This window comes from Vulpes lagopus, chromosome 4 (genome assembly GCF_018345385.1).
Source record: "Vulpes lagopus strain Blue_001 chromosome 4, ASM1834538v1, whole genome shotgun sequence".
Taxonomy (NCBI): domain Eukaryota; kingdom Metazoa; phylum Chordata; class Mammalia; order Carnivora; family Canidae; genus Vulpes; species Vulpes lagopus.
In genome coordinates this window covers 134,209,093-134,281,181 of record NC_054827.1, presented here as the reverse complement: position 1 = coordinate 134,281,181, position 72,089 = coordinate 134,209,093, and the positions used below count along the sequence as shown (strand labels likewise).

The following is a 72,089-nucleotide window of genomic DNA, read 5'->3' as shown; positions in this document are numbered from 1 at the left end:
CTTCCACTTTTCAGAAAAATATTATAGAAAAGAGCCCACATGATATTTGGCAATATTTTAAAAATGAACAGAAATTTTTATTTTCATGTTATAATAGTTATAGAAAGTTTTCACCAGTTAGGTTGATTACACATACTCATAGGACTATTTTTATTGTAATGAATATGCAGTATTTTTTCTCTTAGTGGGTTCTTAATCATGAAGTTTTCTGAGGTTGTGTATATATAACCACTTTTTATTTTTATTTTTAAAATTTTATTTATTCATGAGAGACACAGAGAGAGGGGCAGGCTCCCTGTGGGGAATCTGATGCGGGACTCTATCCTGGGAGCCTGGGATCATGCCCTGAATAGAAGAAGTCACTCAACCACTGAGCCACCCAGGTATCCCAACTTTACCCATTTAAAAAAATTGTCTATTTACACTCCAATTTTGTGGGTAGAAAGAGTGGTCAATTCTCAGTCCTCATTTTATGTGGCTTATCAGTACAGCACTTGACAAAACAGGCCCCCCCCCTCTTTTTTTTTTCATTTTGCTTCCAGAGCATCACATTAGGTTGGCTTCCCTCCTGCTTCCCTGGGTGCATCTGTGAGTTGGTTTTGCTTCTTTCTCTTCTCTAGCCCAACCTCATAGCATAATTAGTGACTAGGATTTAATCGTGGGACCTTATCTACACTTATTCCTTCCAGTTCCAAACTTGTATATCCAATTGCCTAGTCAACTTTTCCTCTTGGATGTCTAATGGACATCTCAAACTGAATTTATCTAAACTGAACTCATGATTTACAACCTGTCTTCCAATCTACTCCTCCTATTGTTTTTCCCAGCTTGCAACCCCATTATTCTTCTTGTTTGGGCCAAAACCTCAAGCTCGTAGCTGACTGCTCTTCTTTTCTCATACTCCATGTGGAATCCATCAGGAAATTTCACTGGCAAAGACTTGGAAATGCAATCTGCCAACCTCACGACCTCCATCACCTTCCTGGTCCAAGCCTTCATAATCTCTCTACTTTATTATTGTCATGGCCCAATAACTGAACTCCCTGTCTCTTGTCCCTCCTTAGTCTCTTCTCAGCACAGCAACTAGAGTGATCTTGTTAATGCTTGATTCCACTCATGTCACTTTTCAGCTCAGAACTGTCCAATGGCTTCCCAAATCACTCAGCATAAAAGCCAAAGTCTTTTCAATTGCCTATAAAGCCTTATCCTTCTCCACCATCTCCTAGGCTCATCACTACTGCTCTCATTCTTGCTCACTCTGCTCCAAGCCCACAGGCTCTTCTGCTGTTCCTCTAACAATCCAAAGCTGCTTCTACACTAATGTCTTTGCATTCTGTCTCCTTCTCCTGGAAAGCTCTTCCCCCAGATACCACTCCCTTGCTGCTTTCACATTTTTAAAAGTAAATGTCACCTTCTCAACGAAACTTCCCTGATCATCCTACTGAAAGTGCAATCCTTCACTCCACTCCTTGCAGGTTCAGTCCTCTTGCCTTCCTTTGATTTGCCTTCAGAGCACTTGTCATCAACTGACATACAGTTTATTTATTTGATGGCTGTTTATCTTCTCATGTTAAGGCTTCAGATTCATGAGAGTAGGGATTTTTGCAGGCTTTGGAAATTAGAACTTATTTTAGCACCCAGAAGAGCATAATAGATACTCAATAACTGTTTGCTGAAACCTGTGGTGGAATGTCACAATTAAAATCCATAAGCACAGGAATTAAATATATATAATGTGGTAGCCAGTCTCCAAGGTGTGTCCCAATGATCCTTATCTCTTCCTAGCCATGCCCATGTCGACTCTCTCTCCCACAGGTATCAGGGTTAGTCTGGGTGATCGATAGAATAGGGATGATGTGTGGTTTCGGGAATAGTTAGTACAATTTCTACCTTGCTATCTTGGATCACTGACTCTGGGGGAAACCAGGGGCAATGTCAATTGCCCTACAAAGTGGGTCACGTGGCAGATGACTGAGACTTCCATCCAACCACCAACACCATTTTGCTAGCCTTGTGGTGAGTCATCTTGGAAGTGAATTTTCCAGCCCCCAGAGCCTTCACATGCCTGCAGCTCTAGCCAACCTCTTGACTACAACCTCATAAAGATCCCAAGCCAGAACTATTCAGCTAAGCTCTTTCCAAATTTCTGACCCACAGACTATATGAGATTTTTTTTTTTTACTTTTTATTCATTTTTATGTGAGATTTTTAAAAAATGAATATTTATTGTTGCCTTAGGCCATTCACCTTAGGGTAATTTGTTATGAAGAGCTAGTAACCAATACAGGTTTTTGTATCTGAAAGTAAGATGTTGCTCTAACAAAAATCTAAAATGTGGAAGAAGCGTTGGAACTGAATAGAGGATAGAAGTCTAAGTCTGAGGAGAGTGTTAAGTGAAGATCCAAAGGACTTTAAAGACACTGTTAGCAGAAGCCCGATAACCTTGAAGGAGCCTGGTGGTGTGAGCTTAATGGAAAATGTTACTGGGCATCAGAGAAAAGTGAGTCTTCCTTAGGTAGTGGTATATTTGTGACAAATGTACCACCTTTCCCAGGCTTTGGCTTAAAGCACCTCATATCTGTGGGCTTCTGTTGGGTTCTTTCTTGCCTCTTGATTTCAAAGAAACCAGTGATATTCCATGCTTTTATAACTTTAGACTGCTTTTAATTAAATTTCTGTATTGCAGAAATTCACAAGCACATACACATTCACTATGATTATATGTGTAGAGTTTTATGATAATAACAATAATTTAATTTCGAGAGTACGTGATTGCATAATCAGATACTACTTTTCCTTAACTTCAGAAATGGCACCCCCACGGTAATCCTGCTTTTCTAAGCCTAGCTCTCATGTGTCTTGCTTAAATTGTTGGTGATCTTTAAATAACTGTGAAGTGAATAAATGAATCTAATGTTACGTAAATATTTGTGGTTTGGAGTTATTATGAATAATGCCATGCAGGTTTTCAGTTTATGAAAGACCTACTAGCAATGAAAAGAATAATAGAATGATGTGGGGTGGTAATAAGATGAAGGAAATTTTGGGTTGAGGAGGCCTCTTCAGGGGAGCTGCTGTGTATTTTATTTTGTTTGCCCTCGCTGCCATGTGTTACTTTGATACAACTAGGAAATGTATTCCCTGATTAAATGTGAATGTAAGATTGTCTTTGATCGTATTATCTGTGAGTGACATCATGGCATTTAAGGAGACTGGGGACAATATTCTTTCAGTTTGGTCTGCACAGTTAGTTAGTAAGTGGTGCAACTCTTCTGAAAGGTCTCAAGGCCCAGACTTCTAGAAGCGTGTGGTGAGTGCCAAGGGACAGGAACAGAAGGAGGGTCATAGCTACAGCTTTGTGCCTGTACTCCAAGTTGACACTGTAATGAGATGAGCTTATTTCAGATCATTTTCTTGCAAAGACACCTTCTGGAGTGCCCCTACCGTCAAATCTCCAAGTCAGAGAGATGTGGAATGCCCCAGTGTGACAAAAACTGCTCTAACTTGTAACTCTGGCTTCCCCATCTGTCAAGAGATAAAAACGAATGCAGTAGCTACACATCTCTCTCACTTCCTCTCTCCTGTTCAGGGAGGACTGTGAGAATTCACAGTTGATCAGAAAGCAGAGTAACAACGGTATGTCACAGAAGAGCAAACTAGCAGTGAGATCCGTGAAATCTGGCAAAACACAGCCAGTGTCCGACACAGCTAGATTGGATTGCTGTTAAGGCAGTTCCCATCTTCAGACCTTGAGGTTGTCCAGAATCCTTTTTGTTAAGGAATGCCAAGGGCCAGGGGAATCCCTGTCTCACTATTTGCATATAGAATGAGAAGGAAATGCAGATTTGATCATTTGGTTTCTGTGTAACTTTATAGTCAAAGTGAAACTAGGATGTGAATATTAGTGTGTGAACCTTCTTAGTATGAAGCCTAGCTGCTGTGGCATTTAGGAAACCCGCTGTGTAATAGAATCACTCAAGGTATACGTTGTCCCTGCAACAAGTGACAACGATGACCACTCATGCTCTATAGAATCCATCGACCTATTGTTTGGACACAAGGGTGTGCGAATTTTTTTTTTTTAAGATTTTATTCCTTTATTTCGGATTGAGAGAGAGAGAGAGAGAGCAACAGCAAGCATGAGCAGGGGTGGGGGGTGTAGGTACAGAGGAAGAAGCAGACTCCCCACTAAGCAGGGAGCCAAATGCTGGGCTTGATCCCAAGACCCTGAGATCATGACCTAAGCTGAAGGCAGATGCTTAACTGACTGAGCCATTTAGCCACCCCAGTGTGTGAATTAACAATATTCCTGCCACATTTTCGTAGTGCTTGCATTCTAGTCCTCTGTGAATGGATTTACTTAAAAAAAAAAAAAAGCTTCAAAGATACCACGTGTTGATTTCTTTTCTTTGGTGGACAAGTTAAAATACATGATCATCATTAAAACAAATTGCTACCCAAAGACAATCACTGTTGACCTGAAAACACCAGGTTCCCCTAACTAATCTCCACTTAACCCACCAGATTAACTGATGTAGCCTACACTCTACCTGTAAAGCATCTGCTGCCTTCAGCAAGCTTAACACATGCCACTGGCATTCTCAGCATGCATCTGGGCATCTCTTCCACTAGTTGTGATGTTTGCCTGCCAAGAGTCAGTTTGTTTGCTCCCAAACATATTTAAAAAGGTTGCAGTTGAAATTTGGAATTATGTAAGTGATGAAAAAATAATGCAGAAAAAATAATTCAGAAAATCAGGCTGCTTTGGAAAGACTTGATAAAGGTGAGCCACACCAAAAACACAAATGAAAGAACTCTCAGGTTAGGTGTGGACAAGAAACTATAAAAGACTGAAAGTTAATCACTAAAATCTAGCAGGATTGCCCTCAGATTGCTTCGCAAATGTCTTTAAGTTTTTGTTCCACTTTAAAGAAACAAGAATATTGCAGCTGATGTATTAAGTGTGAGAGACTGAGTAGGTGGGTATTGTGATATTATAATTTATAATAAGAAATATATATTTAGTCTTTGCCTATTTCTGGAACCGCACTCCTAGAACCCTTAGAATTTTCAGAGACAGGAGAGCACTAAAAGTGCCTTTTGTTGTGTTAATGAGATGATTTGGGGAAAATACCTAAGGAATGGGGCTGGCTGAGAGAACTAACCATGTGACTAGTCTCCTAGAGAGGGGTGAGGAGCCCAGATGGAGTTCAGGCACCAGTGGCCAATGATTCAAATGAAGCCTCCATCAAAACCCAAAAGTATAGGGTTCTGAGAGCTTATGGGTTGGTGAAAACATGGGTATTTGGGGAAAGTGGTGCTTCCAGGGAACGTGAAATCTCCATGCCCTTTCCCCATACTTTACCCTATGCATCTCTTCCATTAGGCTGTTCCTAGATCATATCCTTGTATAACGAGCCAATAGTCTAGTAAGTAAACTGGATTCTCGAGTTCTGTGAGAGGTGCTAGCAAATTAACCGAACCCAAGGAGGGGGTCACGAGAACCTCTGATCTGTAGCCAGTGGGTCAGAAGCACAAGTGACAACCCAGACTTATGACTGGCATCTAAAGGAGTGAGGGTAGGGGGCAGTCTTGTAGGAATCTGACACCATCTCCAGGTAGATAGTGTCAGAATTGAGTTGAATTGCAGGGCGTCCAGCTGGGGTCAGAGAATTGCTTGGATGTGTGGGGAAAAACTCATGAGTCAGAATCAGTACTGGAACTGTTAGTTGGTGTTAGAACTAGAGGTGGTGATCTGAAGTGGGATGAATGTCAGGATCGTAGGTATAAAGTGCAAAATGAGTATAGACACTCTTATCAGGAAACTTATGTTCAAAAGCAGAAAAAAAAAAACAATAAAAATAGTAAATCCGGGGGCGCCTAGGTGGCTCAGTCAGTTGAGCAGCTGACTGTTAATTTTGGCTCATAATCTTGGGGTCAGGGGATTGAGCCGGGCGTTGGGCTCTAAGCTCAGTTTGGAGTCTACCCATCCCTCTCCCTCCTCCATTGCTCCTCCCTCCACTCTCTCTCTCAAATAAATCTTACTCATCTTATTTTATTGTAATAACTCAATGAAGGAATAAGGGGGTAGTGTTGTTCTCCCCATTTTATGAGATAGGGCAACATGAAGTTCCCTATTCTAGATAACCCAGGTGGTAAGCAAATCACTGGCATTCAAATGCAGGCAGTCTGATCCTTAGTCCATGCCAGTAGCCATTGTCTTCCACTCATCCTCAATTCTACAGCAAAAGATTTAAATGTTTTAAAGAAGAACAAAATTAAGGTATGTTTGAACCATTAATTTTTTTTATTGTGCCAGGATAAAAGTAAAAAGAAGGGTATGATGAAGTGAAGAAACCATGTACCCATCACTTATTTTCAATTCACGGCCAATCTGTAGTGCATCTACTCCCCCATTCACTTCCCCCCTGCTCTTGGAATATATTAAAGGGAATCTTAGAAAACATACTTTTATCTGTAAATTTTCCAGACTGCATTCTTGAAAGACAGGGACTTTTTTTTTTTTAATGTAACTAGAATACCGTCACCACACCTGAAAAATGAACAATAATCCCTTAACTCAATCAAATATCCAGGCAATATTTGAATTTCCCTGATTGTCTCAAAAATGTCTTGAGGGATTTTTCTTCCAAATACGATCCAAATAAGATTATTATAATTAGTCTCTCTTTAATTGTAATATCTTCCCCTTTTTCTCCTTGCAATTTATGTGCTAAGAAACCAAATCCTATGTCCTATAGTTTCCCATAGTCTGGATTTTGCCATTCTTCCCACCCTCAACGGTGTCATTGAAGACATTTCCCTGTTTTCCATAGTTCTTATAAGTTGGGAGTCATATTAGAAGTGCTGCAATCTGATTCAGGTTTTACCTTTTTTGGTACAAATGCTTTGTCGATGGTGATGGGACAGTTGTATCTCTCAGCTGCGTGTGTCCAGGAGTGTCAGCAAGTGTGTACTCTCTGGCTTTGTCTGTTTCTCTAAAGCTGGCATCCATCGTCCAATGCATTAATTAATTTATCAGGGGTTAAAAACAACACTATTTTCTTATTCCTACCTTTGCTATTATCTGGAATGTTTCCACCAGAACACATTTGACTTCATCAGCAATTTAGTTACCCTATGTTTGTACTATAGCAGCAGGTACACACTTGATACTTTCCCTTTTCCTTTGCAGTTTTCAAAATAATGACTTGTTTTCTAGTTCCTCTGAGAGTAACCAGGGAAGTTCTTTTTTCTGAGTACTTTGAAACCTCAAGGTTTAAAATATTGATGTGTTTCTGCTCAGTGCAGTTATTGATTCTCAGATTTATTTTCTGTAGCCAAGGGAAACCTCTTCCATTTGGCTCTTGGTCCTTTTGACACCATGTTCTAGTGTTTGATAGCTTCCTTGCTCTCCATGATGACAGAATGTTCCAGGCTCACCCTGTTGTATGTAATACCTTTAATGATATCTCTCCATATTAGTCTTTTTCAATGAGCTGATTCACAGCCAGAAGGCATGATTGTTAAGGCTTCCTAGATTCATCTTTCAGCTTTTATCTGATTTGCTATGGAGTTGGGCAACTTACTTTGCTTTGCCTCAGTTCCTGCACCTATAAAATGGGGGTCATAATAATTGCACTTACCTCACATGTTGCTACAAGGAGAAACTGAGTCAGTATATGTAAATCACTTAGAACAGAAGCTGGCACATAGTAAAAACCCTACAAAATGTTAGTAATCATCATTAGGTGTAATAAGACTGCTTTTAGTATACCATCCTTCTGAATTTTTTTTAAGTATGTCTTATGTACTTGTGATCATACTTTATACTGATTGGTTTCCTTTCATTGTTCCCATAACATAGCAACATTCGCATTTCAGATCATTTAACAAACCCAAGTTCTAAAAACCGTGTAAAACTATCATGTGCTATGTACCATAATTTGCCAATCAACATGCTTTCCAATAATCGTCAGGTGATTTCCATTTTTTCCCTATTATAAATAATGGAGCAGTAAATATCTTTGCAAATGGAAGTTTGTGTCCTCCTTTGCATTGAGCACTCCTTTACTACAAATTTCCAAAAGTGGAATGAGTGTTATCTAAGTCATGACCAGACTTATCTCTCAGTGGTTTGTACTGATGCACATGCATTTGAGTTTTTCGCAGTTTAAAAAAATGTTAATAGACTGTCAATTATTTTTCATGTTCTCTGACAAAAATCCAATGATAAAAATAAGCCATTTTGATCCATCAGTTCTATTGATAAGACACAGAATAACATGGTTGCCATCTCTCAGCTGCGCATGTCCAGGAGTGTCAGGCTGAGTCAAACCAGTGAGGTCCGGGGAAATCTGACTGCCACCGCCTTGAATGTGGTGGGAAAAAAAAAGAAGAAGAAAAAGAAGAAGAAGAAAAACCCCACCCAGCGCTTTGAGTGATCTAGTAATTGGGTTCTGCCCTCTTCTGAGCTGACTTGAGACCACAAGTCACGTGAAACAACCACGAAAAGATGGTTAACAGCTCAGCAAGTGTGACTTGGGCTTGACAAGTGTAAAAGCGTGCTGGGTGGGGGAACACGGTTAACTCCTTCAGGGCCCCGCTGCCTCCTCTCCGGCTGCCTGGTACCCAGGGCTGAAATCTGACCCACCAGGGTTGGAGCCCTGAGGCTTTCTGCAGGTGTTGCCCTCCCAGGAGGGGCTTCCCAGAGGGGCACGCTTATGCAATTTACCCACCCACAGGAGGTGTCACTTTCGAGTTCACACTAAGGCTTTGTGTGTGTGCCACATGTGGTCCTGATAATCCTTCCCAGTCAGGAGCCTTAAACTTGACAGGAAAGGGAGCAGGAAGGGTGCTTAACTATTGCTTCTCCAGTCACCTCCCTGTGGAATCTTTCCATCCTTCCCTCGTGAAATTTGCTTAAAGGAGTTCAGATGCCTGTGTTAAAATATAAGATGACTGGTCCCCAAAGGCTGGGAACCCCAGTGTGCATTACCCGTGCCACTCCCAAACCCTACTACAGCTCCCTACAGCTGCCGCCCTCTCCCAAATGGCTATCTTGAGGTAGCCGACCTTGCAGCCACTGGATAAGCCACAGGAACGAAGTCAGAAAGATGTGGAGTTGAAGTCTTCTTTCACTGATAATATCTGCGTGAGCTTGGGTTCCTTCTTATCTCAGATTCGGGCAATAAAAGCTCCGACCTTCTGCCTGGAAGGGTGGGTATGAGGAATGAATGAGATACCACATACAAAGTGCCTGGCATGTTCTATGTGTTCAGTAAATGTGAACTCACTCCCCTACTGTGCCTTTGAGTCACTTTCTGCCCCCCCTCCCTGCCTACTCTGGTCCAGGTTTTGCTATGGGATGGGTTTCTTCCTTTGACAGGAATAGTTTTGTTTCTCTATGTTCCAGAGTCTTGGCTCTGGCATTTGCATACCAGTGGAGCAGGAATGGAAAACAAGACCCACTCACTACTGAAGCGTACCCGAAGGGTTGCTACCTCTAGGAGCTAGTCATTTCCCCTAGTTCCCCAAGTAGAATCCGGTGCTTCTCTCAGGCATCAGTACTGTTTAGTGTGCACACACCTCTTCCCCTCCAATGCACATGAGTCAGTCATACGGGTGAAATGTTCCTGTCAGCACTCACTCAGGTGAATTGGTTCTCAATATTTGAAAGGAGAGAGAGGGAAAGAAGAAGAATGTTCTGTGCCAGAGTCCTGGCTTAAGTGTTTCTCGTCCGCTGGCAAAAGCAGAAGGAGCCTAGCCCCACTCAGCCTTGGGGAGACCCCTCCCTCCCACCATCTGTTTAAAATTAAAATATTGGCATATGCCAAAGAAAGGTTTGAACTTCCCCACTGCTCCTCCTGGCTTCTGTCACAGAGGGAGGTAGAAGAGGAAGATGATTACGTGACAGCCAAGCCATCCTTCCATTCCAAGGAGAAAAGTCCAGATTCATGTCCTGAAGTAGTGTAGCAGGGCAGAGGTCTGGACTCAGAAGACCAAGTTCCTGTCCTAGTTCTGTCCTTAGCTTTGTGAGCTGGGCTCGACTCTTTGTCTTCTGGGAAAAAAAAGTAGGTTCAAGCATAGGGGTCTTGACTCAGAACTGCCTATGAAGTATCTTTGCCAAACAATTAAATGTGAATTGAGCCAAACAACTACATCTAACTACCAGTTGACAGGAGATACAGGGGATGGAGGAACATAGTAAATGACATTGTAGTGACATCATGTGAGAAGTTTTGCCGGGCAAATGACTATTTCTTCAACAAAAGAATGACAGGGGGAGAAGGAACCTTAAATATTAGAGATTTAAGAGATTTATTAACCAAATGCAATGTGCGGACAATTTTTGGTTTCAATGCAAATAAACCAGCTATAAGAATACATCTATGAGACAACCTGAGATATTTGAACAGTGTTTCGATATTTGATATTAAGATATTATTGTGATTTTCTTTATAACACTGTCATTATAATTGTGTTAAAGTCCTTTTTTCTTAGAGAGACCTTTTAAAGTATGCACAGATCATGGAAGGATGGTATGATACAGAAACAATACATACAGGATATACTTTAAAATAATCTAGTAGAGGAGGAGTGGATGGGGGATGGATGATGAAACAACATCTATTCTGTGTTAGTAATTATTGCGAATAGTCAATGGATATATGGGGGTTTATTTATAGTATTCTCTCTAATTTTGTGTGTTTGGAATGGTTCATCATAAGAAGTCAAAGTGTACAAGAGAATGTGGGTTTTAGAGAGGGATGATTACCTCTTATTGGGCCAGTTAACCCTTGACTCAGTTTCCCCATGAAGACAAAAATAGCACCTACTTCTTGGGCGGATTGTAGGCACAAGGAAAGCACTTAGTAGAGTGCCTGGCACATAATATGTGCCCTTTCAGTGTTAGCTCTCATTATTAATAAAAATAAGAGGTTTGTGCCAATTCATCTCTATAGTTCTTTCCAGTTGAAAGAATATCTGATTCCAACCTGTTCTATCGTACTCATGTTCACTTCTCTGGAAACTCTAACTTCCTCTTACGTGCATGTCCCTTTGCCCGGGGCATCCAGACACCTCACCTGGGTGGCCAGGTGTCAGTTCCATAAAGCGTGTTGGACGGACTCCTGGATTGGCAGGTGCAAGTTTCTGATTTCCTCACCTGCTCACTCACTATCTGGCTCTTTTTTCTAGCAGCTTCCTGTCACCTGAAAAGGGAGCTCAAAGCTTCAGGGGGAAGGGAAAAGCTTGGGATGGAGGAGGGTGAGTGAGGATGTAAGCTGCATCCTCACTCCCCGACTCCTTCTCAAGCTCTGGACCCTTGGTGGAGGAGGGTGAAGTGAGGGGCCCAAAAGGGAAGTGGCTGTCTCCTCTTGGCTCTGTGTCTCCCTGGCAGTGTGGGCAAGTCACATGTCTTCACTGAACCTGTCTCCTTGTTTGTAACACGAGGACAATAGTACTCATGCTTTTGTTAATACAGAGTGGTAATCAAGAGTGCTAACTTCAGAGCTGGACTGTGGGGTCGGAGTCCTGGCTGGCTCTGCTTTGGACTAACTGTCTGATCTTGGACCCCTGGGTGGCATGGTTTCCTCGCTGGCAAAATGGGAACAGTAATAATCCTATGTCATAGGATTGTCATCAGGACTAAATTGAGTGATACCTGGCACACAGATGGCACACAGAACATGTTGTTACTGTCTTCATCACTGCCATCATTTTGCACGGTGCACTTTGAGAGCTCACTCGTGTGCCTGACACCTCACCTAAGGCCTGCTTTTAGACCTGCTGAGTTCCCACACCAGCCCTGGAGTCCTCCACCAGGAGTCAGGCCAGTACTCTGTCCAGTGGATATGTCATAGACCAGGGTCACATGAGAGGAAAGACTGTGTTACACTCTCCCTGATTTCAGATCTTTCCTTCATTCCAAGTCAACCTGGGGCTAATATACTTCCAAAGGTGAACCTGGGATGGGATGGGACAGAGGAGAAGAAAGGAAGAATGGAGGGTCACATTTTGTGTGTGCAGTAAGAGAACTTCCCCAGAAAGACCAGTGATGGAGGTTCAGCTGGGAATATCTTAGCTTCTTCCTAGTTCTGCCAAAGAAAACACATTCTCCACCCTGGCTACACCCAACTCCTCATTAGAGGCGCCTTGAGCCATGAGCCTGTAGGTCAGGTGGGGGCCCATCGTTTGGTGCCTGGAGCTCTTAGTTACTCTCCTTTCTGGAGTGGCAGCTTAGCACCTCAAAGCTTTTGGCTCTGAATCATTACTCAGCATTGGATGGAGCCCAATAAACATGCAAAACAAGGATGGAACCCAAGAAATGTGGAAAATAAGAATGATGAGAAGCAATAAGAGACTGGAATCAAATGCAATAGCCCTGTGGAAAATAGGCCTCTGGTCTGAGCTTGGTAGAGGGGTTTGATGTAGGTATCCAGGGGTTGGGGGCCACTCAGTTCTAAATATCATCCCTCAGAATTACAGAGCATGACATTTGGTCACTGGGTTCCTGTAAGGCATCAAATCTACTTCCTGACTTGAAACCTCACACTAATAAATATGCAATCCCATAAATAAACCCCATTCCTTTCCTCCCCCTGATACCCCATCCCAATCTCCCAAACCATAGAACTACAGGCTGGGAAACTTGTAAAGACAAATAGCCCTTGTGCTCCCTCCTCTGGGTATTGAGAAAGATCTGGAATAGAATTAGCTTTGTGGGGATTTCCAGGTGCTGAATCCCTCGAGCATGTTTGAACTAAGCTTGTCTGTTTTCACCTGCCTGACAAGGGGTGGGCCAAGCCACACCCAGTCATGCCAAGTCCTGAGTCCAAAGTTTGTCACAGTGTCTCAGCAAATATGTCAAGCCAGATTTAACTGAAACAAGGTTGAAATAATTAACAACCACAATACCAAAGCCCAGAGATAGTGATACACCTTTTAGTGTAGTATATCTTCCAAAGTGTAGTTAAAGAAAAATCTTAGTTCTGAGTAAAAGAAGCATGTGATTTCATGTAGTTTGAGTGTCAGAATCTCAATATCAGTGATCAGGTGTGTGTATGAGGGAGTGGGGAGAGGGTGGCAAGGGAGTTTGGTCTGAAGCATCATAGTTGGAGATTTTTTTTTTTTCTGCCTCGGGCTTTATAACGACAAAGAAAGGGTTGGTTGAAAATGACAGGGCCCACTCTCCACAATGAGAACCATGTTAGACTTAGCATACATAAAGTATATAGGCAACAAATTATGAAGGAGGGAGTTTCAAACTGCCTCCCACTTTCCATAATATGTCCAAGCAATATAACACTTTCCCTGTAGGACTTTCTTTTCAATAGTGGAAGGGATTGTGAGGCCCCAGCACTTCTGGAAATGGAGAGGATACTTATGCATCTGTAAAGGAACGCTATGCACTGAATTCTGTCCCTGCAAAAAAAGATAAGTTGAAATCTGACAAGGGATTTATATCCAGAATATATAGCAAACTCCTAAAACTCAACAACAACAACAAAAACAAACAACCCAATTCAAAAATGGGCAAAAGTCTTGAATAGACATTTCTCCAAGAGGATATACAATTGGACAGCAAGCATATGCAAAGATGCTCATCACTAATCATCAGGAAATGCAAATCAAAACCCAATGAGACACCACCTCACACCCATCAAGATGGCTACTATCAAAAAACAGAAAATAACTAGTGTTGGTGCAAATGTGGAGAAAATTGGAGCTCTTATGCACTGTTGGTGGGAATGCAAACTGGTACAGCTGCTGTGAAAATAGTATGGTGAGTTTTCAAAAAATTAAAAATAGAATTGCCATATGATCCAGCAATTTCACTTCTGGGTATATACCCAAATGAATAGAAAGCAGGATCTTGAAGAGATATTTGTACACCTATGTTCATTGCAGCGTTATTAAAAATGTTTAAAACATAGAAGTAACCCAAGAATCCATCAGTAGAAAAAAGGATAAGCAAAATGTAGTACACACACACACACATACACACACACACACAGAGTAGAATATTATTCAGCCTTAAAAAATATTATGCAACATATTCAGCAATATGCTACAATATGGATAAGATTTTAAGACATTTTGCTAAGTGAAACAAGCCAGTCACAAAAAGATAAATACTATATGATTGCATTTATGTGAGGTACTTACAGTCGTAGTAAAATGGTGGTTGCCAGGGCTGGGAGAAGGAAGGGGATGGAGGTTTAATGAGTATAGAATTTCAGTTTTACAAAACTGTAAGAATTGTGGAATGCAAGGTGAAGATGCTTGTACAATAAGATGAATGCATCTAATCCCACTGAACTGAAACTTAAAAATGGTTAAGATGGTAACTTTTACAGCATGTGTATTTTACTACTATCAAAATAATTGGGGGAAAAAAAAGAGAAAAATCTTCTCTAGAATTTTATGGTCCCAGGTAAATACCATGAGAATAAAAACATAAACTAGGCCTTTTCAAGATGCTCATATTCAACATCAGATAGCTTTATTAATAAACAGTAAGTGGTGCTATGCCAAATAAATAAAATCTTGGCTTTTGATATTTTCATTCAAAAGGGTAAAAGAAACTAATTGTGTGTTACTATTCATGCTGACAATAAGGGGCAAGTTTTAATTTAAATAAATTCTTTAAACATTAAAAAAAAAAAAAAGATATGTTGGGTTTCTAGTCCCCCATTGCTCAGAATGTGACCTCATTTGCAGATAGGGTCTTTACGAAGGAAATCAAGTTTAAAGCGAGTTATTAGGGTGGGCCCTAATCCACTAGTGTCCTCACAGAAAGTGAAATTTGGACACAGACAGACATAGAAGAAAGACAACATGAAGAGACACAGGGAGAAGATGGCCACCCACAAGCCAAGAAGAGAGAGGCCCAGAACAGATTCTTCGCTCACAGCCTGCAGAAGGAACCAATGCTGCAGACACCTTGATCCCAGACTTCTGGCCTCCAAGATTAGAAGAAAATAAATTTCTGTTGTTTAAACCACCTAGTCTGCTCTACTTTGTTATGGCGGCCCTAGCAAACAAATACCAGAGACACCGGTGATTCTGTGATGCACCCCTTAGCTGTCTCTTCAGGGCCTGCTTGATCAACAGTGTGGAGAATCTTAGGGGTCCCCACTCTGGCTCCAGTCCCTCCTCATGAGGAACCATTGTAAACCCATGACTAGGGGGGCTAGAGCTGGCGAGACAGTCTATGATTGAGTCCCTCCCTCAGTCTAGAGCAACTGTGGCCCAGATGATCCTACGTACATTGAACCTTCCATTATCTGGTGTTTCTACACACAGATAGCCCCTGGTCTTCCTCTTCTTGGAGTGACCTGGGTTTGATCTCCTTTAATTTTCTGTCTTCCTTCAGTGCATGGTGATAATGGAAAAGGTGTGATGGCTCCTTTGGTGGAAGAATTTTACCTGGAGATTTCATTGAAGATGGCCCCTCTGTCTGTAACACTGCGACACTTGCCGAGAATGGTCACTAACCATCCTCTGAGCAATGCTAACAGACAATTACTGCTTCAACATTTGCCCTACCATATCATTTGGTTTTACTGAACATCTAGATGAAGCAGCTAGTTGCCCCTGACAGTGACTGCCATGGAAACCCAGGCTTGACTTGCAGCCACCATGGCTGGTTCTGTTTTAGTGAGGGACCCAGGCTGATGAGCACGTCTATCAGCTGAAGCCTCTGTTGCTTTAACTCTTTTGGATTCTCGGTCACACTCTCACCATTTGCAGATCAATACCTATGATTTCTGAGGTTGTCAGGCAAGAAGGGGATGGTTTTGAAAAGTCTACCCCCATTTCCGGAAACCCAATTCAAAATGCACTATAAAACTACAAATACATAACACGAACACACGTTTGTATTTATTTGTATTTTCATAAAGAAAATAGGTAAGAAGACAAAGCAAGAATGATTACCAACAAAGGAGCGAGGGAAGTAGAGAACTGGGATGAAGGGGTAGGAGACGACGATGAACCTTCACAGGTGCTTTAGAGTTCTAACTTTTCCTTTTTTTAAACAAAATGGTTTTTAATTGAAATATAATTAACATACAGTGTTATATTAGTTTCAGGTGTACAATACGATTCAAGAAGTATTCTGACCTTTGAGTCATATACTTGAATTACCTATTAAAAATCAATTTTTATTTTTTTTAAAGATTTATTTATTTATTCATGATAGACATGGGGAGAGAGAGAGAGGCAGAGACACAGGCAGAAGGAGAAGCAGGTTCCATGCCGGGAGCCTGACACAGGACTCGATCCTGGGACTCCAGGATCGCGCCCTGGGCCAAAGGCAGATGCTAAACTGCTGAGCCACCCAGGGATCCCCAAAATCAATTTTTAATTTAAAAAAATGCACCGTCTGTTGAAAAGATTCTCAAAGTCCTATTTTTGTTTATGAAACACACCCTACGTAATTTGCTAAAAGTGATATTCCTTTACACGCTCACATTACCCTATGTTTAAAAATGGTGACAGTCTATTTGTTTGGCATAAACGAGAACCTGTAGAACGTGTTGATGATAATGCCAGAATGTGCGCTCAATGCTAGAGTAGGATTTTGGAAGACTTTGACCTCATGGTTTGGGCTTCACGAGAAACCAGCTGAGTGGCCTTGGACTAACCACTGAACCTTTCTGTTCCTCATCTCTTCCTCTGTAACTCCAGCTTAATTCCACCTGTTTACTGTGCTCTCAGGTTTGTTTCGTAGCCCCCATGTGAAAATATTTTGAAAGTGCCATCACCACCATCTTGACAGTTTCCAATCGAGCATGTGAAGCTAAAGGCCATTGCAGAACATACGAAGGCTAAAATGAGACCTGGTACAGTTTCTAGAATATTTGTGTGTGTCTCTCTGGCACTGTCCAGAGACTAGAGTCCCTCAAAGGATGGATGTAGATTTTTTTTTTTTCCCAACTCTCACTCACACCAAGCAATTTGCTAAGAGTTGGAAGGGTTGTTTACTACTACTACTACTACTACTATTACTACTACTACTACTACTAATAATAATAATAAAGGTAGAGGCAAAGGGAGGCATAAAGTAGTCTCTTCGTCTGGGCCAGCAAAGGAACTCTGGTCCTGCAAACAAATGACAAGTAGTAAGAATGCTTGGTGGTGGCTTAAGATATTTAAGCTTCTAATCCTCTTGCTTCCCTCCCCTAAAAACACACGAAATTAAGGAACAGGCAAGAAAGGTGGTAAAGATTCCTGGAAGAGGTTTCAAGAAGGAGACAGGAAAAACAAGAAAATAAAGAGCACAATGTGTCCTGACACGTAGATATATATTTCCCTTTAGATTTCTCTTCCCCCTAGAACCATATCCAGGATTTTGTCTTTTCTTAACAAGAGTTTGGAAGGAAAGTTTGACATAATCCCCAGAACTGTAAAACCTCTTTGTGTGGCCGTCACCGGAATGCTTTTCTTACATTCCCTCAAGAAGCCAACCTACAATGTGGCAAGTTCTGGAAGCCAGGAAGGGAGGTGGTAATCTGAGCAGGGCTGCAGGGCGGCTCCCCTAGGCGCGGCGGTGCAGGGCAGGCGAAGGCGGAGCCCCAGCTCCTCCCGGCCTCAAACTGGGCCCCTCCTAGTGCCCCAGGGGAAAAGGAGGAGAGACCTACATTTAAAAAGGCAGGAACCTACCAACTGCAGAAATCCTAAAATGCCGGGTGCTAATTCCCACTTGGGAGGTCAAATTAAGGTCAGAATAATTAACTAAGCATCTCTCTGAAAACCTCCTATTTTAAGGGGTTGGGCCAGGCTGGCAACACCTCAAATCATTAACTAAACCTAACTTGGTCTTTAAAACTTAACCTAGGACTGTTTTGTTTTGTTGTGTTGTGTTTTTGTTTTTGTTTTTGTTTTTGTTTCTTTGCCTGAGCCAATTCTTCTGGTGGCATTTCTGTTACTTCCTGTTTGTGACTGAGCTTTCCTTGCCCTACTTCCTTTTGGGGGGGCTTGGGTGGCCTGTAATACCATTTCCATTTAGATGTATGGAAAAGGTGTGTGTGTGTGTGTGTGTGTGTGTGTGTGTACACACGTGCATGCACACGTGCTGGATTGGAAGGGAAGGAAATAATAACTTGCGTTCAATTTCTATGTTCTAAAACTCTTTTTCTCATACAGTCTCATTCTTTCATTTACTTTCCACAACAGCAGGAGGGGTTAAGCAGTATCATTATGCTCAAAGTGGAGATAAACTGAAGCTTAAAAAGGTTAGTGTTCAAGGTCACTCATCTAATACAGGAGCAGAACCTGAGTCTGACCCCCTTGAGTCTGAATCCAAATCTGAAGTTCTTTTCGTTTGACTCTTGAGGGAGAAGCCAAAATTTAATTTGATTGGCCAAATTCTATTCAGAAGTATTTGCTCCATTTTAATTACAGAGTTGATTTCTGAAATGTAAAGAAAAGACTCAGCTCAGGCCTTTCACCAGAGCAATGGAACAATTCTTGAGGCTCTGCTATTTCGTTTTTTTGGCAGCATCTCTGCAGTCTTACAACATGGCTATTTCCAGGGCCAGGCTGGGGTGTTCCTGCTTCCCCTGAACCCCGGGGTGCGTTGTCAGTGGCAGGCAATAGGGGGAGCATGTGTGTAAGAGGAGGGAAGCCACTTGGGCTCAAGCAGGAAATGTCTGAGATCATGTGTCCTTAACAGGCCTGGATTGGAAAAGTTGCGTGTATGTTGCTGGTTTTGTTTTTTTTTTTTTCTTCCCTGACTGAACCCTTAAAACTCCAGCCTTCTCTGCAAAGATTTGTGCTTACTGATTCGTAGGGTGGAAAAAATCAGCCTGAGGGAGCTGTAAAAAGAAGTCACCTTTATGCCTACTGGGCCAAAGGGAGTGAACTTCTCAGTCTCCACCTTGCCTCTGAGGAAAGGCTCCAGCTCTGGGCCTCAGCAGGGCAGGGTAGGCCCTTGAAGCTTTGTCTCTGTGTCAGGGGAGAAGACACAGAGGCCCAGACAATGGGTTGTCTTGGGTTCTGAGAGGAGAGAAATTTGTCCAGTTGGTAGCAAGAGAATTAGAATGTCCACTGCAGGAATGGAGAGATGTGTGTCTTTTTTTTTTTTTTTAAAACTATATTTCTGCCTTCCAGAACAGTGCAGGTGGCTGGCTTGGCTCTAGGTACTTTTACAAGGTACTAACTCTGACAGAGCCTGTTAAGTTATGCTGCTTTTGACAAGGGCCTTGAAGTGAGATGGAAAAGAAACAAATACGTCTGGCATTGCATGACCCTAAGCCCAGAGTGAGGCTGGGGAGAAGCTTCTGAGGCCTGTGCTAGTTCTGGAATGGCTTTGAGTGCTGACAGGCCACTCTGAATCTGGGGTGTAGCCTTCTCTCTTTTTTCTTTTCTGGACCCAAACTGTAATTTCTTAACCTGGGAAAGAAAAGTTGCAGGGGGGAGATATTCTGAGGGCTGGTTGGCAACAATCTCCTTTCCAGCTGGAGACAAGAAGCAGGAGCTAATGTTGGCCTACACTTCGGATTTGTATATAGAAGATAATTGATCTTGTGTTGTGAATGGAGGTTATTTACAGAAAACATGTTTTGGTCTTGGTTCCAAATACACATGAAATTTGTACTCTAATGCACTTGTTCCTGATTTTTTCTTTTCTTTTCTTCTTTGGCTTCAAATGTTGACTTTGTTGGGTATTTTTCTAGAGCAGTAGAAAAGATCTTAACCAAAATTTAAAAGTCCTACGTAGGCATCTCTGTCTTCATGATGTGCTAAGGATCAAAACTCCCTTCACTGTGAATAAGTTTAAAAAGATGTAATCAGGGTGACCAAAATGAAAATGGACTAAATGGTGACCCACTAAGAATAGGTGGTACTAATAATGGTCTCTGGATCTCCGTTCTCATCCAGATTTCCCCTAATATAAAGTGATACCTGCTCCTCGTTTATACCTCTCATCATAGCAATACCTATATGTCCCCTGATATAAAGTGATACCTATATGTTAAGTTATGTGTTATAAGGAATTTAAGTACTCTGGAATGTTTCTCACTTCTCAAGGCCAATCAGGAAATTTACACTTGCAAAAACCCTAGTGCAAGTAGGTCACTTACTTAATCACCTTTGATGGAGAACCCACTATGCTAGGCATAGGAAACAAAGGTGAAGATCCTTTCTTGAATAACTTGCTGTCTGGTGCGAGGCCTCATGTTCCCTTGTACGTGTGCTTATACATGTGAGTGGCCAGAAGACTATCCTGAGAGAATGCAGCAAAGACAGTATAAATCTACCTGCATACACCATAGTCCTTGCTGGGGTTAGGGCCCAGGCTACGAGGGCTGGAATCCTGGCTCTACCGTTTGCTAGCTGTGTGACTGGGGCAGATTTCTGAACCTGTCTGAGACTCAGTTTCAACATTTTTATAATTATGGGAAGAATAATGGTACCCATGTCACGGGTTTGTTGTTTTTCTGTGAGGATTCAACGAGCTGCACCATAGTAAGCAGTCCACGTGTGTCGCTGGTGATAACGAAAATGTGGTGGTGGTGGTGGTGGTGGTGGGGTCAGGATGAGGGAGAGGAAATGGAGAACAGCAGGGTCAGGAGTTTCAGTGGGGGAAAAGAGGGGAATGTGAAGGGTAAAGAACATTCTGGAAGAGGCCCCCCATTGTGCTCTAATAGCCCTCCAAGATGTGCACTGGAGTTTAAGAACCACTGAGCTGTGTGGGAAGCTGTGGATTTTTTTTTTTTTTTAAGATTTTATTTATTTGAGAGAGAGAGAGAGCTCCAGTGCACAGTGGGCGGAGCGGTAGAGGTAGAAGCATACTCCCCGCTGAGCAGGGATTCCTGAGCAGGGATTCCAACAGGGCGCAGGATTCCAGGACCCCAACATGGGGCTCGATCCCAGGACCCCGGGATCGTGACCTGAGCCGAAGGCAGATGCTTAACCAACTGAGCCTCCCAGGTGCCACCCAGCTGTGGATTTTAAGTAAGGGGATGATATGCTTGGATTTCTGTTTTGGGAGAGAACACAGTGGTGGCTGTTAGTGGGATGGGTCCGAGATGGGGTACAGGAGGCAGGACAACGGGTCTCAGGGAGGAGGGATGAGGAGCTAGGGAATATGTAGGGAGGGGGTGTGTGGGTAGGACAAGAGAGGTAGGGGTCCCGGGACTAGCTAGAGGACATAAAATAGGAAGCAGACCTGGTTTAGTCATTGGACTTAGGGGCGAGGAAGAACGGGAGGCGAGGGTGAGCCCAGGGACAGTGAACACAGGGCTTTTAATACCAATGACTAAACAGTGCCTCTGTGGTCTCACAGAGGCCGCTCAAGGGCCCCTCCTTGTCCCCCTGCGAGGTGACTGACAGCGCAGATTGGCATCCGTGCAGGAGGTCTGGCTCCTCTGGAATGCGCCGTGCTCTGCAACCACAGACACCACCTCCCCGGTGCCCCCCACGGCCCAGGGAGTCATTCCTGGTTCCTGCCACATAGGCGATGACTCACTCTCCCAGAACAGCTGGTGACCACTGGACTTCTCTCTTCCACAGTTTGGGAGCATTTCCAGGACCTGCCCCTACTACCCAACCCCCCCAAAATGAAGGCGCTTTGACGTACCCTTTAGTGCGAGCTCTCTTAGAAGAGCCGGCCACCCACATCTCTGGGATCGGAGCAGCTCTGCTCCAAAATTATACTCACATTGTTGTTCTGTCTGCCTCTTAACTCAGATTATTAACCCTTCCTATTGCCACATCCGAAGTAGAGAGTTTGCAAGAGGGAAGGTAATAGTAGATCCAGTAACAATGACACGTCTTTCCTTTAAAGCCGGGTTTCTTAGGTGTGTACCCCCATCTACATCAAGATCACTTGCGGTTTGGGTAAAAATGCAGATTCCCAGGTCCTACCATACACGGACTGAATTGCTAGGAGAGGGAAGTGGGGTCAGAAAACCAAGGAATTTATATTTTAATTTTTAATAAGCATCCACAAGTGAGTCTCAAATTACCAACTGAATAGCAACAGTGATGGCTCTAGAATTTTGCTTTCTGGCGTTTCTGACTCACTATGCAGCCAGAACGACCTCAGTCCTCTGGGCTCCTCTAGCTCACTTGGAGGAAGGCAGTGCATCCTGCCCTGGGGAGAACAGCCACTCTAGAGGCTACCAAATCAGTGCTACTGATGTTCTGTTCATCTCTTGAGGTCCTGGGGGGCAGCAAATTAGGCACAGGCACATAAAACAAGTCAAACATATCTGTTCTATTGATTGTCTATTTAAGACAAATGCAGGGTGTTTGTCTGGCTCAGTCCACGGAGCAGGTGACTCTTGATCTCAGGGTCATGAGTTCGAGCACCACATGGGGCAGACAGTTTACTTAAAAATAAAGAACAAAGAGAACTTCTTTAAAAAAAAAAAAAAAAAGACAAATGCATTCTCATATTCAAAATAGTAGTGTTGGGTTACATTACAGTATTCTTCTTTGAAAAGACTAATTTAAATGTGCTCCCAAATTCCAAGTAGTGGTATTAACTCACCCCCCGCGCCCCACCTCCTCCCCCGCCCCGGTAAAATAGTTTTGATTGCTTATTTTAGTTGGAGTAATGGATTTCTACTAAATGAAATCCTCGTTCACCTTTTCCCTTTATGGTCAATGACTAACTAAGATCAGCAAAGCAATTTGTGTGTGGACCTAACTCGGATGCTGTGCGGAGTTTAACTGAGCCCCTGATGGTGTTACTGGAAGGCACTATCGTCAAAGTGGAACATGGGAAACTGAGGAACATGGAAAAGCAAGAGGCACGTAGGTTCAAAACCTCTACTGAGAAACAAATTCACTAGAGGGTTCTGGGTAATTGGATTTGGTTTTCTTGTTCAGCAAGTATTCACTGAGGTCTGAACATAGCATTGACCTAAGGGCTGGAGGGATAGGAAGGCAGAAAAGGCTCGAACCGCACCCTTGGGGAGCCTACGGTCAGGCTGGCAAGATGAGACAAGCAGTTCAAGATCAAATACCAATACTAGGCAGTAAACGTTAATGAGCGGTTGGACATCACGTGCTGGCATAGGAGGCAGAGAGCTCACCCAGGCAGGAAGTCGGAGGACCTGGAGCTGCCCTGAAAAGTTGCAAAATATAGGGAGAGACAGATGAAAGTGGTGGGTCTCTATGTAGAGACCTCGTGAGCAAAGGCACAACACTGGGAAGAGACAGTCCCTGCTGGGCCCAGGGAGCAAAAAGGTGTGGAGGGAGTCCCGGGGCTAGGGCTGGAAATGCTAAAAGATGACGTTCAGGTGTCATTTCTAAGCATTTACCAAATATTTACAATGGGTCAGGCACTTTGTTCAGACCTTGATGGACATTTTCTTGTTTGGGTCTTACAACAGCCCTGCGGGGCCAGAGTTATCCCATGTTCCATTTTAATGTGGGGACCTTGGGGTTCAGAGAGCCCATAACTAGCCCAAAGTCATGTTGCTAGCGGAGGAGAAGCCAGGAGCCAAACCCAGGTCTACTAACTTTCAAAGTTTGTGTGATTCTTGAGGGTTATTTTGTCCTTTTTTCCTCTTTTTCAGACCCTATTGCTGCTTGCAAGAGAGGCTTAGTGGGGAGAATAAATCAAGGCCAGGAGCCTAGGTGACCCTCTTGCCCTGGTGGCCTGTAGCCTCTGCCTAGAGAAGGCCGTATTTCTTGTCCCACTCACAGAGCCCCAGAGTGGCACCAAGGCCGGAAGGGGTGCGCCGATATTCCTTCTTTGGTCCTTTTGGTCCTTCTGCTTTATGTCTGCACTTTTGAGATCTCTGATAGTATTTCCTTAAAAGCAGAAAAATGAGAAGCTGTTACCTACCCTATGCTAAATACTCTGTGTGCTGTGCAGACTTCATTGGATTCAAATTTAATCACGAGTAACTGAAAACTCCCTCCAAATTGAACTCATTCAAAAGTTAGTCCATTCCTTTCTCTTGTAATGAATCCAGAGGGAGGTGGCTTAAGGGCCACATAGAGTGGTTCTCTCAAACTTCACAGGAGTACGGGTCTTTCTTCTCCCTTTGCCACATCTTTAGTGTTCTGCCTCTTGGTGCCAAGAGGGCTGCTTGAGCTCTAGCCATCACTTCCACATTCTAACCAGCAGGAAAAAGAAGAGGGCAAGAAGGCATTTCGTTTCCAATTGGAGGACCTGCCCTAGAAATTGCCCATGACCTTGCCATGTGTAACTCATTGGCGAGAACTCAGTCAAATGGAGCAGCTGGCTCCAGGGCTACTGAGCGATGTACTACTTCGAGATCTTTATTCCAGGCTGCTATGTGCCCTGGTAAAAATCCATTGCTAGAGAAGAAAGAGAAAATAGGTATTTAGGTACGTGTGGAGCAGCATCTGCCACAATCCTTGTATTTGATCCTTATTATCATACAATCCCGCGAGTCGGGTGTGTCATTTTAGAGGAGGAACTCGAGGCTCCGAGAGGTTCACTTGCCTAAGGTCACACAGCTATCAACGAAGGAAGAATGGGGACCCACCAACTAGCTGGCTCCTAAGCCTGTATGACCAGCGCCCCAACCCCATCCTGGACAGAGAATAAAGAAATCGGATTGTCCATTCATCACACCTGGGCCGTTAATACTCTCTTCCTTTTTCTTCTTCCCAGCTAAGATGTAGGCATCCCCTTCGTGCCTCAGTTTGGATGAGAAAGAGTTAACATTTTTTTCAAAACAAGTGTGGCTGAGAAACCAAGGAGAAAAAGAAACCACAAGGTAACGAAATGGCTGGGCGTAGAAGCACAGATTTAGCGTCCTGAGATAACAAGGGCCGGCCAAGGGACTGCCCGCGCTGGGACAGCACAGACGACGTGGACCCGCAGGCTGGATTGGAAGGACACACAGGAGTGGGGCCTTGCCGGGCCTTCCACCGGTCGTCCTTGAATGTGCCTGAGGCCCATTCATCCTCCAGCAGGTCCATCTCCACCCCCTCGCCAGGAGGTACTTGGCAGGGACCCAGGCTGGTGCCTGGAGCCCGCCCCCCCCACTGCCACCTCGCACCCTGGCCCTGGCTCCCTGAATGAGGGCCCCCCTCTGCCTGGGCTCCTAGGAAATCACCACTGGCCCTGAGGCCCTGAGTCCAAGGGAGAAACCTCTAGCTCGCACCTAATTAGCATAGCAAAGGTGACCGACACACCCAACCTGCTGAGTGTTCCAGACCTTCAAAGCCTTTCCTCCTCCGTGTGTACCAAGATTTATTCCCCCAGGTGCTTTCTGCAGATAATTCAGGCACTTCACCTTCGATCTGGGGGATGATTAACCAGAGAAAAGATAATCTTAGTCTGCGTGGTAGGATTGATCTCTACAAAAGGCTGGTTCTCACATAGCCTGGTGGCACTTTTGTTTCTGAATGATTTTGCCACCACCAGCACCCCCCCCCCACCTCTCTCTCTACCTCTCTCTCTCTCTCTCTTTTTCCTCTTTCCTTCTCTCCGTTTTTCCTTCTCTGTCTCTTCACCTCTTCCCTTCTGCCCCCCCCCCCGCACCCCCATGCGATGTGTCTACAGGAGAGCAGCACAGTGTTCATGGGGATGCTCAGCAGAAGCCCTTCCCTGGTCCAGAAGAGGGGAGCCTGTTCAGAGAAAGGCTCCAGGGAGGACGTGGCACGGGGGGGTTGGGGGGGAAACAAGCAGGTATGGAGACGGGTAAAGTCTTTCTGAAAACAGAATGGTTTGTTCTCTAGCTCCACCTGCAAACTGCTTGTCTGTTTTCCTGTGTCTAGAAGTCACCGCCCTTCCACAAAGAAACAAACAGCTACTTCGGGGCTAGGAAAGCCATCTCAAGATGATAGCAGGCCCTGCCTCTCTCAGACCCGTCTCCTTGGTTAGCTGGAGGAGTCGCGGTTTGTTTCAGAAATGATAGGCTTAGGATCTCACGGAGCTGTTTTTTCCCCTGTGGAAGTTTTAGGCTTCGGTGGGGAGGAAATGTTCTGGAAGGCACTGAGTTCCTTCCCCATTCAGGTCTTTCGGACTGGGACACTTTGGGGCCGGACTGCACACCTTCCAGACGCAGACCCAAATACCTTTATCAGGCCCAGCCTGACACGACCCCAAATAGGAAACCAGAGAGCGGGATCCCTGGGTGGCGCAGCGGTTTGGCGCCTGCCTTTGGCCCAGGGCGCGATCCTGGAGACCGGGATCGAATCCCACATCAGGCTCCCGGTGCATGGAGCCTGCTTCTCCCTCTGCCTGTGTCTCTGCCTCTCTCTCTCTCTCTCTCTGTATGACTACATAAATAAAAAAAAAAGAAAAAAAGGAAACCAGAGAGCAGGGCTGACTTCTTCCTCCTTCTCCTGTGTCCACAGCCGTTACCCAGAGTGGATGCCTAGCTCTCCGTTGGGCTGCAAAGAACAGATGCTTTGTTCTCCCCTCTGTGTCGAATGACTTTTATCTGCACGGACTTGTGAAGGCCTAGGACCCTTGGGACCTTGCTCATTTTCAGGGTTTACATGAGAGTCCCGAGTTCAGCACTCAGAAGAGATGTCGCCAAATGTGTAAGAGCAGGGGAGATCTTTTCCCTTCATGAGGTGTGCCATGGCACAAAAAATAAAACTCGTGTCTGTTGGATAGCTGAGCCACAGGTGTGTCCCTCGCCTACCAAACTTGGCTTCTTTCTGAAGACGTGGTGCGTTCCCACATACTGTCATCCAGCCTCGGGAGGTTCGCCAGGCTGGTAGGAGAAGGAATGACCTGGATTTCCTTGTTTCATCCTCCAGGTAGACGCATTGCTGCTTGTGTTAAAATAACGACTTAAATAATGTTCTGACCACGACTTCAAGATCAGATCTGACCGCCACAATGGGTTTCGTACTGGAGAAGGTAAAAGTTAATTACTCTATGGAACCATAATTATCTTCAGCACTTCTCCCGCTCACCCCCTCGCTTTGCAACAGATTCCTATTAAGTAGATATCACAGAAATGGATTTATGATACACCCTGCTGGGAATGATAAGATATACAAGACCCAGGCTTTGGCCTCAGAAGGGAACAATCTTGTAATCATGTTGGCTGCTACCCACTGAGCAGGGCTTTTGTGCCGAGTGCTGAAGCTGCCCTCACAACAGCTGGAAACCCCATCTTTCTTACGAGCAAACAAGATTGGAAGAAATTAGGCAGCTACAGATGACAAGAGCCAGAATTCAAATCCAGGGCTGGCTGACTTCAAAGCTCATTCCATTTTCTGCTAGTCTAGAGTCTCTCTCTGGTTAGCCAGGGAGCCTTCTCAGTTGGGATCTTACCAGAAGACAGACCGCAGACCCCCTTCTTAGAAGCTGTTCACTAGGTAGCCAGAAGGGTAAAAGGGGAACTAACTCTTCAGGTAGCGCAGAGGTAGCAACTGTAAGAAGCAGCTCCTACTCCAGGCCGAGGAAACAAAGGGAAGAGGTGGTAATTATCTGCAAATCTTAGAAGTTGAGAGAATGGGCCCCATGGAACAGAGACTTGGGCCTCTGCGGAATGGATGCTGCTCGCTGGCGCTGGCGTCCCTCAGCTCAGAGGAATCTGGGGCCCAGACTCTGAGAAGCCCGGTGGTGGTGTCTTTGAGGATGACACCATAAAGTGGGTTCTAAGTGTTTGGAAAGTGCAAACCAGAGTCAGCCTCTGTGATAGGAAGGAACTGCCTTGGGTGGGGTGACACACCCAGGACCAGGGAGCAGACAGGAAAGAGCAACTCTCCTCCTCCTTCCACCTGCCCCCACCCCCAATCCCATCCCTCCTGTTGGCCGGACCTTGCTTGGGGCCGGCTAGCTGAGCAGAAATGCAGTTTGCAGGGACCGGGCTGCGGCACTGCATAACACAGAAGGGGAGAGTGGACTTCAGACTGAAAGGCAATTATCAGGAGGCGAGCCATTGACTGGGAAACACCATTGTAGGTACCATATGACTGTGTCTCTGATGCTGTACACTTTATAGAATTGAGAAGCAGTTTATGGTTATTCGTAAGGCTCTTGCTACTGGGTGTGCCTATCCTCCAGGGCAGGGACTGTGGCTTCTTCATGCTTCCATCCCCAACAGCTTCCTGGCAATAGAAAGATGGCCAGTAAGAGCTGGTTAAGCAAAGGAATAACTCGATTGTAAGAGCCCTTATAAGACGACATGGTTTTTGTCACTGGAGTTTCTGGGTCACCTCTGAACCCCGGAGGCAGCTCTATATACCTAGCTTCACAGTGTGGATGAGAAAAGGGATTGATTGCTTTAAGTGACCCCAGATGACAGTGATTCTTGCTCATGGGTGACCGAGTTGGGGGCTGTCCCGGGCAGGCTCTTCTAGCTCTGGTTCCAGGGAGGGAATAGCCCTGCTCAGGAATGCTTCCTCAGGGCTATGTTTTTCTTCCAGGATCTTGGGCCCTGCCTACAACACCCGCAACCATCTCTTTCTCTCTGGTTGCTGTCACTTCCCCATGTCTGGCTATTCTTAGCCCTGGGAACATGTGTATTTGCCTGGAGTCATGGACACACACACTTCCGTAATCACAGGACATGCTTAGAGGCCCAGAATGGAGGCAGAGTGGAGTTTGAGTCCCCAAGCTCCTTTCTTTGGTAAATAGCACGGATATGGCTGGATTCCTGGGAACTCAACACGTCAGCTCTGTGTCAGATTGCTGGATGGGGACTTTGAGGTCTCCTCATTCAATGCCCTCATCTTCCAGATACAGAAACAGTCTCAGAGGTGGAGAGTAACTGTCTTCCTCAAACTCTGCAGTGGGTTGGCCAGTCCAGAGTTTTTGCACAGTGCCCCATGGCTCCCTGACCCTCTTTCTAGTTCATTTTCTTTCTTTCTTTCTTTCTTTCTTTCTTTCTTTCTTTCTTTCTTTCTTTCTTTTCCTTCTTCTTTCTTCTTTCTTTCTTCTTTCTTCTTTTTTTTGTATTTATTCATGAGACACACACACACACACACACACAGAGAGAGAGAGAGAGAGAGAGAGACACACGCAGAGACATAGGCAGAGGGAGAAGCAGGCTCCATGCAGGGAGCCCGATGTGGGACTCGATCCTGGGACTCCAGGATCACACCCTGGGCCGAAGGCAGGTGCTAAACCGCTGAGCCACCCAGGGATCCCTCTAGTTCATTTTCAACGGAACACAAGCATTTCAATAGAACTTACGTGATGCAAGGCCCAGAGCTTTTGTACATCATCAGGGTCCTGAGTTGAATTAAATTAAATATTGTCTTTTGGAAAATGCTTGGGCATTCTGAATTAGCTTCACCTTAAAGGTCTTATTCAGCATAACACAATACAACACAACATGATAGAGCATATAGCATATTTTGTTCTAAATATAATTGCTACATAATGCACACACACAAACATATAAATGTGCATTAATAAAAGAAATAAACGCATATAATCTAAATCCTTAAAAAAAAATCCTTCCAAATGAGGCTTTTCCAGTCATATTTCCAATTGAAAGGCAATATTAAATGTCCAGTGGCTCACAGAGGATTTTTTTCTGCAAGGATTTAGCATGGATCAGTAACAAATTGATACTCAGTGAGAGTTCTGTCAGTAGCCGAGACTTGTTCCACTGTTTCATTCTATTTAAACAAGTGATCCTAACAGCCACATGGCATCTGGCATCAGGACAAGCGAAGCGACTGGAAGAGAGAAGGGTCAGGTCATCGGAAGTCTCTCAAGGCCCTGAGAACAGCTGGTCGGCATCCCAATCCCCTCGCTGCTTACTGCCGCCCTCTCCTTCCCCACAGCTTCTTAGATCCCTGCCCAGCACTCTCCTGGCTCAGCCAAACTTAACTCTTGAGCTGACCTTGCCTTTGCAAGCACAGACTGTTCAAGGCAGATAAAGCCACAAGCCATTCATGGAGAAGCTGTGGTAAGGTGAGGCTGAATGGGGAAATTTCCTCCTGTTATCTTGAGCCCTTTGCCAGAATTCATTTCCACCCTCTCTGGCTGGGTATGAGCCTAGTTGCCCAAATATACTTGAATTTGAGACCCCAAATATATAACAAATGTGGGCCCTAATGTAGTCACTAAGGCAAGAGGATGAGGTTTTATTCTAACATTAATCTTTAAATTCTCTTTTGGAAACCCTGTGATGCATACATCCAGGACAAAGAAGACAAAAGGAGCTACTCAGAGTTAAATATAAAACAAGATGACAATTGAGAAAAATAAAACACATTCCTCATTCGTCCTCTGGTATTCTTTCCCTCCCATGGGCATTTTCAGGGTTGTATATCCACAAAGACAAATTTATCTGTAGCCAACACATTATTTGGGGGGCAGTAGTGCTGAAGTTTTCTTCGGACTATAAAAGTAATAAAACTTTGCTGTAAAAATCAAGAAAGTACCAACATATGTAACAGAAGAAAAGTATACCGTCCATAATTTTGTTATGATTTTGGTATTTCTCTTTCTAGATCATACGAAATATATCATTTTATATAGTCTTTTTTTTCTACACAAACTGTTTGCAAATATCATATTTGCAAGCCTGTGTTTTATATTATTACATATATTTTCTTCATTATTTTCATTGCTACACTTCCCTTTAAAAAAAACAAAACTGGTATAAAGAACTCTGAAATGAACATCTTTGTGCATGGAAAGGTTTCCAGAAGTGAGACTTCTGAATCAAAAAGTGTAATTTCAAAGGCTGTCTATATATTGCAAAATGTCTTTCCCAGAAAGGGATTCTAATATCACAGTTCCTCTTGTAGGAACTTGTATGACAGCATCAGTTTCATACAAACTTGCAGGTCTTGAGAATTTTCTCTTTTAGTTTTTAAGAACTGATTCAATATAACAGTAATGAAAACAACACACTTACTGCTTTTCTTTATGTAGACTTTTGAATATTAATAAGGTTGAACATTTTTAAGATTTTATTTATTTATTCATGAGAGACACACACACACAGAGAGGCAGAGACATAGGCAGAGGGAGAGGCAGACTCCCCATGGGGAGCCAGATCAGGACTCAATCCCGGGACCCTCAGGATCAAGACCTGACTGAGCCAAAGACAGACACTCAACCCCTGAGCCACCCAGGTTCCCCTAAGTTTGAACATTTTAATTCAATATATATTGGCTACAGAAGCAGGGATTGTGTCTGTTTTGCTCATTGCTGAATTCTTAGCACTGAGAAGAGTGTCTACAGAAGAAAACTAGCCAGTAAATATTTTTTAAAATGATTTTTAAAATTATATCTTTTGCCAGCTTATCTATTGGGAAATAATGTGTTTAGTGGTCTGATATTTGAAAATGATTGGATCCTGTACTGGGAAGACTAAGAGTTTATAATCCAGGTATAAAAAGTAACATGCAAGTTACATTCCTACATATATGAATTGACTTATCTTTTTAATTTTGGAAGATTCACATAGGCTTGAGGACAGAATCATGGAAAAGAAGTCACTAATATGTATCCATGCTTGACCAAGAATTAAGTGTGTGACTTTGGATCAATTCCGTAAGTTTTTTATATCTCATCTGTAAAATAAAGCAAAACAAAACAAAAGACAGTGATGTGTCCTCTTTCACCTTTTGGGACCACTACTACAATATAATGGGATAGTTATTGTTAATATTTAAAGGTAAAACCTTTAAAATGCAACAATTTTATTTTCAAATAAAGGACCAAAGCACTCATATTTCCATCCCAGAGTTTTTGGTCTTGCTTTCCTCATTCATAAAGAGAGGGGCTTAGATTAACATAATACCTAATGTATAATAAGTGCACAATAAATATTTGTTGAATAAGTTTCTCCAAAGTTCTTGTTTTGGCTTTATGGCTCTAAAATGCCTCATGGGTAGAAAAAATATGGAATGTGGTTATAAAAAGTACAGTTGCTTGAATATTTGGAGCAAACTTTGATTAGTAAGAATTAACTCAGAATAAAGCTTTCCTTCTGATCATCCCCTCCAAAAGAAGCTTTAATATGATATACAGAACTGTTCATGATATACATGGAAATGACCCCCAAAAGGGAGGTCAGTGACCCCAAAAGGAGGAAGGGCAGTGAAATTCTCCAATATTTATTAGAGGAGCTAGCAAATTAGAAACAATCCAAATTCTCAATAACAAAAGAGCTAAGCACACTGTTATCTTAACATGATAGAGTGACCCCTTGGTCAATGATGACAAATATACACTCTACATCATTACACGGAAATGTGTATAGAAAGTAGTAGTAGCAAGTAAAAAACAGAACACAAAACAATATACACACCCAGGTTACTGTCACATGAAAATGTACCAAAATATATAAAGACAGAAAGAGGACTTGCAATGAGGAAAGCAAGTAGACATACATACTCGTCAAGTTCTCTTTTTCCTCCAAATAAAATTGCCCTTCGGTGTCACTTTTGTAAAGTAAAAAACCTGCCATAAGTTCAAAGGATAGCTCAACAGTCTTATCCTAAAACATGATGGCTATAAAAGATAGGGAGTTATATAATAAGCCAAAAGAGTCTCTCTACAAAAGACGCATCTTCTGTCCAGGCTTGCCCATTGCTTCACGTTTCCCTTGACTAAGAAATGATTAATAGGCTATATAAACAGCGTTCCAGGTACTTGTATTTGGTTGTGGACAGGGAAATTATTTATGGTTGCCTGAAGCCAGTGTGGCTGTCTGGTATTTCTATGGGGGTTGTCTTCATCTCAGAAGGAAAAGAAAAAAAAAACCAAAAAGCTTTGTTTTGTAATAAGGAGAAAGCATAAAAAAAAAAAAAAACTGCACAGGGTTCTCTGTAGTCAGCTTCTGTAAGGTAAAAGAAGGAGTGGTATCTCTGCAGGTAGCTTAGAAAAAGAGGAAAATAAGAGATTGAAAATGTAAGATGAATTTCTGAACTTTGTGGGAGGAACCTTCACATAGACCACAAAAAGTTGGCTTTTGACTAAGTTCCCAAAAGAAAAAGTCAGTTTCCTGTTTGCTTGGGGTTGTATTTTAATGTCTTTTTTGGACTTAGTTAGATAATTTTCAAGAACACATGGAAAAAGTCTTGGCCAATATCTTTTTATCCCCAAAGAGCTATGTAAATGAAAATGGTACAGAAATCAATCAATCAAGGACAGCACTCCATTTGATGTCAAAACTTTCTCTGGAGATAACTTATGACCACAATACTGGTAAAATAATGCTAAGCAGCATTTTACAAGGTTTAGGACAGGAAGTAAAAATCTTGAGACAATGCAACAGAAGTAACACACACACACACACACACACACACACACACACACACACACACACACACACACACACACACACACAAATAAACCAAACTCTGTTATCTACAATTAAGTCTGACCAGGTTAGTAATCGCAGTAGTAATGATAAAAATAATAGCTAATTTTTTTTAACTCACTGATTCAATAATCGCACATAATACTTTACATGTATTATCTTATTTAAACCTAACAACATTACATGCTTGGGAAAATAAATCCCTAGCTAGAGGCATTGAAGCCAGAATGTGGACACAAGTCTGGTTTCCAGAGGCTTTGCTCTTAACCACTAGATATACTGACTAACTTTGATGTTATAATGATATTTTTTGGTGAAACTTTTTTTCCCCACATACCTTGTATGCTCATGCATTATTATCTGTGGGTTGGCAAATGAAAAAGTGCCATGAAATAGTGAAATAGTTATATGATTTTACATACAATAAATGTTTCACTATATGACACTCTAGTAAAAATGTTTTGGGAAGCAATCCATGTCAGTTCTCAGCCCATCAGTAAGCCTAAGCATTCTGAATTATGCATCATCTCTATTTTGTTAGTCTCCTATAATTGGTATAATCATTGATAAATTGATCAGGAATAAAAGAGAAGGAGCATAAATTATGAATTTTAGGAACTAAAGAGGGAATAACCAGTACAGAGCCTACAAATGTAAAAGGAATAAAGGAATATTCCAAAGAAAAATTTGCAGTAAATTTGACAATTAAAAAAAACTTAAGGGGGCACCTGGGTGGCTCAGTGGTTGAGCATCTGCCTATGTCTCTGCCTCTCTCTGTGTCCTTCCTCATGAATAAATAAATAAAATATTTTTTAAAATTTTTAAAAATTAAAAAACTTAAGAGAAACATCTTTCCCAAACTGACATAAGATAAAATAGAACATCTGAATAGCCCTAAGTCTGTTATAGAAGTTGAAATTTCATCTAAAATCTTTAAACAAAGAAAACTACAGAACCATATAATTTTGCTTATGAGTTCTATCAAATAGTTGAGGAAACTTAACATAGGGTTGAGGAGCATCAATCTTTGATAAGCTCTTTCCAAAAACTTGATTGATGAGACCAGCATACCCTGATATCAAAACTTGATAAAAACAGTAGACATAAAATTATTGACCAATATCCTACACGAAATTTTTTAGCAGAATGTTGACAAAGTTAATTAAGCAATATATATTATATTAAATATAATATAACATTACATTATGACCATATTTAAGAGTCAAAGGTCTCGAGAGGAACAGAACTAATAGGATATATATAGCTATGTACAACAGGATATTTGTTATAGTTATTAGTTTATATGGTTATAGAGGCTGAGAAGTCCTGCACTCTGCCCTCTGCAAGGTGGAGAACCAGGAAAGCTGTCATATAATCTGAGTATGAAGGCCTGAGAATTGGGGAGCCTGATGGTGGAAGTCTCTGAGTCCAAAAGCTTGAGAACCAGGAGCACTGATGTCCTCTCTTTTGTTTTATTCAGGGGCTCAATGAATTAGATGATGTGCACTCAATCACCTCTGCTTTACTCAGTTCATTGGTTCAAATGTTAATCCCTTCCAGAAACACCTTCACAGACACACACAAAAATAATGTTTTACCAGATCTCTGGGCATCCCTTAGTCCATTCAAGTTGATACATAAAATTAACCATCACAAATCAAGTTGAGTTTATCCCACGAATGCCAGATTTCTTTAATTCACCATATTAACAGAATAATTCACCATATTAACAGAAATAATAATAAACAATAAATATTTATTATTTAATAGATAAATAATATTTTAATAAGTAATTAAAAATCAATAGAAAAACCATATGACAAAAGTCACACTGATTCATGATTAAAAAAGTCTCAGAAAATCAGAGATAGGAGACTTCTTCAATCAGATAAAAGGCATCTGCAAAAGAATCTAAAACTAGTTTTGTGCCTGCTGCTTAAGTATAAAAACTTTCCCCTAAGATCAACAACAAGGCAAGAATTTTTGGTCTTACAATTTTGAATCAACACAATACTGGGGATTGAATCCAGTGCAGTAGTGCAGTGAAGAAAAAGATGCATAAGGATCAGAAAGGAAGCAGTAATGCTGGTTATATTTGCAGATGACCTGAATGTTCACAATCAAATCTTTAAGAATGTACAAAATAATTTCTAAAACTAACACTTGAATTTAGTGAAGTTACAAGAATTTGTACCATCATATAAACACCAATTTGATTTTATATATTCAAAAGCAAACAATTCAAAAAAAATAAAACTCCATTTCTAATAGTTTCAAAAAGTATTCTTAAGAATAAATTTGGCAAAAGAGGTGTAAGATCTGCACTGAAAAACTAAAAAACACTGCCGAGGATAATTCAAGATCTAAATAAACAGAAAAATATACCACATTCATGGACTAGAAAATAAAATATTGTTAACACACTAATTTTCCCCAAATTAATACAACTCACAATCTCAATAATAAACTGACCTAGAGTTTTGGAAAAATTGACAAACTATTTATAAAATTTACATGGAAATGCAAGACCTAAATTATTTAAAGCAATTTTGAAAAAGAAGAGCAAAATTAGAGAGCTTAATTTCTTGACTTTAAGGTAGTCTTTAAAGCTATAGTAATCAAGACAGGGTGATACTGGGACAAATAAATTAAAGGAGAATAATTGAGGTCTCAGAAGTTGAGGTTCCAGAAATGGACCAATGCTTATGGTCATTTGATTTTTGAAAATAATACCAAAATAACTCAATGAGGAGAGAAAAGTATTTTTAATAAACTATATTAAGAATATCCTTATGGGTAAAATTTTAAATTTCTGCTTATTAAAGACATCATTCAAAAATAAATAGAAATGGCACAGATCTCAAGAAAATATTCACAACATCTATATCTGAAAAAGGGCTTATATCTAAAATTCATAAAGAACTCTTTCAACTCAAAAATAAGGTGAACAATCTAATTAAAAATGGGCAAAAAAATTGCCCAGAACTTTAGCAAAGGAAAATAAATACATGAGAAAGTGTTCATTATTATTTGTCAAAGGAAAATTCAAATGAAAAGCATAAGGAGATACTACTACAAATGACCAGAATGGCTTAAATGGAAAGGATTGACACTACTGTATAGCAACTCATACATTGTTGATGGGAGTGTAAAACTCTACAACTGCTTTGGGAAAAGTGTGGCATTTTCTTATGAAGGAAGACAAATTCCTACTCTGAATAATGCCATTCATAGGATTTGCACAAGTGTATTAGTTTTCTATGACCACAGTAGCAAATTCCCTCAAATTTAGTGGCTAAAAACAATATAAATGCATTATCATACAGTATTGGAGATCAAAAGTCTGATATAAGTCTAAGTTACAATCAGTGTTACTAGGAATACATTTCTTTCTAGAGGCTCTAAGGGAAAATACATTTCTTTGCCTTTTTCAGGTTCTAAAATCTGTCTTTATTCTTTATGGTCCCATTCCTTCTTCTTCGAGCTAGCATAGACACATGGAATCCTTCTCACAATTGTGTTATTCCGTCTTTTCTCTACCCCTTTTGGTCCAGACTGACAATATGTTTGCTCATATAACTTTCTAAAAAATGTTGTGGTCTCTTGTGTATGTAGCAGAGACGGAGTCCATTAGACAAGACCTTCTTCTACAATCTTTTCTAGATGATCCATATCTACTTTTGCTTCTGATGGTTGAGGAGATTTATAAGTCACACACTTAACTCCTCAACAAGTATTTGTGATTAAATCCTCAGACTTTTTGCTTCTTCTGAGGAATTAGCAAAAGTCATCTTGCCATATCCTCCACTTTATCTCTACAGCATGCTTTCCTGAGAGCAAATCTCATATTTAGCATTTGCAATCTGGGTAAACTGAGAAGCTCCCCAGTTGCCATGTTCTGGTTACTTTAAATTTTTTTGTATTACCAGTTTTGCCCTCCATTGATCTCTTCCCTCTCCCATTTTACTAGTAACATCAAGAAGAAAACAAATTGTATCTTCGACACTGTGCTCGGAAAGTTACTCGAGTGAAAAACCATTTCATCAATTTTAGGTTCTGCTTTCCACATAACTGTGGGACGTAATTTCTGCTGTATGAAATAAAGATACCCTTTCCTCTAATTTTTAGTAACAAATTCCTCCAAAGTCTTCCTCAGCAGTGCCTTGAAAGTCGTATTTCTGCCAGCAATCTCTTCCCTGCAATTTAGGTATTCTTAAGGCAATGTATGTTTTCTCTACCTTAGTCTTCACTTCCTCTGAGCCCGCAGTAGCAGACTCTTTAAAATTCGTATTTCTATTAACAGTCTGTTCAAAGTAATCAAGATTTTTCTATCAAAAGTACTTCCAGCCTCTGTCTATTGCCCAATTCCAAAGGCATTTTCCATATTTTCAGGTATTTATTACAGCTACACTCCCACTTCATAGTACCAAGATTCATATTAGTGTTTTACTGCTGCTGTAACAGATCACCTCAAACTTAGTGGCTTAAAGCAATGCAGATTTATTATTTTACTGTCCTGTAGATCTCATTCACTAAAGTTAAGGATACTAAAAATCAAAGATATATTCCTTAGTGTCCAAAGAAATGAAAACACATGAGTACAACAACTACACAAAAACATGTACAAGCAGGTTTATTTATGACAGCCTCAGACTGGAGGCTAAACATCCATCAATAGGAGAACAGTTAAATAAAGTTCTTATATTCATACAAAGAAATGCCACAACATAATAAAAAGAAAACAAACCACTCAATAGGCGATGATATGAATACATCTCAAAAACAATATGTAATGAAAGAAGCCTTACAAAGAAAAGTATGTGCTAGATGATTTTATTTATGTAAAATTCTAGAAAAGAGAAAACAATTCTGTGGTGAAAAAAATAAAAACAGTAATTGCCTGGGAGTGGGGGAGTAGGTACAGGGATTGACTGGAAAGGGACAGGAGGGAACTTTCTGGAGTGATGGAAATGTTCTACGTTATTATAACTATCCAGGTACGGGCACTTGTCAAAACTTCTCACATGAGACACTTAAGATTTATGTGTTTCAAAATATGTAAATTTTTACCAAAATAAAAATCTCATAAAGAACTGTAAATAAATATAGAGCTCCAGCTAATTATATGCATGCTGAAATATTGAGAAGGAAGTATACTGATATTTGCAATTGACTTTAATTTTTATTATCAAATAATTCGGATTAATAGCATAGAAGAATAAATAGATGGATAACTATGCGATAAACCAAATATAGCAAAATGCTAATTGTTGCCTCTAGAGTTGGGTATACAGGTATTTACCATAAAAACCTTTTCAATTTTCTCTGTATATTTGAAAATTTTCATAGTACAATGTTGGAAGGGGAAAAGGCCACTGTTCTCCTTCCGTCCAACTGGACCACAGTAGTAGGAAACGTTCAATCAACGCTTGCAAAGGCTTTCCATATATTATCACTCCAGCACATAGACTGTCATGTCTTCTCGACTCCTAGGTAGCACACATCTCTTAAAAACAAATTTCAAAGATTCCTACAAGCTAGCTGGAAGTTAGAGGGAAAAAAATCACCAAGCTTTCCAGAAAATGACATTTGTTCCTCATAAGACAGATACTAACATTTAGTGCAATTAATGTGAAGTTATTAGTATTCTCAATATCTTTAGAAAAATTTTTATAGTTGGAATTCAATAATTGTATGCTGGTTCTAAGTAGAGCAGCATGTTAGTTAAAACAGTAAATCATGAAAAATCAAGTCACAACTAAAGACACGACTTTCAAAAATAGTGCTAACATTTGAGATCTTTAAACACTGTAGCGGTTTTAATACTGTACAGGTATATATATGCTTTTGTCCTTCAAGTTTAATTTTCTACTGATCAGAAATAAGTAAAAACGTTTGCTTCTATGGCAATATTAGATTTTTAAAGTACTGTAGCAAATTAACTCTTCACAATACTGCTATAATTTGTAGAACTCCTGCTAAATAGCTCTTAGTACTAAGTGGCTCCAGGTTGATTAAAAGCCATATTTAATTCTCATTTTCACAAATGAAATCATATTCTACTCACAAAATGAATATAGTACTTTAAACTAAAAGGTGATTACATTTGCAGAGCACTTTACCAAATGGGAGACATAAATGGTTATTAATTAGAGTAAGTTATTGTTTGACACTTTCTTTATTCTGTTCCTTTTAGATCTTTAAATTTATTGCTTTCCAATTATGCAATTTATAGGAGGGAGTGAGGTTCAGCTCTTTTTCCGCTAAAACACTCAATGTGCTTTGAAAGGCAAAAAAGAGACACAATGAACTAACAGGCTACCTTGTCCTTCAGCAAATGCAAGAACAGATAAATACCATGTGAAATTAATTGCATTTGAAAGGACCACCCAATTGCAGAATGTTAAGTAGGGTTTTTGTGGGTTTTTTTTTTTTTAACGTTTGCTCTCTTCTTCATGATGGGCAAGACAATTAAAGAGACATCATGGCATCATAATATCTTCTCATGGGTCTGATTCTCGTAAGAAAAATGCCAGCCGTATCAACACCCGTGACAAAGAGCATCTTCCAGAATTTCATCCATGTAATTTTGCACTGATTCTAACTAGGACAGATAACTGGGCTGCTCATGGAATATGAATGGAGTGAAAGGAAAAGCATCTGGGAAAATCAGTGAAGAGTTTAAAAATCAGTATTCCAAGGGATATGGTAGGTGATGGGGGAGAGGGTAAGAAATTCAGCTTTACTTGTCAATTCTGAAGCGCTGAGCATGTTTCCATATGTCAATAGCCTCAAGTGGAGCCTCGCGTTCTGCTTCCATAACCGAAAGGAACCCACTTCCTAGTCATTCTCCTTTGTCTATTGACAATTTATGAGGGCATAAACTGCTCAGAATATTAAATTGCATTTATATATCATCCAATAATCTACCAACATTTCCTAGGCACCTCGTGTGTGCAGGGCACTGTAGGATATGGACACACACGAAGAGGAATATGATAGAGCCTCTTTCCCAAGTAGCTTATAATTTTGAGTGCTTAAATGGAGTATAGATGGGATCTACAGCCTGACAATTTGGGAACCTGAATATCTGACTGAAAAACTGAGATCTGACCTGAAAAACCTGAATATCTGAGCTGAAAAACTGAGATACAAATAAATGCGTCATCACAGTGTTCAATCTGCAGAAGGATCACAGCTAGGTACCTGAGGCTATAAGGATTAATATCCCACAGGATGCCATATCAGACTGTAACCCTCTCTTCCATGATCTTGACTTGGGTCTTCTTGTGTCTGCTGCCAAAAGCATCTTAGCTGATACAGCGTTAAACCAATTGTGTTCAGACTATGTTACCTTAATTCTATTTCACCTGTAAAAGGAAGATATAATATGCCATTCCTTTTTGTAAATTTTTTTTTTATTTATGATAGTCACAGAGAGAGAGAGAGAGAATGGCAGAGACACAGGCAGAGGGAGAAGCAGGCTCCATGCACTGGAAGCCCGATGTGGGATTCGATCCCGGATCTCCAGGATCGCGCCCTGGGCCAAAGGCAGGCACTAAACCGCTGCGCCACCCAGGGATCCCTAATATGCCATTCCTAATTCACAGGGCAGTTAACTTTCAGTTGACGAGCACCATGAAGATCATATCCATGATGAAAAAAGGAATTCGAAAGTGGCAGGTGCTTCTGGCACCCATGCCACCTTCCCTTGGGCCACCTGTGATTGAAGCCACAGCTGTGGTGGACAGTTATGTGTGACTTATGCCCCCACCCCCACCCCCACCCCATCATGTACTTCCAGCATCTGTTTTAAGTACATTCTGTTCCAGCACCTTCTCCCAAGTAGGTACCAAGTAATGTAAAAGAGTAATGCCCAGAGGCAACCTTCATTTGATGGTGAAAAAGCTAGAGGATGTTCCGGCCTGGTCTTAGAAGAAGATGACTTGGGAAGGTGTTCTCTGCAGTTCTCCAAAGTCCTCAATTGAGGACCAAAGCTCCATTGCACATAGCAGCAGTGACCTCCACTGCACATTTCATTTTGGCTTTTCCTTCTATCTCCTTCACTGTCTTTGCTCCCCTCTCTCCTACTTTCCAGAATCACCTCTCAAACAAAGTACCTGGACACAATTCCTTGTCCCTGGCTCTGATTTTAGAACCCATACCAAGAAATCTAATATTTAAATTTCTTGCATGTGAGTTAGAATCTTGTGTAATATGAACTATGTTTTATATGAGCCTGCCCAAAATAAAATATTTATATCTGATAATGATACTCATTTTTAAAAATTAAACAGACATCATTCTTTGCAGGGATTACACTAAAGCTGGACTCCTACAGTGGCTCTGATGACAGTCCAAAACCCTGCGTCGTGTCTCATTAACAATGCAGGCTTTCCCCAACATTAAGCTGGCGGCATTCCTAAAAATAGTTTGTAAATTGGTTGTTTGCAACTTGAAATGTCTTTTCTAAGAGAAGAGATTGTGTTTTCCAATAGGAAGCATTCCAAATGGCAGACTATAGGCCCAAGGCAAAGAATTATCCATTTATCTTCTGCTTTGCCAAGTACTAGGTAAAACAATGAAGGAGTGGACTTCCAAAGCTTCCTTTGGCAGAAGTGAATATGCTTCAAGGTACAGTTAAGAGTGAGAGGTACAGAGAGAGTGCCAATGTCAGAGGACTGGTACATAAAGATGGTGATGACCTGAAGCTGCAGTTGGGAAAAATGTGATTACAAATAGCTACACTGGCTTAGAGCATATCTCCTAAAATTCCTCTCCACCGAGAACCTTAGAATGTGACCCTATCCGGAAGAAGGTCTTTGTATATGTCATTTATTAAGTTAAAAGGAGGTCATAGTGGATTCGAGTGGGCCCTAAATCCAATGGCCAGTGTTCTCAGAAGGTCATGGGAAGACAGGGATGTGCATACAGGGAAAAAAGGCACATGGCCACTAAGAGAGAGACTGGAAAGATGCATCTAGAAGCCAAAGGATATCAGAGATTGCTGGGAGCCAGGGCTCTGGAAGAGACAGGAAGGATCCTCCCCAGGAGGCTTCAGAGGAAATAGGCGTCTTGATTTTACACTTCTAGCCTCTTGAACTGCAAAATAAGAAATTTCTATTTTAAGCCACCCAGTTTGTAGTAATTTTTATGGCAGCCCTAAGAAACTAATATAATAACCAACAAACACTGGGAGTTGGATCTCGGTGAGATGGTGAGATATGATATAAAATAACATAGCATATTATATACATATATATAATGTCATATTTAAAGTCAGGATTAAACCCAACTAAATGGTTCTAGTAATGGGAATGATGAACATCTATTGATTGCTTACTCTGTGACAGGAAATGTAGAATTCATTAACCTCCACAATAAACTTATTATAGGGTTGGTCCTTTTGTATCCCCATTTGATAGAGAAGGAGACTGAGTCTTACCTCCAAAGGCACATGGCTGGTAGGTGGCCATAGCCAGGCTTTGACTAGAAGCTGACTCTAGACCCTGGACTTCTAACCACCCTGCTTTCTGCCCCATGAATGTGGGGGTGCCACACAATATGACTCAAGTAAATAATGTGTCTCAGCGACTCCCTTTACTCCTGACTCATCCATTCACAGTTGCCTAGAGCCTGTCTCTACTGAGTCTGCTGGACAGCTTGCTCTTGATTAGAATCTTGGAACGTCCCAAATCTGTCCTGCTTGGGAAGTCAATGGTTTAATATTTCATTACCTAACGCAGATCTGTACACAGGTAACTCTTGAGACTCTTGGATGTGCTCTGTCATGAAATTGCCTTCCCTGAGGTGTGTGCGTTCAGTGGCGCATCAAATCATCTTTACCTTTAAGGCACTGAGACTAGTATTTGTGAAGTAAACTTGCCATGGGCACCCTGCTAGTTCTCGTAACTTTCAAAAACCTTTCACTGTTTCCCTTTAAACTACAAGGATAAAATTCAAGTTCCTTTGTAAGTTCTACATCAGAGGTTGGCAGAAATTTTCTGTAAAGGGCCGGATGGGAAATATTTTAGGTTGGCCACGTGGTCTTTCTTCACAACTCAACCTTGCAGTAGTAACGAATGAGAAAGCAGCCTGCAACAATATGTAGAAGAACAGCCATGATTGTGTTCCAATAAAACTTTATTTACAAAAACAGTCCAGGAGCCAGATTTAGCCAGAGGACCATAGTTCGCCTGTGTTGCTGTCATTCAAAAGCTGGGCGCTGCACCCGGAATTATGTGCTGCATTGCAGTCACGCTGAAGTGCTTGTGCTTCTCAAAATCACATGCTCTTTTTATTCCTCTGTGCCTCTGCATATTCTAATATGCTATTCCCTTCTTTCGCATGCCTTTCTCTTTCTCTCTCTCCTACTGTCAGCTTAGCAAACTCCCATGGATAGTAGACCATTCTGCGTGAATCACTAGCAACATTTATCCCACTGTATCTAATTATGCATTAATTAACATATAATTATCCTTAGCTTTGATCACAAATGATGACTCCTAGAAGCTCAAGGAACATACTTGCTTACCGAATACTTCCAGCCAGTGCTCTTTCTGCCCCTGTCACTTTGCATTACATTAGTCACAGGTTTGTGTAATGTGTGTGCTTCTTCTTGCCTATTATGTTTGACCCACTAGGAAGCTCAGAACCAAAGGAAAGGCTTAGTGTTAGCAATCATGGAAGACTTGACCGCATGCATGTATGTTCTCCTCTACTTTACCCTTGTCTGCCTCTTTACTCTGGCTTATATTTCCCATAATTCTGATGTTTTGTTTGCATTTTTATCATAGGCATTTTTTTAAAAAGCTACATCAAATCTTTGTATGATGGAAGCAGGATTTTTTTCTTTCACATTTATTCATCCACAAATAAATCATTATATCCCCTTGATCACTTTTTGTACTTTCTCAGGTTAGAAACAACTCTGTGAATTTTTGCCTAGAAGGCTGTGGTGTACCTCATGTATTTGATACCTGGAATGAGTCATCTTGTAACACTTCTTCCCCCCATATGACAAAATTATTTTTAGGGAAAATCATGAAATGAAATGAATAACAGTAACAGCCAAATGAGAAACACAAATCGTGAAAATTTTCTTTTAATAAACTTCATATCACAAGGACTAAAGAAAGAACTACATTCAAAGTGAACTATGATAACTTGGACCCACTAGGAACTTTCTTTCTCTTTCTTTCTTTCTTTCTTTCTTTCTTTCTTTCTTTCTTTCTTTCTTTCTTTCTTTCTTTCTTTCTTTTAAAAATTTATTTATTTATTTGAGAGACAGAGAGAGTGAGCCCATGAGCAGAGGGAAAGGGCCATGGGGAGGGGCAGAGGGAGAGGTAGAAGCAGACTCCTTGCTGAGCAAGGAACCCAAAGTGGGCCTGGATCCCAGGACCCTGAGCCGAAGGCAGATGCTTAACTGACTGAGCCACCCAGGCACCCCTGAAATTTATTTTCAAAATGCACAGTGTATGTAGCTGCATCTGGTGTGTCAGGAGAAGCTGCTTCACTGTGAGTTCTACAAATTAACTTCTATTTACAGTGTTTATTAAAGGATAAATAACAAAATGTGCTAATCGAGGCTTCTTATCTGTGATTAGACTCAGTAGTGGCAGCATGCTGGTTTAGAATTTAGACAGTAAAATATATATATATATTTTTTTTTTGAGGAAAGACATTTTATCTCTCAAATTGTTGAAAATTATCTGCCACATGGTGATAATAAGTAGCCCAACTCTTAGCTCACTTTCTTATTTTAACTTATCTACAAAATATGTCTATTTCCCCCAACACATAGTATGCAGGAACACCATTATTAGAACCTCAGCTGGTGGATTGAAGCATCAGATTTGAAAGTCTCATGGTGAAAGTACAGTGAAGTGGTATCCACACTGCTTTCCTGGGGGTGCATTTTCCTTCGGGTTTTGCTAAGTACATTTCTACTCATGCAACAGCTAACGATCTCCAGGTGTCCTATCTCCAAATTTGAGGTCTTCCCATAAGCTTAGATCTTACTTTCTTGTAAGAGTATGGGATAGAATACATATAACATACAAAATATGTGTTAATTGACTGTTTATGTTATTGGTAAGGCTCCTGGTCAACAGGCTATTACTAATTAAGTTTTGGGGGAGTTAAAATTATATGTGGATTTTTCACTGTGCTGGGGGGTCGGCACTCTTAAACCTCTGTTGCTCCAGGGCACACTGTACAAAGGTCCGATGCCATAATTAGTGTTTAAGAACTACATAGGCCTTAATGTTAACACCTGTAGAATGCTATAAATGTGGAGTGGGTGTATATTGAGTTCAAAGAAATTCAATCTGGTTTCCAAGGATCTGATTAAGCTACATGTGTCAGTGTGATCTACGCTGGGACAGATTCTGGTTGTTGCTGAACTGTTCTGCTTTTGCTCTATTAAAAAATAATAATCTGGATCTCGCTCTTCTGGTTATCATTTGCTTCTTTCCTTATTCTATAACTGAGAAATGAACAACGGTCCCGATAACTAAGTGTGCAGGTAGCCTGGTTCTATTTAATTGAACCAGATAGGGGAAGCAATTCCAGTCACTTCATACAACTTTTGCATGTTAGGAAGCCATTTTTGAAACATGCATGCACAAATCCTGTTGATTATTTCCCTTCTGTGAAAATTGAACCATCCTGAGATTCTCATACTCTCAAGCTGTAATGGATATAGTAGGAGATCCCCAACTCTTTACATTTCCAGAGGGATACTTGAAACTGGGCTGTAGTAAACATCTCCCATTAGTATTAGGGGTACCCTTACCCTGACCCCATGAGCACTCCCTATTGTCCTCTCTTCAGCAGATAACAAGATGTGGCATGTATAATATGGGCTTTCTTTCCTCTTGGCAGATCCTGAATGAAGCCAAGGGGAACAGTTACAAAACAGAAAATTGACTATGATGGAACACTCTTTGGTGTTACATCTGATATGATTAACAATTTATTTTGGCAACACCCGGGATGGGTTTCATATGGTTTTCCTGAATTCAACAGGACTCCTGCCAGCAGAATCAGGAACACTAAGAAGTAATCCAGGCTGAGGGAGAAAAAAAAAATATGCCATCTTGCAAAGTGTTTCATAGCGTTGACTCTGTGATCTGGAAACCAGCCATCGTTCAATCCCTCTATTTCCAACTGCTCTTCAACTATTGCCTTACTAGACTTGGGTTGATGGATGGTTTTATAATTAGCAGGGTAGATAGCCTAGAGGAGAATGCACTGTAAGAAGGCAGATGAAACATGTGGCAGCCAAATATTTTGCAACATATAAGTATTCTTAAAATATGGATGTTTCAGCCGAGTCATCATCTTCAAGAAGCATGATTACGCGATATTGTGGATTTCAGAGTTAACTCTTCTTAGAGAAATGTACTTTCAGGCTGAAAGAATGGTTCCTCTGTTATAGAGGAGTGCTTCTTTTCAAGAGTGGATATTTCTATGCTCATGGGGGGACTTCCACTGGCATAATACCCTTGGATTTTCTCTGCTCTCCATTCCTTATTCTTCCTCAGAATTTGAAAGGAGTTTGAAAAGAGGTACTAGAAATTCATTCCTGAGCTCCTTCCTTTTCTCCTTCTCTTGGAGGGAGCCCACTTGCAGACAGCATAAATCACCATTGCCCTCAGACAAGCAGTAAGCCAGCCTGCAGGAGAGGAAGCCCATTTGCTTGTAGATATAAGGCATGCTCTTAAACATTAGACAGTATTAGGAAGTTCACTTATTTATAGTTTTCAGCCACATTCTAAGTTTTACACTGTCAGTAATAAAAGCGATGTTTTGATTCTCTACCTGTCCCAACTTCTTGTTTTATTTCTCAGTTGGTTCAGAATAAGGGCAAGAAAAATTGGTGTTAATTACTGGTTCCCTACAAACCTCAACAGATACTTAGCCAGTGGTAGGTTTCATATGATAGAAAATATGTTTTCACATAGTTTCCTACTTACCTTTGCAGATTTATCAATAGATTAACATTTCTTTCACTCTCCACTGGATTAAAAGAAATAGCTTGGTATTCAATTTTAGACTTTGGCAAATGGACCATCAGAATTAGAAGACTGTGATATGGAAAATCATTCGGCCTTTACATTTTGCTATAGCTCCTGGCACCCTCCATTCCTTCAGAGCTCTAAGACTGGTCCACATTTCCCTTTACCCTTCCTGTGACTTAGATTCTCAGGATCATTTTGGAGGATATAAAATATGTATCTCTAGATTGTTGTTAGATGGACTTGAAATTGGCAATGAGACTCTGTGCTTTGACTGTGAATTGAGAGGTCAGCCAAAAAGGGCATGGCCACAGTTAAATAAAATATTAAAACTAGAAAGGAGGAGAAAGAAGCCAAGAAGGAAAGGATAGCTTCTCCACCTTGATGTGCAGCTAAGAAATGTACAAATAAGTGTTTGATGTGAGAATATATATGATATTTTCCAGTATCAATGAGATACCAATAAATGAGAGTATTGGTCCATGATCATAACATCTAACCAGTCAGCACATCATTTTTTCCAAAGCTCTTTCCTCCACGTTATCTCATTTGATCCTTGTCCTGTAAAGTTGGTTTTAAGAACTTGACAAAGTGAGGCCTAGAAGGAGAGTAACGTGCTCAAATTTGCCCAGCTATTAAATGTTAGAATCCAAAGCAAACTTATGTTTTCTGATTCCACGCCTAATGATCTTTTTCCTCTACTCCTACTGCCTCTGTGTCTATATGCTTGGGGATGCACTGAGACTTTGATATGCTTAAAAGAAGTTGATTAAACAGATGGGCTTGAAATAATTACATTTTCTTATTGAACGTATCATGGACAACACAACGGATTACACTCTGTGATTTGAAAGGTGGCTAATATTCCTTTGTTCCTGTGATGCATAATGGTAAAGAAAAAGATACGGGTTGATGCTGGAGTACTGGCAAGGTAATATCAGTTAAAAGATGATAGGGCCTATTCATAAATTTTTGTCTTTCAAATTTGAAAATTACCCTGTTTGGGCATAAGTAGCTGAAAGCTAATGTCAGTCAAGTTCCATTGTATCTACATTAAAAGGGGGATGAGGGGGAAAAAAGGGGGAGATGAGGACATCTGATCCAAATAAATGGAGTCCTCTTGCTCTAGGGCACTGAGAGGATTTTTCCAGAACATTCATTTGCTTACATAAAGAGTTGTTTTCCTGAACTCTGATGTGAGTAAGAATATCTTGGGTGAGGCTGGTTGTGTGGGACCTAGAAAAAACATGGCATACTGGAGAGGAGCCACAGACTTAGGTATCAGAGTGTCAGTGGGTACTTACAGCTAACACCCGTATCTATCCTGTGTCCCTCACTCCCCAAATGCCTGAGGCTGTCAGCTCTGCTAATCCTCCATCATCTTTTCCAAACCAAGCTCTCCTTGCTCTCCAAGGCCTGTGTATCCTGAGAGTCCAAGTGTACCCTAATGCTTCTAAATCACAAGCACCAGCACCATCTCCTTATGCGGTATGAAGTCAGGAGCTTCCACTGGGAGGAGAATAGTGCTTGAAATGCATGTAACTCAGGGTGCATCATAAAGTCCTCTTATGTATAATATTTTATTTGATGTTCACAATGATTCCACGTGGTGGGCAAAAAAGATATTGATCCCATTTTATCAATAAAAACTTTGATATTCACAGAAGTTTAGTAAGTGGTCAAACCACCTCCATCTACTACATTCTTTAGGATCTTTCCTTCTTAAGAGATTTATAAGCCTCTGTAACAATGGCTCTTAAGTATCCATGGGAATAACTCCATACTGATGATAAAATAAATTCCCTTCATTGTAAAGCAATTTTTAAAAAAAACTCATAAAATTATATTGTCTATTGAAGCTAACACTATATCCAAATGCAATAAAGTCACTATATAAATGCTTTGCTTAAAAGAACAGCACCCTAATTAAGAAGATCGTTAAAAGGATAGAGCATATGAATACATCTATTACACAGAATTTACTAGAACTCACTGTACCCACAGCAGTAAAGTGGGACCAGCTGTTGCCCAAAACATGGAATTAGCCTTATGAAACAGAAACTGGATATTTTAGTGATTCTTGTTAAAAATTGAAGGTACCTGCACATTACCTTAATCCCCCCCTTACACTATGAATCATTCAACCAGTGGTTTCATAGCATCTTCTGTGCCCCAGGCTCTGCACTTAAAGGGCAGGCTGTCCTTGAATATTTGCTCCATGCTTGCATTCATGGGGCCAAAGACTTTGCAGCTTTGGCTCTGTCCTCCTCTAAAAATGGCATTTTGTTTGAAAAGAGTCTCTGCCTCTAACGTCTACAAATCCACGTGACTCTTACTATCCCAAAGTCCACACTGCTGCTCTCCATTCCTTGGAGTGTGGGAATCAGGGGCCCACTAAGTGCTCTTTTGTTGTTGTTCACTCTGCTTTTGGTGCCTCCAACTGTAGCTGACACTGGGCTGATTGCCAGTAGTCACGGGCTCCTGCACATCTGCTTTATTAGAGAAGCATTTGTCAACACGGTGCACCAGGAAGTCTCCTGCCCACCTGGCGGGATTTCATGCCTTACTTCCCCTTGGTGTCGGATAGTTAAATGCTGGCACCACGCGCCATGGTCGTAAAGGTTAAGTACTACAATCCAGACAGCAAGACAAGGCTCTAAGCCCATCTGCTCCAAGAAGCAACTTCCGATCGGCCCACTGTCTGTGGTTCCCCTGGAGCAGCACACTCAGGCATTTGGTTCATTCCGTGTTACTCTCTGTGTTGTTCTCCAGGTAAAAAAATATTTTCCTCCAGTTGTGTCATGTGCATGGGTATCGAAAGCAGAGTCAGTGACTCTGGCTTCGCTCTTAGGGTGCGGTAGCACGTTCTGCACAGGAAAAGAACACCATTGTAAGCATTTCAAGCAGAAAGAGATTGGCTTACTACTTAATCGGAAATTAAGTGCTTACAAAATTTTTGGAAGGGACAGAGGAATAGAAATCAGGGGACATTTGGTCTTAAGACCAACCACTGTGGCTACAAGGCAGAAGTCAGGAAACTGCTGCTGCTCCTGCCACCTGTTGACCTGGCAGTGGCCATGGAGTCTGGCCACATCTATTGACCTTTGTTAGAGCTTGCATGCCCACAATCCCGGTTGTAGGAAAATGGTCTCCATCTCTCTTCTGTCTTCCAGATATCATGAAAGTGCATCTCATTGGCAGAGCTTAATCCCACTCAGAGCCCAGCTGCCTTTCAGATCCCAAGAGGGAACATAAGTGAAGGTAAGACAAGATGCCTCATGTCAACAAGTAATATTCAGCATGGTGCTCTGGCTGCTGTTGAGCAGCTTCTGCACAGGGGCCTAGGGTGAGGCTCCTTCACAGATCGTGGTTTCAACTGGACTCCACTGTCTCAAATCCTAGCTAAATCTGAGAGTACCTGAGGAAGGCTCCAGAGGTGATGTGCCTCAAAATCTTGAAACTTCCCAGGCTCTCCTCTGGCTCTTGAACACTTTGCCCATTCCTGAAGGTTTGGCTGTGCTCTGTGATGTAGTGCATTGTGTGAGCAAAGAAACAGGATTTGGAATCGTCAGACCAGGGGTTGAGTGTCCAGGATTGCTGACAGCTTCTTTGATATTTCTGAGCCTCATTTTCTCAAACTATGAAGAAAATAAGATTATTATTTATTATTATTATTATTTTAAGATTGTATTTATTTATGAGAGAGAGAGAGAGGCAGAGACACAGGCAGAGAGAGAAGCAGGTTCCATGCAGGGAGCCCAGTGGGGGACTTGATCCCCGGTCTCCAGGATCACACCCTGGGCCAAAGGCAGACGCTCAACCGCTGAGCCACCCAGGCTTCCCCAGATCTATTATTATTATTATTTTATATTATTATTATTATTATTATTAATTATTATTATATTTCAAGGCAAGAAGAGATTTGCAAACTGTAAAGTTGGTTGTGGAGACTGGGAGTAAAGGAGGCTGCATCGCTAGCCTGGACTGGCTGTCAATCTAAGAGTCACATTGCCCCAGGACATAACCCTCCCTGGGGCAGCCTGTGTCTAAAGACTGGGCAATGGGAGAGGAGTGGTAAAAAAAAAAAAAAAAAAAAAAAAAACCCAGCCCCTTTGGCTTAATTCAGGACAAACCTGGAGGGCCCCTCAGCTCTGGAGCCCCCTCAGGATCAGATGAGGGTTCTACTATAACAGCAGCACACTTCCTGTCTTCCACTGACCTATCCTGCATCTCTCACCCTTCACAGATGTTGAGTCTGAGGCCACTCCACCCAAAAACTTCCTGCACACAAATCTCTGTCGGTTGCCTGGGAAACCCAAACATCAACACTGGCTTAGCAAAAAAGGAATTTATTAAAGAATATGAGGTAGCTCATAGAATCTCCAGGAAGGCCAGCAAGCCATGCATGGAGAATGTGTTCTAAGAAAGAATGTTCCGTGACTCCATAGACAGCTCCAGTGGAAAGGCTCCTGCTCCCCGCTGTGCAAAGACACTCCAGTTTGCATCACCGACACGGCTAGGACATGACACAACTGTTAGGACCTCTATAACCCCTGACTCTGGACTTCTCCACTGAGCTTCAGATTCATATATTCAAACTTCTGTGCTTCAATACCTAAGAAAGGGTTAATAAAACTAAAATATAAATCTTGATCCTGCCCCAAATCCTCCTCCCTATCACTCTTCCATCTCAGTAAAGTTTCTGTTTCTATTTCCCCATTTAATCCATTCCTTCCCAAAAGGGTCATGTAACCCACCTTGTATGCTAAGTGGACTTAGAATAAGATCTAAATTCTCTGCCATATATGATGACAACCCATCAATTCCAGCACTGACTTGGACCCTCCCCACCTCTCTGATCTCATTTCCATGGTGCTCTCTCTTGGTGATCATAGTCTTCCTATCACACCAGCCCCTTTGGGCTCTGGGGCCTTCATATTTAGTATTCCCAGGCTCAGAAGGTGCTGTCTCCAGATTTTGCATGGCTGCATCTTCTCCTTCAAGCCTCAACTTGAGTGTCACTTTTTTGAGAGACCACGCTGATCTAAAATAGCCACTGTCCCTCCCAATCATCTTCTATCAGGCACTCTGCTGGATTTTCTTCATAGAATTTACTATCATCTGAAGTTATCTGATTGTCGACTCATTGTCTTTCTCCTCCACTGAAATTCAAACTTCAAACTGGAAACTGCAACTTCATCTCATTCACAACTGCAACCCGAGTGTCTAGAATAGTACCTGGCATTTCCTAGACATCCCAGAAATATTTCTTGACTGCCTTAACCTTCTATATTAACCTGTCTTGTCTACAGAAGTCTCCAGCTGGGATTCTTGGCCCAGATCCATGTCTCCTCAACTGGGTTCTGAAGAAAATTCAGGGGGTCTGTGGACTTGTGTGGGGAGAAGTTTACATGTTTATTTTCACTAACTCCTAGCTAAACCCAAGCCAGAGTAGTAGTAGTGGCACATGTGACCTTATCACAAATATAAATTATAGGTATTTTCATATCACATTACATTGTATTAGATATCCCAAATTACTGTTTATGTTCACGACTACTTCAAAATTGTGATTTACTCACTGCTAGGTTGATATTTAATGCATTAAGAATGAAGAACATATATTATCACCAAGCTTTTTAAAAAATTACATAATTTGAAAATTTTAAATAAAATTAACTAACATTATAAATATTAAATTAATTAGTTTTTCTTTTAATCCTACATATTTTACACATTAGTCTGAGGAGGAATCCATGGGTTTCTCTGGAGTACTAAAGGCGTTTGGGATACATAAAGTTTAAGGTATGGTGCTGGACTGTCCAATATGGTAGTCACCTGCCACATGTGGCTATTTAAGTTTAATTTTAAGTTAATTTAAATGAAGTTAGATATTCAGATCTTTAGTAGCACTAGCCACATTTGAAGTACTCAAAAGCCACAGGCACTAGTGGCTACCATAGTGGACAGTACCGAGTACGGCCATCATTGCAGAAAGTTCTATTGGATAGCACTGTCTATAGCTTAATGCTTCATTTTGGATTTGTCTCTGCACTTTCCACACTTGCTGTCATCCCAGCGCCAATATTATGGACAACATTTTCAAACAGTAACGTTGGGATTGGATTGATTCTTGCTGTTTTCCTGTTTATGTTTAAGCCATTCCTCCATCACCAGTGTCTGCGCTCCCTCATGGTTCAGAAGTTGAGCTAGCCAGGGCAGAGTGGCAGTGCAATGCAGTGGTCCCCTCTTATTCACGGGGGATACCAGTGGATGCCTGAAAAGACATCCCAAGACATCCCAAGACTCCCAGTGGATGCCTGAAACCGCTGATAGTACTGAGCCCTAAATATACTGCGTTTTCCCCCTATACGTACATATCTGTGATAAAGTTGAACTTATAAATCAGGCACAGTAAGAGATTAACAGCAATAGCTAACAATAAAATAGAACAATCAAACAATATATTGCAATTAAAGTTATGTGAATGTGGCTTCTTTCTCTAAATATCTCATTGTATTTATGAGATATGAGATATGAGATTTATGTATTTATCTCATTGTATTTATTTATGTATTGTATCTCATTGTGCGTATCTCAATATACGCACCCTCCTTCTTGTGATGATGTGAGATAAAATGCCTACCCGAGGTGATGAAGGGAGGGGAATGGTACAGCATTCAGCTACTATTGACCTCCTTAGAAGGAGGATCATCTGTTTCTAGACCATGGTCGAAGGTAGGTAACTGAAGTCTCAGAAATCAAAACCGTGGATAAGAGGGGATGACTGTACCTCCTTCATGTCATTCTCAGGCTCCTGCCCTGATCCTGAACAGATGATATAACTAAGAATAATTAAAGGTAGGAGGAATTGCCCAGAATGGGACGAGCAGAACCATAAGACTGTGTCTTCCTGAGGGCCCCCAAGTACTTGTGTCCTGCCTCCAGAGGGGATGGTGGTCATGCTGGGACATGGGAGGGCCGCTCCACCAAGCTGGAGCCTGAGAGGAAGTCCCAGCTGGAGTGCCAAGGAGGACTACGGCAGGACTGAGTCAGCAGGGAGGACCTCAAGCCCTGACCAAGACAGGAGAGCAAGACTACAAGTGTCCCAGCTGCACACTTCAGCAGCGAACTTCCTCCAAAGTCTGACCAATAGACCAAGTGTCCCTGTAGACACCAGTTAGCTTGTAGCTATGGAGCAGCACAACTCCAGGGGCCCCCCTCTCCACCAATGGCCCAAAGTCTTTGAGCTTCCCACGTGCTCAGATACCATCTTGAAGAGAAACAGCGAAAGTGATGTAAATTGGAAACACTGAGTCACTCAAAAGAGATTGCTTACTGGAATAGCCCGAGTCTAGCCGATTGGACTAAAATTTGGTTCTACCCACACCCCTCATTAGTCAGTGGTGTGGGGATCAGGGGACACTTAAGGACAATTGGGTCAGTTATAGAAAGTTAAGAAGCTATGTTCTCTTTGCACATCTGAGCCTGGTGTGTCTGAGATTGGTCTCTACCTGTCCTGAACCACACAAACCCCTGCTTGGGCAAACTTTGGCCTAAGACATCTTCTTAGGCTGTGAACAAATGTCCTGGCAAGACCTCCCCAACTAAGGCGATGAGGAGTCATCTACTGGAGCAGCATTCCAATGTCACTGTACTCTTTCTGCCTTCCTGTGCTCACACAGCGAGATAGCCCAGTGGCCCCTGGTCTTACAGTCCTCCCAGATCCTACCAACCCTGAGATATGAGCATTGCAGGGAACCCACCTCTGTGTGCTGAATATCCATAGGGCAAGCACCCTACTTCTCCAAAACAGGAAACACACTGCTTTGTCTGCACATGCTGGGAGTGGCAAGTATGGACAGACAATCATCCAGATCCCCCTTCTCCTGCTAGCAGTGAGGTGCGTGTGGGGGGAGGGGGCATATATATGTGTGTGGGCACCAGATGTACAGGAAAGGGGTGATTTGAGACACTGTCAGCAGGAAGGTACAGCATGTTGCTTGAGGTGAGGTCTGCTGGCTAAGAAAGGACTAGAGAAGTTGAAGTTTTCACATCAATTCCTTTCCCAAGCAGAATGTCATTGGCTTTGCTTCTAACTAAATAGAGCATAAAGACCAAATTTAATTGGCTAATAGTTTCAATTGTATGGGTGTGTATTTCTCTATGTTCTGTTTTGTCCTGAGTTGAATAGTGTCCCTCCAAAATTCACATTCACCCAGAACCTCAGAATGTGCTGTTATTTGGCAATAGGGTCTTTGCAGATGTAATTAGTTAATATGACGTCTTACTGGGTTAGTACTCCCTAAACTAATATGACTGGTGTTTTTATAATAAGAGGAGATGACACAGAGAACACCACACAGACACACACACACACATACAAAGAACACACGTGATGACAGAAGCAGAGAATGGAATGGTGTGTCTGTAAGCCAAGGAATGCCAAGGATTTCCGGCAACCACCAGAAGCTAGGAAAAGTCAAGGAAGTGTTCTCTTACAAAGGTTTCAGAGGGAACATGGCTCTGCTGACATTTTACTTTTGGACTTCTGGCCTCCAGGACTGTGGGAGAAAATATTTGTGTTGTTTCAAGCCATCCAATCTGGGGTACTTTGTTATGGCATCCCTGGGAAATACATGCTAGGATGGATCATAATAACACATGCTTACATGTAATAACACATGCCTATGGGTAGGGGTCGGGGGGTGGGCAGGATCAGAATGATGTAACACGTAGCCCAGCCTAAATAGCAACACTAGTCTTCATTAACAATTCTCTCAAACATTTAAGGGGTCCAATATAAGGTCTAGAGCAACTGTTGAACTAAAACCTCCTGCCCTGCCCTATCTTCTAGATTTCCCCTCACCCAGTTCCTAGCTCTTCAAACCCTTTTATCCAAGGGCACTGTTTCCCTCCTTAGTTCTTTTCTCATCTTGCTAATCGATGAAGGATCAATTGTCAAAACACAGTTCCAGCCAGATCCATTCCCTGGCTCCCAGTCCCCTGAGAATGTACTTCTACTTTCTTATCAGCTTTTCTTTGGCAAATTAGACTGCAAAGCTTTTCCCTTCCTTAGAGAATAGGAGCGAGGCAAGAAGCTGAGCAGTGGAGGAGAGTCAGACTCTGAGTATTACATATTGAACTGGCTCTTCCGCCATCACCATCTCCACTGAGCACACAATGTTTCACTTTTGAACCCTTTGAAGGAATAATTGATTAATGAAGCCTTATGGAAACCCCCCAGTATTCAATGAGTGACTGAAGCTCACACTCCTCCCCAGTCATTTATTGTTCTCACCCATGGACCATCAGACCATCAGGCTGAAGGTAGAGCTAGGAAGGGAACCAGTCAGGAAAGCAAGGGGTCTAAGAATTAAAGACTTTAAGAGGAATCTTCTTCCCTTCCTTCCCTCCTGCCCCAGGTTTTGATACAATCGCAAATGTTAATTCTGAATAGTGATAAGAAGATACATTAAATGCAGTGTTGTCCCAAGAAAATGTATTACGGCTGCTTTACAATTATGGCAATAGTTAATTAAAGTTAAAAAGAAGGTATGAAATGTGGAACCTAAAGTCTCTTTGGAGCTTAAAAAGGAAGATAAAAATATGGACATAAATAGGGAACTCCTTTCATGCTCCTTTTTAATAACATAATTCATATTGCCATTTCAAAGAATATATTTAACAGCTTACCTCCTTTTGTATTTAAGAAATTTTTTTAAAGTGTTGTGGAGACTCATGGCTACGTCTTGGGGGAGACATAGTAATTAGAGACATGAGAATAGCTAGCATAATTTCACATGGAAAATGTCTCAACTGTGGTCATCATGACATGGGTTTGGGAATAAGCCACCTCATTCCACAAGACAAAATTGAAGGAAAATAACTTAGTCATAGGGAAGTAGAACCGAATTCCCAGGAAAACATAAAACACATGTTCCAGGGTACACCTTTGAAGATGCCACATAGATCTTGGGCCAACCATTGTTTACAGAATGCTGTTATTTACCTTCAGTTGAAATAAGAGGAATATTTTAAGGTCAATGAGTTTCATATTTTACATTTTCGCAAGTCTCTGGCTCCTTTGATTACTCATGTGAAAAGCAGATCAAGGAGAGAGATTTTAGAGTTGTTTACTATCGTGAACAGACTCTAAGGTGGTCCTCATTCATGATCCCCGGCTCCCAGGGTTCATGCCCTTGTATAATCTCCTCGCCCTGAAGGAAGAACTTTAAGGTCATCAAAGAGGAGGTAGTTAGGACCTGTGACTTGCTTCTAACCAACTGAATACGACAAAAGTGGTGGGACGCTACTCTAATAATTACATTACATGGCAAAGTTGATGGAATATCACTTCCACAATTACATTACACTATGAAAGACTGTCTTACTAGCAGAAACACTCTAGAGTCTTGCCCCTCTTGCTGACTTTGAAGAATCAAGCTTCTAGGAGTCTGACAGTTACAAGAAAAGAAATAATGCCAATAAATAGAATGAGTGTGGAAGCACACCTTTCCTTAGCTGAGCCTCCTGATAGGAAACCAGCCCTGGCTGACATCTTGATTGTGGCTTGTTAGAAGACCCAACTAAGCTGTGCCCAGACTCATGACCTACATAGACTGTGAGATAGCAAATATGTGTTGTCTGAATTCACTAAGTTCGTGGAAATTTGTTACACAACAATAAAAAATGAATACACTCCCACAAGAAAAAAAAAAAAGAATTTTCTTACCCTTGATAACCCATTTTTCTGGCTAAGTAGCACTGTATTGTGATGATTTCTTTAAGAGTTTAAAAAATGTTGGGCTTTGGCTGCTTTTGTCAACATATATTATGTTTACATATACAAGGATATTCTTTACCTTTATGATGGAATTGACCTAGGTCACAGCATCAAAGATCCTTGTATGAACTGGAGTAGCTTCAACTTTGTGTATATATCTTTGGCCATCTTGTGATTTTTAGCAACAAATGATTCTCAAGCTTCTTCTTAGACTTGAGTTTCGCCTGAAAACTTTGTTCAAAAATCCAATCTTGGGGCACCTGACTGGAAGAGTGAGTAGAGCATATGACTCTTGGTCTCAGATAGTGAATTTGAGCCCCAAATTGGATGTAGAGATTACTTAAAAACAAAACAAACAAATTTAATTAACGAATTAATTTTTACTTAAAAAATTCAATGCTGGTTGACTATAAATTAATTAAAACTCTCTAAAGGCTGTGGTTAAATATGTATCTAAGCTCTAAATACATGCACGCTACTTGACCTAGAAATTTCCTTTTTAGAAAGCTATCTCAAATCAGACAAAGGTTCAAAGACGATATATAAGGATGTTTATTATAGCATTAGTTATAATAGTGAAAACTTGAAAACAACCTAACTGATCAAATAGGTAGTGGATTAGTTAATGGAATACCATGTAGCCACTTAACATTTTGCTGTAGGTATATAACTTCTGTTCACAGGACAGTGGAAGCAAAAATTCAAAAGAATATACAGGAGAATCCATAACATGTTCCCATTTGTGTGTGGATGTATTTGTGCATGTTAAATATGCATACACATTGAAAATAGAACTAGATATACATCAGTATATTAACAGTGATGAGATGTGGGCAGTGAAATCGTGAATAATTTTTTCTTTATTAATTTCCTGACTATAGTTTCTAATGTTTCTAGAATGTTCACACGTAATATGTGGAATATAAAACAATTTATACTGTGGCTATTTTGGTTTATTTTTTGTTTCTTAAATGATGCTGCCTGCTTTTAATTCCTGATCTCTACATGGGCTTGAGTCTTGATGATGGTACAGAGACCCAGACCTTGCTGTTGGACATTGAGAACTTGGTCTCTATAGGCCAGGTCTGCACCCGTCTCCCAGAGAATATAGCACATGCATTGGTATCCAGCTGCCACCCGATATCTTCCCAAACTCACTCGACTAATTCATACTTCAACAGTACTACCTGAAAAAGAAATCTTGTACTATAGTGATATGTCAATATTAGTTGCCCAAATGCTATACAACAGATCCAACCTTAATCATCCAAAACTAATTCTTTGCTGAATGTTGGTGGTGGAGATTGCTTTGTAAGACTTTGTATGCTCACTGAATAGAAGGCTGTGGAATACAATTATTTGTCCCACAAACACTTATTAGATTATCTTTGTCATCTGTAACACCATTTACAAAAAAGGACGCATTATGTAGTTTCATTGTTTGTATAGGAAATAAAATTATGCTGCATTAAATGGATTTTAGGGTGGTTTTTTTTTTTGTTTTGTTTTTATTGTCTTCTTAGATTCATTTTAAAAGTGACAGGGGATGCAGAGTATGGGAGAGAAGGGTTAGGATTATAACAAAAGAAGGGTAGAGTAAAAGACTATGGGAATGTATGGTTATTGGGAGCCTACCATGTGCTGTATCAGGTCCCAAGATGTTCTCTCCATCAATGAAGGGGGTATGGGAGGCTTAGAAAGGACCAGACAATACAGACAAGGATTAGAGCACAAAGATAAAAGAACAAGGGCAGCAAATGGGGACATTATCAGCCCACATCCACCATGCTGAGGGTGGGGAGAGGAGCAGAAGGCCAAGGAGAGAAAGAGAATTTTAAGCAGGTTCCATGCCCAGTTTAGAACCCAATGTGGGGCTCAATCTCATGACTTTGAGATCATGTTGGGATCCTAAATTAAAAGTCGGACACTTAACCAAGTGAGCCATCCAGGTGCCCCTCCACAATTTCTTCAATTGTTCCCTGCCTTATTTGCTGCTTGAGTCAGGCCCTGTCCTTCCTACCTTTACCTTTCCTTCCTTGCCTCCTTCATAGCTTAAGTGCTCTAAGTCTTAATCTCTTTTGACTCCATCAGGATTTCTCAACACTGTTTTCATTTATTTATCGAACATACAAATCTATGCTGTATTATGAATATTACCTTATATAACATTTATCCCAGTTCTATAAGGTAGATGTTATTATTATTATCCCCATTCTCCAGATGAGGAATGTGTGCTATGACAGTTATTCTAATAAAATACATGCACTTTGGCAGAAATAGGCAGTGACAGCCACAGCTTTAAAAGATTCTAGAAATGTTTAAAGGACTCATAGAAAAACAGGAAGCAACTAGAGCAACTCTAGTGGTATTCTCTTAAGTGGGAATTTCAGGATCCATTGGAGAAAGGGATCCATTAACATTCTTTCAATCATTGTTCTAGAATTCTTGTATGTGGTCAGGATGCAGGGAGGTTGTAGAACTTCCTGGTCCAAACAGCCTTTAGCTATAGTTCAGACTCTCTTAGAGTAATTGGCTGGTTATTTTTCCATGCCAGGACCACATCTAGTTCACTGCTGTACCTCCAGTGTCTAGCCAGCACCCAGCACGTTGAAGGACTGGCTGAATGGATGAATGAATGAGAACCAAGAAGCTTTGATGTTTACTTAAGCAAAAAAAATGTCCTTGGACTAGAAATAACAGATGGGATTGCATCTTCAATCAAAAGATGAGCTATGCCTTAGAGCAAACAGGAAGTTATTCCAGACACACAAGATAACAGAAGAAAAAAAAAAGAATCAAGTGGATATTTTTAAAAATAATTTGACCGGGAAAATAAACCCAATGGGGAATTAGAGAGAGCCAGGAAAGAAGATGAGGTTGAAGGCAAACTAGAAGCTCCCCAAGTCAATTGGAATACATTGAACATAGAGTAAAAGGCCAGGGGCAAAACTATCAGGTAGCCAGAAATGCTAGATGCTCCAGGTCCAGGAAGTGCCTGGAGAAAGACATTGAGAGAAGGTGGGAGAAGGATATCAATGAGGAGAGTAGCTACCATTTATGGGTAATATTCTATTCCAGGCTGGGTTCTTACTGCTCCATGCTTTATTGATTCCTTTCAGCACAACTCTGTGAGTTGGATTCTGTTATTATTACCACCATCATCCTATAAGTAATAAAACTGAATAGCAGAGAGGTAAAGTAACTTTCAAAGTCAAACAGCTTGTAGGTAGCAAAGCCGGGGTGCGAATCTAGGCAGTTTGCTCAGAGCCTGTATCATTCACCATTACCTTTTATCACCTCTTCTGTAGCACAGACCACCTCTATGTGAGGGCAGCAGACATGTCAAATAAATCAACATTTTTTTTTTAAAAAAGGTCTATTTATATTTATTTGAGAGAAAGAGCACACATGAGGGGGGGAGGAGCTGAGGGAGAGGGAGAACCTCAAGCAGACTCCCCACTGAGCACAGAGCCAACGTGGGGGCTCCACCCTAGGACCCTGAGATCATGACCTGAGCCAAAATCAAGATTCTGATGCTTAATTGACTGAGCCACCCAGACGTCCCAAGAGAAATCAATAAATTGGTTTTTTTCCTAAATATTTTTGTTCCACCCCACCCCCTGCAACCAGATTGCATTCCCTCCCAAGCCTTCCCATGTGGAAATCCTAGAGCTCCCATTTTACTAACAGCCAGCTGAGAGTTGAAGGTAGAGACCTGTGAAGACCACTAGGAATAGGAAGCATTGCAACTATCCAGAAACTAGAGAGATTCTTCAAGAAGTAAATGTGGTGGTTGGGGGGCGGGGGGCTGCTCTAGATTATCACTGACTAAAGAGACATCACTACCAATACAATGCATGAAACTTGTTTGATTTTTTTTTTTTTTAAACAGCTATGATAGTTCAGAAATGTATCCTTGGACTAGATCATAGATGATGCCAAGAGATTATAAATTTTCTTAGGTCTGATCATGGTGATATGGTCATGTAGGAATGCTCCATATTTTAAAGAGCTGGATGCTGAGTGAAGCATTTAGGGCTGAAGTATCATGAAACTAACTTTCCAATGGCTTAGAAAGAAAAGTAGATAGAAAGGTTGATTGCTTAGTAAATCAAATATGGCAAAATATTAAGTTGTTGGATTTGCTGGAGGCTAGGAGATGTGCACTGAAATATTCTTTCAGGTTCTCTGTATCTCATTTCCATAATAATGAGTTTCAAAGGAAAGAACCTAGAGAGAGAAGAAGTGGTTGCTTCCAGATTGGCCAAAGAAGGCAGGGAACTTGGCCAATGTGAAGGCCTTTGAGGATGAATTACAAAGCCCAGGCTTGGTCGCATGGGGTTGAATGCAAGTACCTTCTCAATAAAACAAATGCAGAACTGGACGGAGGACCGGATGGGAGATTTGGCAGCCTTTCCAGTAAAGATAGCAGGGGCAGCTGTAGAGGTAATAAAACTGCCTGGATTCATCTGGAAAGTCAAGAAGTCCAGACTGGAATTAGGGGTGAATGCAAATTCTGGGGATGTTCTGGGAACAGCTGGAGCTGGTCTGCCAGGGTTGAACCCCTCACCCCACTGCTCACTAGTGGTATGACCTTGAACAAATTAACGGCTCTGACACCTCAGTTTCCTCTACTAGCACTTCCTTCATGGAGCTGTGCATGAAAGTGAAATAAAACCTTATATATAAAGTGCTTAACCCAGGGCAAGTCCACATGGAGCATTGGACAAACGTTTTTCTCATTGTGATCGCACCCTGGGGAGAAGGATGAGGTAAAAGAGAATCTTTCTTTGCCGCTGACTCCGGCAGCAGAAGCATCCCAACCCACATCTCCTGCCACTTTGTTTACAGTTGCATGTATGTTCATGTTATTTAATTTCTTTCTTTTAAGTGAAATTGCGCGGCCCAGGGTTAGCAGCGATGCTGATGAAGGTACGCGGTGGAGGAGATTGTGTTGCAGCATAGAAAATAAACACTGAGGTCTTTGCCTCAGTGTTTATTTATCTTCGACGATACCTCATCTTTGGCCGGGTAATTATCTCTCGACAACAGACAGTTATCCAGCATCAACGCATAATTCCATTAATATCGCCACTTAATTCCGAGCCTCTCTGGGCTATTCAGGGTCCCCGGGTGCTTGTGAAATTTTAGGGGCCTCCTATCATTTTGGACTTAGAAAGTAAATTATTCAAGCACATTGATTTTTTTTTTTTCCTCGACAAACCCCGGCACATCCTTGACTCATCATCATTCCTAAGAAAGTATTGCTGCCAAGAATATTGCCTGTCGCATGTAGTGCTAGCTGCCTTGCGGATTCAAGGGTTGGTGATAGTAGAACACTACTAGTCACAGGCGAGCTGGTTTTTTTTTTTTAACTGTTTGAGGATGAGAAACGGGTGGGGGAAAGTGGGGTGGTCTCTAGGGACTTTGAAATGCCAGGAAAGCATTCTGGCAACAAAATCCAGATCATGCATATGCTTAGCAGACATGATGGTGACCCAGAGATTCACCAAAGAAAAGAAAAGAAGCAGACTTCCTGATAAATCCTACTTAAACTTCCACTATTTTTTTTTTAACTTCCACTATTTAAAATAAAGAGTGTATACTGTCCGCCTAAGCCTTTGATCTGAAGCCCTGTGTTTTACTGGCCCCATGGCTGGCCGGCGGTTTTAACAGAATGTGTGAGTAATTAGCAGTAATGTCCTAAGTGGGCGGAGCCTTACGGTTTACAAGGAGCTTCCCTCTACTTTATATCACTTAATCCTTAAATCCCCCTGCTAGCTTCGCCGGGTTAGTGTCCTTACTCACTCCCCCACACCCCCATGCTACACACCTTGCTCCTCCTCACAGATAAGAACCCAGAGGCCCAGAGAGTTGAGTAGCATACCTGCTGTTGCATGTCAAACATGGTGGAAGAAGGTACTCGAATGGAAGCCTTTGGACTCCTAAGATCCTCTGTGGCTTCTCTTTGAGAGAAGGGAAGTGCTTATCATTCCATTTTCCTGTGTGCAAGGGGCCTTGGGCTTCCCCTCACCCAAAGATTTATCTTCTTTCAAAGATAGGAAGTCAGGGTGTCTGCGGAGCACACATTTCCCCCACTGGACTGACCCCAAGATGACCTTTCCACTCCTCTCCACTCTCTGCTAATTCCTTGTGTCTGGGTTCCAATGGAAGCGTTGACAAAAGGAATGAATGAAGTGAAATAATGCAGGCATCTCTCACACAGCTCACGCGTAGTAGGCATTCCACAAAGGCTTCTTCTAATTTAAAAACAATATTTATTTACTAGCTGTGGCAGCAGATTTGGTTAGGAAAGAGGTCAAAGGGTTGACTTAAATTAGGTTTGAAGGTTGGCTGGAATTCAATTACCCATGACCCTCTAGTCTCTCCTGCCAGCCATGATTAATAGGGGCTGGCTAAAGTGGGCTGGGATTAGTAACAGTGCGATCAACCCTTCCCAGAGAATGAAGATGCGGAAATTATCTAAGAAGCGTTCTGAGGCTGGATGAGATTTCTTAGGTTGGAAATGTCCTTGTAATTTAGGCTAATGACAGCAGGGCTCATATTTGGAGACAAAGGGTAACATGGTAAAGCCCAGCAGGCCCTGCTCTTATTTTTCCCACAATTATGCTGGCCTGGGAGCCCTGCCTGATGTGGTTACAGTATCATCAAGAGCTGTAGAGGATTTGGTTCCAGATCTTTAAAGGACACCTTGCTCTTGGACAGTTGGGACATATATTTGGGAAAGAGACCAACCGAAAATCCGAGAACTGTTATCAGTTAAAGTCAGAAAAGAATCAACCCTGAACATCAACGCTTTCTTCTTTTCCAGGATTTCCCTTCTCTACCTCCTCCGGAGGTTGATCTAATCACACTCTAACCACAGAAGAAGGCCTCGAGAAGCCAGGACCCAGCTACGAGTTTCTTTTCAAAGAGCTGATCTCTGGGAAGGTATTTTGAAAATATGATAATAATGATTGCTAGCTTTTTTTTTTTCATTATTATTCGCCAACGTTTTGAGCAGTTTTCAAAGACTTCCAGTCCTTCTTCCTTCTCTGGTAACAGTACATCTTTTGTCAGTACATGAGAGAAGCCCAAGGAGACACAACATATATTTTCCTTTCTTGTTTGAATTCTAACCCCGCTCCTGGATTTCTGTCCAGCCTTGATTTCAGAGCCTAAAGCCTATAACCTGATCTAATTTGCATAGCTGGCTTATTAAGGAGGCAAGCTAAGGAATCATTAAGGCATCCACCTCTTGCCCCTTCACCAACTTGCTTAGTGAACTCAGTTCAAATGCAGTCTGGTGTGATGAGAGTTATTGCATTTATGTGTCTTAATAAGTTATCCGTCCCTATGCGATAACCCACTTCACTAGAATAAAAAAATAATCTACATGTGATTTGACGTATGGATCCCGAAGCTCACAAAATGAGCTCAAACTTGAAAGAGATCCAGACTACAACAACGTTTATTATTTTTAGAGCATTACCTAGTCATTTTGATTAATTCGCTTGGAGTGCTTTTCCCTGCAGGACCCCAGGGAGAGGTGGGGGGAAAAGATGGTAAAACATAAATTTCCTCTGGTGACGAGTTCACATCTGTTTAGAACTCTAACATGGCAAATCATTGTGAAATCTTCTAATGGATGCCTGTCCCATGCCAAATAAGCCCAGGACCAAAAGAACATAAAGAAATAATTGTAAGACACTGGCCTGCATTCAAAAGGCCGAAGCTAATGTTTCACCTAATCTCTCTCCCCGTCTCCCCTCTCCTGCCTCTGGCCAGTGGCCCTACCTGCAAGACACGTATTTCAGAGCTTCCTTGTGGCTGCTTCTGGGCTGTTTGCACGCTCTGAGCCCCGGGCAGAAGAATGACAACCATTAGGAAGCCGAAAGCATAAAAGGGTTCAAGATTAGCACCTGCAGTAGGGAGGTGGGTTAGCACACTGTCTTCCCCTGAAAGGGTTAATCACCCTCTGAGGGCGGTTGGGGGGTTGACCTGGGACAACCTCAGCCTGCGTAGAATTGGCCCAGGGCCAAGGAGAGTCCTCTGGGTGGGGTGCAGTGGGGTGGGGTGGGGTGAGGTGGGGTGGGGCGGGGGCAGTGGAAGAGCTGGGAACAGAGGTTTCTAAAAAAAAAAAAAAAACAAAAAAAAAACATTTTGTTTTTAATTCTCTTTATCTTGGCTTTATCTCTTGCACCACTGACTCCAGGACTTTAGAAGCTAAGGGTGGGGTTGGGTGGGGCTTAGTGATATTTTTTTTTCTTAAAGGGAAAGAACAGGGAACTGTCTGAACATTTACACTTTGCTTGGACTTGATTGCAGTCAAGAATAAAACCACTGAGCAATGTCTGGCTATATCTCTTTGGAACTGGCATTTGCAAAGGTGGCGTCGACAGATCAGAGAGCAGAGAGGAATTCTGCGCTACTTACAGAGGAGTTTGGACCTGAGAGATACTCATGATGTTAATTATTGATGATTTCAGCTGGCTTGAGCCGGGCTTTGATCTTCAAGACAATATGCCCAGACTTGGCAACACACCGGTCATTTAGTGCTAGTGAGGGCTACTGAGCTCCAGCTATTTTAGAAAGATGCATCCTGTATTTAGATCCTGTATTCCATACTTCCAAAAAAAAAAAAAAAGATAAAAAAGGGGGGAAAAAACCCAACCTTCTCTCCTCACCCCTCCCCAAAAAAGAACTTTAGCTAAGTTTCAGGACTGGGATTTATTTTTTGAACAAAAGAGATGCGCTGCATATTGTAAGAAAACACAATATGTGAAGATCCAAAGTTGCCAAATTAAATAGAGAGAAATAAAGCATTTTACAGAAGTATTTGTTAGAGGGCCTTGTAAATAAAAACTGCTTGAGTATCTTTAGGCCAGGGACTGATGTAAATGTTAACCTTTTAGAATCCCATACAGGGAATTCCCTGTGTCAACACCATCCCTAGGATGGAAGCCAAGGACTTCGGTGTTACACATAGCTAGGGTCAAATCCGAGCTCCACCACTCACAGAATTGGAACTGTGGCTAAGTCACCTCAGCCCTCTGAACCTCGGTTTCCCCATCCGTAAGATGAGGACGGTATAGTCCCTGTCTTATCAGATTTAAAAGAGTGGGGCGCCTGGGTGGCTCAGTGGTTGAGTGTCTGCCTTTGGCTCAGGGTGTGATCCTGGGGTCCTGGGATCGAGTCCCGCATTGGGCTCCCTTCGGGGAGCCTGCTTCTCCCTCTGCCTGCGTCTCTGCCTCTCTCCCTGGGTATCTCATGAATAAATAAATAAAATCTTAAAAAAAAATTTTTTTTTAAAGAGCTGCTTGCTACCCATAAAGCGCCTGGGGCGTTCCTGCCACCCAGTAGGTGTTTCATGGCTCTCAGCTTCCCACGGGTTCTCCTTCCTTCCCAGCTCAGAGACCACTTGGAACAGCCAGCAGGGAACAAAAGAAAACTCTGCCCTTCTTTGTAGCTTTAGATGTCTCAGATTTATGTCCAAGTAAGCTGTAACCTCAACTAGGGCCCAGAGAGCCATGGCTGTTTCTGCCTTTCTCCTATTTATTTATTTTTAGATACTCATAGAGCACTTACCATATGATAGACACATTCCAAGCACTTGACAAATACTGACTCATCCCATCTTTCATAGCAACCCTACGAAATGCATACTATTATCATTCCCGTTTTACAGTTAGGAAAGCAGAAACAGAGAGAGCTTAAGTAACTGATCCAAGGTCACATAACCCATAAGTGGCCCAGCCAGGATCCAAGGGCAGGTAATCCTGTCCATCCCTCAGTGAGAATCATGGGCATGATCTTTACTGGGAAAGCCCTGCTGAGACCAAAGCAAGCCAGATGGGATACCGGCACCAGTTCTTGCACACTCTATAACAGAACGGCAGGACCCGAAGTATTGAAGTTGCCGAAGTCCCTGCTGATAAGCTTTGTGCAGCCTCAGCCTCAGACTAGAGACCTAGGTGAGGTTAGCTGAACAAGCAGCAGGCGGGCTTCCCAGGCCCTGACGCTCTGCCCACCTCTCAGCCACCCCTGCCTCGGAGGGTGAAGCCTCATGTCGGGTTTCTGCACTCTTCGTCACCCCAGGCTTTCTGAATTTGCTGGCTGTTGCAGCCTGCGTGCATGGGAAAGGGGCAGAAGAGGGGAGCCATTAGAGTAGTGTTTCTTTTTTTCAAGAAAAAAAGAAACAGGTTGATCCTTGAGCATTGCAGGGGTTAGGGCCACCCACCCTCTGCATAGTTGAAAATCCATATATAACTTGAATCTCCCAAAACTTCACTGCTACTAGCCTACTGTTGACTGGAAGCTTATTGATCACATAACCAGTGGATTAACACACATTTGTAGGGTTTACGGATCATATACTGTATTCTTACCAGGAGGTAAGCTAGAGAAAGGAACATATTAAGAAAATCATAAGAGAAAATACACTTACAGTCCTGTATCATATTTATCCAAAAACATCCATGTATTATAAGTGGGCCCATGCAGTTCAAACCCATGTTGTTCAAGGGTCAACTGTAACTCATTTTAAAATTTCAATCACTTTTTTCTTACAAATGCAATATGTGTTTGTGGCAGACGTTGTAAAGGGACTGATTCAACCCTATTTCCCAGCCCCTTCTCCCTTCCATTTATTTGCTTGGGATGGTCATAGGATACAAGTCTGGCCATTTCAGCTTAGATCTTTTTTTTTTTTTTTTTCAGTTTGGAAGCCAGTTGAATTTCTGGTGGAGTTTCCTTACGACAGCGGGGCCGGGCAGGGTGGTCAGACCCTCCCCATGCCACAGGGGCTCTGGGGTAGAAGCAGAAACAAAGTTTAAGGCTGTTGCCACTATATCTTGAATGCAACAACCTGGAAAATCATATTACTCAAGGAGACAAAAATCCCTCTAAACTCTGATACTGCACTCAAAATCAAATGAACAAAAATAAGATGCCCAAGCCACATGTCTAAGGATGATGGACCCCTGTCCCTTCCACAGTGTTGTTGCTGTCATCAGGAGTCCTCAGTCAACCCTGAAGATGGAGTTCCTGGAAAATCTCTTTGTTTCCTCGAGACAGGCTCTGGTGCTTCCAGTCATCCTTTCTCCTCAGAAAGCACATGTGATGACTGAAGGGACAGTGGCCACTTTAAGGCCACAAGGGAAAAGCCATACAAATTTCTGACAAGATCTTGTTGAACTGCCGAACCACTATTTTTGGATTTCTGTCACTTGCAGCCAAGACGATCCTATCTGCTCAATTTCTGTGCAATGTTCATAGTAGAAAAGTTAGAAAAGATGGAAAAAGAAAAATTAAAGGCAGGGAGAGGATTAGCAATAACTTTATCATCTAGAAGTAACTAAATTGTTATTTCAATATATATGTCTTCAATTTTCCCTCTTTTTATAGATTCATAAAAATATGAATCATGCTCTATAAGCACTCCTTTGTAATGGAATCTTTAATTTACCAATGTGCGATGGCCATCTTTCTTTTTTTTTTTTTTTTAAGATTTTATTTATTTATTCATGAGAGAACAGAGAGAGAGAGAAGCAGAGACACAGGCAGAGGGAGAAGCAAGCTCCATGCAGGGAGCCCGACATGGGACTCGATCCCGGGACTCCAGGATCATGCCTGGGCTGAACGCAGGCACTTTAACTGCTGAGCCACCCAGCTGTCCCTATGGCCATCTTTCTAAATTAATCGTGATAATCTACTTGTCACTGTATTGATGGTCCAAAATTTATTTAACTAATTCCCTGTTGCTAAACATTTGTTATTTCCAGTTTTCAACTGTTATAAACAATGACAGTGTGAATGTGTTTGTAGATGAATTTTTGTCTGATTCATTCCTTGAGATTATTTTCTTAGGATAAATTCCTAAAATAGCTGTGAATTGCTGGATCAAAGAAAACACACATTTTGTGGGCTTTACATCCTAAGATAAAATGCCTTTCAGAAAGGTTTTAACCAAATTTTATACTTTCACTTGAAGTGTGTACCTTTCCGGATCATTGTCCACACTGGCAGTGATCATCTTTTTAAAAATGTCGGTCAGTTTAAAAGGCAGCATATAGATTACTTATTTAATTCTTGAGTTTGACATATTCCCATGACATCATTTGCCATTTCTAATTTTATTAATTATTTATTATGTGCCAAACATGGGGCTAGGTTGTTTACATATGTTATTTATTTTAATCCTCATAAATCCCTTACTTTTTGTTTTTTGGATGAGTAAACAACAGCTCAGAGAGGATAAGTAACTTGTTGAAAATCACACAACTAGTAGGTGATCAAACTGGGCTTCATACCTAGGCTTTCCAGATTCCCGGGTGGCCACTATGATAAATAAAGTTCTTTAAAAAAGGGAGGTGGGGTGGGAACTGTACAAGTTCTTAAGTCCTAGTTGAACGGGCCAGGAATCAGGAGGAAAGAGACGGTACTCTCCAAGGGATAACTGAAGTGAGTTTATGGAAGTGTGGGGAGGTTTTACAGGAGTGTGGGGAGGCTTAAGGGACCAGTCAAGGGTTAGTGAAGGGTTAGTCAAGGGACTGTCAATGGCAGGGAGCCCTGGTCATCCCAGGCTCTCATGGGAACCTGGTGATATCTATAGGCAAAAGAGAGTGGCTGCCTGGCGGAAGCTGTGGCCATCCTTAGAGGAGCACAGCCACTGCCAAAGAGAAGACGACACACAATTATACACCCAACTCTGATCCCGCTGGGGACCCCCACTGGCCAAACCAACAAGAAGCCAGAAGACACAAAAGCCTGGAAGTGTCATCCATGGAAAACAACCTCTGGGACACACAACAGGGAAAAAAAGGGTGGAGAATGGCCCTCCAGGGACACATTTGCTCTTTATTACCATTAGAAAAGCAGAACTGTATCATCTGCAACTATTGACACATTTTAAAACCCATGTGCAAGGCTGCTACGGGATTCGTTGCAACTGTGTATGTAATGGGCTTAGCACAGTTTGGTACACAGTAAATACTCAATAAAAACGAGTTATTGCTGTTTTCACACTTAGAATTAGCACTGTCCATGGATCACTCTGAAAGATTCTTCTTCATACTCTTTTTTTTCCGTTGGCAGCTCAGTCCTCAAACCACTGGCCATAAAATAACAAGGACAAACTGCAAAAACAAAACAAAACAGAAAACAAAGCAAAGGAAAGGACAAAAATCAATTTCTTCTTGGGCACACAGCTGGGTACGTTTCCCAAACTCCCTTGCACTAAGGTAGGGGGAGCTGACTGAGCTCCGGCTATTGGAATGTGAGCAGAGGTGATGGGCACAATTTCCAGGCCTGGCCCATAAAAACCCCTCACATGCATTCAATCTTCGTGTTGTCTCTTCTTTTGCCAGCTCTGTGTCAAGGAACAGGATTTCCTCAGAATTCCTGTTGTGAGAGACAGAGCCCCTGGCAGTCTTTGAACACAGCCCCCACCCCATCCAATCACTCGTGCCTTGGAAATACCTTAGCTATTTATGGAAATGCAAAATAAAAGCGGAGAGTGTTTAGCTACTGATAAATTAGAGCATCTTCGAAATAGTGTCTAGTGGTTCCACTATTCAGACAACAACCAAACATATTACTAGAGCAAGGACCCAGCCCAGCATGAGGGGCAACAAATAAACACATAGTGAGGCTTCTTAGGAAGCCGCAACACCCCCCAACCCCCCCAACATTCCTTTCCCTGATGAGAACTTAATTTGGATTTACTTGAATTATGATGCTCTGACCAAGAATCTCTGTCAAAAATTCCTTAAAGTGAGTATAAAGCACCAAAAGTGAGAGGCTGGCACTGCATGTCATCAGTTTTATGAGATTTGGGTTCGCATCCAGTCCCCCACTCCTTTAGAGCAGTGGACCTTGGCAAGGGTCCAACCTCTCTCAGTAAATATATGCAGAGAACTGGAATGGCGTGTTGGACAGGAAGTTCTCAATGCAGGCTTGAGAAATCAGAGAATAAAATGAGGAGAGAGAGCCATTCTGTCCCTTTCCTCACTTCCCTTCAACCAGGGGTCTCTCTGGCTCCTGAGGTTCCTTCTGTTTCAGGAGGAGGTTGGTGGATGGGGA

The 72,089-nt window shown here is 41.7% G+C and overlaps 2 long non-coding RNA genes across 2 annotated transcripts; both read left to right on the top strand.

The window, feature by feature from the left end:
- The first annotated feature begins 17,639 nt into the window (after positions 1–17,639).
- On the top strand, positions 17,640–26,684 carry LOC121489643. The gene is made up of 3 exons (XR_005987379.1): positions 17,640–17,728; positions 24,611–24,716; positions 26,305–26,684. It is a non-coding gene; the product is annotated as an uncharacterized LOC121489643 (long non-coding RNA).
- A 39-nt stretch (positions 26,685–26,723) lies between these two features.
- Positions 26,724–51,266, top strand: LOC121489644. The gene is made up of 3 exons (XR_005987380.1): positions 26,724–26,818; positions 50,395–50,482; positions 51,132–51,266. It is a non-coding gene; the product is annotated as an uncharacterized LOC121489644 (long non-coding RNA).
- Positions 51,267–72,089: the final 20,823 nt, after the last annotated feature.